Source organism: Arvicola amphibius, chromosome 8 (genome assembly GCF_903992535.2).
Source record: "Arvicola amphibius chromosome 8, mArvAmp1.2, whole genome shotgun sequence".
In the NCBI taxonomy this organism is placed as follows: domain Eukaryota; kingdom Metazoa; phylum Chordata; class Mammalia; order Rodentia; family Cricetidae; genus Arvicola; species Arvicola amphibius.
Genome location: NC_052054.1, coordinates 64,720,797 through 64,781,896, shown reverse-complemented (window position 1 = coordinate 64,781,896; position 61,100 = coordinate 64,720,797). Strand labels below are relative to the sequence as shown.

Genomic DNA, 61,100 nt, shown 5'->3' with positions numbered 1-61,100 from the left:
GGAAGCTCAAAACCATCTAGAATGGAGTCTGATGCTATCTTCTGTCTGATGCTCTCTGTCATACAGGCATACATACAAATAGAACACTCATATACAATAAATAAATAAATAAATAAATAAATAAATATTTTTAAGTGTTTTTTGAAATGGAAACTCATATAGTCCTGGTTATCCTGAAACTTCCTATGTAACTGAGGCTGATCTTGAACTCCTAATTTTGCTGCCTCAGCCTCGAAAGTGCTGGCATTAAAGGAGTGCATTACCATGAGGTGCTGAATTTTTTTCCATTGTGCGGTTGAACTCTGGGAATATCTCGCATTCCTGCGGTGTTCATACGCTCACGGTATTCCAAGTGCTGCTCTAAACTTCCTGCATTTGATTCGCAGTACGCTTAGCTACAGACACTGACTGCCTCTGTATTTCCGAGGTTCCTGACACCCACACAGGCTCCCCACAACGCTTGCAGATGGAGGCCTCTGTGCCCATCCCCGCGGTCAACCGCTCCTCAGTGCTGGAGTTCCTGCTTTTGGGGGTCACAGAAAAGCGCGGGCTCCAACTCCTCCTCTTCGGAGTCCTCCTGATCACCTACACGCTGACCCTGCTGGGCAATCTGCTCATAGTCGCTCTCACCTTGGCGGACCGCCGCCTGCACACCCCCATGTACTTCTTCCTGCGCCACTTCTCGCTGCTGGAAGTGGGTTTCACATCCACTGTGTCCCCGCAGATGCTGGCACACCTACTGTCTGCACGCGGGGCCATCTCCCGCCACCGCTGCTTCGCACAGATGATTCTCTACTTCATCCTGGGCTCCGTGGAGATTCTGATGCTGGCAGTGATGTCCACTGACCGCTTTCTGGCCATCTGCAGGCCCCTGCGCTACCCCGCACTCATGACGCCCCGAGTCTGCTCCTCCCTGGTGCTGGCCTGCTGGGCTGCCAGCCTCCTGGCCCTGCCTGGGTTGTTTGCCTGGATGTTGTCTCTCCCTTTCTGTGGGCCTCGAGTCCTCAATCACTTCTTCTGCGACAGCTCCCCTTTGCTGGAGCTGGTGTGTGCAGACACCAGGCTTCTGCAGCTAGTGGCCTTCCTGGTGGCTGTGTGCACCCTGCTCATTGCTACCTTGATCACAGCCTTGTCCTACGGCTTCATCATCAGCACCATCCTGCGCTTGCCTGCAGCTGAGGCTCGCAGCAAGGCCTTCTCCACCTGTTCTTCCCACATCCTCGTGGTGACAATGAGCTATGGGAGCTGCATCATCATGTACCTCAACCCCACACAGACAGGGAGGCTGGACCTCAACAAAGGGATAGCTTTCTTCAACACCACAGTGTCACCCCTGCTGAATCCCTTCATTTATTGCCTCAGGAACCAACTAGTCCACAGAGTGTGCAGGGATTTGCTGCTCAGGGGAAGGGAGCTTTCTTCCAAGATAGTCAAAGCATAAGACTGCAAAAGTCTGTTACGGGTTTATTTTGCTTGCTTTTGTTTTGTTTTATTTTGTTATTTTTTAATTTAAATTTATTTTTAAAAATTATCTCTTCTTATATATGGCAAATTCATTTCCCATACCCTTCCCTTCTCCTGCTCTTTTCACCCCCCCACGAACCCAATCCCATCAACTCCTCAGAGAGGGTAAGGCTTCCCATGGGGAGTTAACAAAGTCTAGCACATTGCTTTGAGGCAGGACCAAGGCCCTCCCCACTATATCTAAGATGAACAAGGTATCCTTCCATGGAGAATGGGTTTCAAAAAGCCAGAACAAACAGTAGGGATAAATCCTGGTCTCACTGTTAGTGGCCCTTCATTCTGACCCAGCCATACAACGGTCACCCACATTCAGAGGGCCTAGTTTGGCCCTGTGCTGGTTCCCTTGCTGTCTGGCTGGAGTTGGAAGGCTTCCATTAGCTAAGGTAAGCTGTTTCAGTGGGTATCCCTACCATGGTCTTGACCTCTTTGCTCTTATTCTCACTCCTCCCTCTCTTTGACTGAACTGCGGCCTAATGACTTGTTTGCAGTGCTGGGAACAGCACTTGGAGGTGCTCCTGGGCACTTCCACTCTTGTTTGTGAGAAGTTGTTTGTGTAAACTAGGTTGGCTTGAAAATCAGTGAGTAGTGGACTTTAATCTCAGTTTCCTTATCTTTCTGCTTCTCATTCCTGAGGGAATGCACCATGAAACCTGGAGGTTCTTTTTTATTTGTTTAATTAATTTATTTTTATTTTGTGGCATTGGTGTTTTGCCTACATGTATATCTGTGTGAAGATGTCAGATCTTGGTGTTACAGACAGTTGTGAGCTGCCATGTGGGTGCTAGGGATTGAACCCAGGTTCTGTAGAAGAACAGTCAGTGCTCTTAACCCACCAAGCCCTCTCTCTAGCACTCCAGACCCTGTTTTTGTTTGTTTGTTTGTTTTGTTGTTTTTGAGATAAGGTGTCCCTGTGCGAAGTCCCTAGAACTAGTGTAAACCAGGCTGGCCTTGAACTCACAGAGATTTACTTACCTGTCTCTGCCTCCCTAATGCTGGAATTAAAGGTATGTGCCACCACCCCTCAGCATCTTGGACCTGTTTTTAAATTAAATTTATTTATTTAGTTTATGTTTTGCTTGCCAAGACAGGGTCTTCTGTGATCAAGACTAACCTCCAACTTGTTGTGTAACCAAGGATGACCTTGAGTTCTTTATCATTATCATCATTTTTTTTTTTTTTTTTTGGTTTTTCAAGACAGGGTTTCTCTGCAGCTTTATTAGAGCCTGTCCTGGACCTAGCTCTTGTAGACCAGGCTGGCCTCGAACTCAGAGATCCGCCTGCCTCTGCCTCCCGAGTGCTGGGATTAAAGGCGTGCGCCACCACCGCCCGGCTCATTATCATCATTTTGATAATTTGTTTTTTGAGACAGGATCTATGTAGCCCTAGCTGTCCTGGTACTCTTTGTAGACCAGCTTGGCATGGAGATCTGCGTCTGGAGTGCTAGGAATTAAACACATTTATCACCATGCCTGGCCCTGAACTCATTATTTTTTTAAATTTTTTAAAATTGAGACTAGAGAGAGAGATGGCTCAGCTTTTAAGAATATTGTAGAGAGTCGGGCAGTGGTGGTGCATGCCTTTAATCCCAACACTTGGGAGGCAGAGGCAGGCGGATCTCTGTGAGGTTGAGGCCAGCCTGGTCTACAGAGAGAGTTCTAAAACAGGCTCCAAAGCTACAGAGAAACCCTGTCTCAAATTACAAAATAAAACAAAAGTTGTAGAGGACCTTCATTCAGTTTCCAGCACCCGCATGGAGACACAAATATCTTTAACTCCAGCTTCCAGGTCGATGGAACCCTGTTTTGGCCACCTCGGGTGCTAGGCATGTATCCAGTGCCCATGCAGGTAAAATACTCATACACATAAAATAAAAATAAATATTTTTTAAAATTAAGTTTCTGTGAATTCGTGTGTGTGTGTGTGTGTGTGTGTGTGTGTGTGTGTATGTGTGTGTTTGAGTTGCTGAGATCACATGCGTGCAGGTGCACTCAAGGCCAGAAGAGAATATTAGATTCCCTTGAACTGGAATTATAGGCAGTTGTGAGCAGTCTGGCACCAGTGCTGGGCAATGAATCCAAGTCCTCTGCAAGAGCATTAAGTGCTCTTAACCACTGAGTCATCTCTCCAGGCAATGTAGGCATGTTTTGTTGAGTAGGGAAGGAAAACAAACTAACAGCCTAGACTCATTTAAATGTTGGTCCTTTGTGGTGAAACAAGTCTGTAATGCTAGTACTGGGAAAGATGATGATGGAGGATCAAAGGTTCCAGGTCATCCTTGGCTACATATCAAATTTGATGCCAATCTGGGCTACATGAGTCACTGTCTCCAAATATAAAAATAAAAAAGGCAGGGTATTGTGTAGTGTGATCTGTGATCTGAAGAACTCTTATGATCCAGGAGAGTCTTGAAGTTCATGACTTACAAGTGTCATGTAGGGTGCTGTTGGAGATCTCGGAACAGGACTTTAATAAACATTAAGGAAATTGGATCAAAATCCGCAGACTGTAGTGATCCTGCCCATTCTGTCCCTAATTGTATCAAACGTGCAAATGCTTTATGTCACATTGTCACAAGTTAGAATCACCTAAGTATCACGCCTCAGCGTGTCCCGATTGCCATAAATCATGCAGGAAGACTTACTCTGATTGTGAGTGGCACTTTCTGATGGCATACAGCTGTAAGATGACTCCCTTGGCCTTTCCCTGATGCTGCTCCCGCCAATTCCTTCCCTAATAGCACAGCCAGCATTTCCAGGCTTCCATTCCAGACTGAGGCCCAGAAGCACTTCAGGAATCTTCTACATCTTCCATGCCAGATTGGGACTGTAGAGGCACCCAGCCCCTTGGATTGAGCAACTCCTGGCCCAACAGCCTCCCCGGTGAGAAACAGCTACTATTTCCAACTGCTGTGGCATGCAGCCTCACCACATAAACTTTGCATGGCATTACCTGCCCATGATCTCAGCACTCAGGAGGTAGAAGCAGGAGAGTCAGAAGCTCCAGGTCATCTTCAGTTGTTAGAGGCTAGCTGGCCATGATAAGTGAGATGCTGTTTAAAAAACACACAAAGCCAGACAGTGGTGGCGCACGTCTTTAATCCCAGCACTGAGGAGGCAGAGGCAGGCAGATCTTTGTGAGTTCAAAAACAGCCTGGTCTACAAGAGCTAGTTCCAGGACAGGCTCCAAAGCTACAGAGAAACCCTGTCTTGAAAAACCAAAAATAAATAAAAAACAAACAAACAAAAAACAGCATCAGGGCCAGGTAGTGGTGGCACTTGCCTTTAATCCCAGCACCTGGAAAGCAGAGGCAGGCAGATCTCAGTGAGTTCAAGGACAGCCTGGTCTACAGAGTGAGTTCCAGGACAGCCAAAGCTACACAGAGAAACCCTGTCTCGAAAAACAAAAACAAACAAACAAAAATCACCAAAAAACAAAAAACAGCACCGGACTGCTGATGCTTCTTTCATCATTTCTTAGTCTGTAGTTCACTGGTAGGTGCCTCTCCTTCCTCAAGTAAAGCTGTCTGTCAATTCTAATAATCTGTTCACATTTTAGAGACACGCTGTTACCACCCATCCCACGAAATTTCTCTCATTGCAGATGACAATTGCTTTAACTGCCAATTCAAATCCAGTTCTAAAAATACACATCCAGATTCAGCAGCAGGGACACCAGGGATTTCAAATATCACACTGGTGCCCATCTTTGAAGCAAAACCTATTGGGAACGTGAAGAAGACCAAAGGCTGATCATAGAGTATAACTAAAGCCTCTGGCCAGTAGAGAATCAAAAGTTCCAGCACAACGAACATTTGCTGCTCAGGTTGCCAACCCAGAAACAAACTTCCTTTTGTAAAGGAATGTGTTCAGGGCTGGCAAGATGGCCAGTGAGTAAAGGAGCCTGCTGAATAAGCCTGATGATCTGAATTCCATCCCCAGAATCCACAGGAGAACACTGACTGCCAAGAGTGATCCTTTCCCCTCCACATGCAAGCTATAGTGTTCACTAAGTGCATGCCAGGTAGGGTGTCATACCCCTTTAACCTCAGCCTCCAGGAACACAGGCAGGCAGATCACTGTGAGTCCAAGGCCCATCAGTTCTAGATAGCAAGTTGTAGGCCAGCTAGGGCTATATAGTTAAACCCTGTCTGGGGGGTGGGAGGAATGACTATTAGCACTCTTTAAGAACTGAAAGTGTAGCTTAGCTGGTAGAATACTTGTCTGTTGTGTGATGTTATCACATTCTGACAATAAAGTTTGCTTTGAATTAGAGGGCAAAGTTAGCTATAATCATAGAGGTTTTGGAGGACTGAGGACGGATAGAGAGACAGGAAGTAGTAGGGTGTGGCTTAGAGAGGGTTTAGGGCCTTTTGGATGGAGGAATTACAGAGATAGGAGGTCACTGGTTGCTTCTCCTTAACTTCTCTGATGATTCAGGTTCTTACCCGAATATCTAACTCCTGGGCTTTTATTGATACAGAATACTCAGATAAATGTATCACTGTCTTAAATGCATGAAGCCTTGGGCTTGATCAGCTGCACAATATAAAATCTGGTGTGGTGCTGCATGCCTGTTATTCCAGCAATTGGGATGGAGGGAGGAGGAACAAAAATTCAAGGTCTTTGCCCAATTGAGGCCTCTTTGGGTCACCTGAGATACTGTCTCAAAAAATAAGTCAGATGGTGGTGGTGCACGCCTTTAATCCCAGCACTCGGGAGGCAGAGGCAGGTAGGTCTTGAGCTCAAGGCTATGAGGGCATCAAGTAAAACCTCTGAGTTTTCTTTATTTTTCGTGCGAGGGGAAAAGTGAAGTGAAGGGGTACAGAGAAGAAGAAAAATAAGGAGAAGAAAGGAGAGTAAGGGGAAGAAGTAAAAGAAGTAGCGAGGAGAAGAAGGAGAGTAAGGGCTGATGCCCACAAGGTTTTTCGTCTTTATTTTTAAAGATATATTTATTTATTATGTATGCAATGTTCTGTCTGCATGTGTGCGTACAGACCGGAAGAGGGCACCAGATCTCATAACAGATGGTTGTGAGCCACCATGTGGTCACTAGGAATTGAACTCAGGACTTCTGGAAGAATAATGCTCTTAACCTCTGAGCCATCTCTCCAGCCTGAGGTTTTTAGTCTTTATGTAAGACAGAGCTGGAAAAATTTCATAGGCAAGGACAATGATAATATGCATATCAGAGTCATAAAATGAGCAGGTAGAATTTGACTCCCTGAAGGGATGGCTTGGGTGGCCGGACCCAAGAAAGGCCCAGCATTCAAGGAGAAGTACTTGACATTCCAAACCATTAGATACAGTTACTAAACATCCATGAATCCTGTAGTCACCCGTTCTCCTTCTCTAATCTCTTTTGTAATAACCAGCTTTGAGGACTCCCAGATTTATTTGCTAGCTAATGTGGGGCATGCTGCCTTCCTGCTCAGTGCCTGTCTTTATAGAAATTTCTACTCGGTCTGTTAGCTGGTAATTTTGTGGGACTGATTTTAGAACAAAGAGTGAATACCACCCCTCCAAGGCTTCCTGGTGTTGGAGAATGGAGCAAGGTTACTCCATTGCCTATGCAGAAGTCACACTGCTGAGGTGTTTTGTAAATGAATCCCAATTTGAAGGGAAGAATCATGGCTTCAGAAGGTTTCCACAGATATGACAGTGACTTTTCCAAAAGTGTTCCCGCAGCTCTGCAAAACGGGTTACCCATAAGTTGTCCACTTGTGGGTCTGTCTTTATGAATCTGTCAGCTGTGCAGCTACTGTATAGTCTTGTGGGCTACAACGCGAGGCCAGCCTGATCTCCTGAGTGAATTCCAGGACTACACAGAGAAATCCTGTTTAGAAACCCCACCTTACTCCCCAGTAAATAAAATAAATAGAACAAAATGAAAGCAGCTAAAGGGATGGCTTATTGCCTACTCGTACTTTCTGCTCTTCATAGTACTTACATCAGGCAACTCCCAACCACCTGTAACTCCAGCTTCAGGGGTCAGTCCTCAGTGAGCACCCACACACATGCACACAGACACACACATGAGTTTTTTCTGTCTTTCTTTCTTTCTTTCTTTCTTTCTTTCTTTCTTTCTTCCTTTCTTTCTTTCTTTTTCTTTTTCTTTTTGACAAGATCTCACTTTATTACTCTGGTTGTCCTGGAATTCACCAAGTAGACCAGGCTGGCCTTGAATGCTGAGATCCACCTGCCTCTGCCTCCTGAGTCTGGGATTAAAAGTTTTCCCAGTGGGGCTGGAGAGATGGCTCAGAGGTTAAGAGTACTGATTGCTCTTCCAGAGGTCCTGAGTTCAATTCCCAGCAATCACATGGTGGCTCACAACCATCTGTAATGAGATCTGGTGCCCTCTTCTGGCCTGCAAGTATACGTGCAAGCAGAACACTGTATATGTAATAAATAAATAAATATTAAAAAAAGAAATAAAAAGGTATATAAAACTGCTTCAAAAAAGTTTTCCCACTAAACCCCACTTTTTTAATTAAAAATTTTTTAGTATGTAAATATAATTAATACAACAACAATAAAATCCCTCTATTTACAGTGAAGACTCCTATCTGCATCCCTGTGATCTAGGCTCTTACTTTACCAATTCTAATCTTATTAGGTACCCCTCAAGAGGCACCCTGTGTCTACATTTAAAGAAATTTCTTTCTCTAAATTTTTTTTTATTTAGTTTGTGTGTCTGTATATTGGTCTCTGGATGCGCTGGCACACTTGTGGAGGTCAGAGAACAACTTGTGGGAGTCAGTTCTTTCCTCCTACTATGTGGGTCCCAGGGATGGAACTTCAGTAGCCAAATTTGGTGCCAGATACCTTTATCTTACTGTCTTGCTGGTAGTGTGTGTGTGTGTGTGTGTGTGTGTGTGTGTGTGTATGTATATATATACGAAGTGAGCTTATATATGTATGTTTGCATGGGTGTGTGCATCTGTAGGCATCTGTATGTATCTCTCTCTCTCTCGTGTGTGTGTGTGTGTGTGTGTGTGTGATGATAAGCTTGTATATGTATATTTGGGTGGGTATGTGTAGGGATATGTGTGTACATATGTGTGTCTGTGTGTGTATGGTAGTAAGCTCGTATATGTGTGTTTGTATGAGCGTGTGCATTTGTGTATGGATGCATGTGGAGGTCAAGTTGCTTTGGTCAGTGTTTTATTACAGTAGCAATAAAGCAAGTGCGGACATCCTGCCTCCATCTCCCAAGTGCTGGGATTACAGGCCTATGCCACCAAACCTGGTTTCTATGTATATCCTATGCCTATTACATATCTTGTTTTCTTGCTTCTATTTATCATGTCTATCTCTCCTGTTGGTTATGTGTTTCTGGAGAACCATGCCATAGTTGGAGTGGGGTGACCTCGGGTGTTAGGAGCATGGCGTATTTTCTCTAACTGCTGCACACTGTGTCCTGGTGTCACCTTTTGGTGTTGGACTCTAGCGTACAAACACCAAGGAGGAGTTGCGCCCAGAGACCACCCCTCACACCATAGCTGATGCAAAAGCATGAGGATTTTATTAATTCTGTCATGACAGGGTCCCTCAGCATTCAGGAAGCCGAGAGACCACGACTAGCTGGTACAGGCTACTTTTAAAGGAGAAGGCCATAGAAGCAAGGGGGGTTGTGATTGGCTTATTTGAAAGGGCTATTACCAATAATTGGCTGGAGAGCTATTGCCAGATCAGATGAGGTAAGAGGTCATTTTTTTTCTTTCTTTTTTTTTTTTTTTTTTTGGTTTTTCGAGACAGGGTTTCCCTGTAGTTTCTAGAGCCTGTCCTGGAGCTAGCTCTTGTAGACCAGGCTGGCCTCGAACTCAGAGATCCGCCTGCCTCTGCCTCCCGAGTGCTGGGATTAAAGGCGTGCGCCACCACCGCCCGGCTGGTAAGAGGTCATTTTGACCCCGTTTCCCAGGGGACTGAATCAAAACATACGGATATGTGTAATTGTTCAGGAACTGAGTACGTGCATGTGTAGCTGTTAGGTCCTTGGTTCCCAGGGGAGGAGAGGAAGCACTATGGCACAGAGGCTGAGAGGATTCAGAATTGTCAGAAATGGCTTCAGAGAATTGTCTTAAAATCTTACATTGACATCAGCACAGTGGCTGAGTCCTCCCAATTTAACAAGACAAGATGGTGGAGACTTAGAGTGGGAGTGTATTGTTTGTCCCCAAAACCAATGGGGCAGTGGGGGAGGGGATGACAAAGATGCCGGCTTCCTGACAACCCCTGTGGTCTGACTGTGAGCACACAGCTCACAGGAAGTGTCTCAACCTCTGTCCTCAGCCTCCTGAGGAGGTGCTAACTGATCATCGGAAGGAAGAAGCCCTGGGCAGCAAACAACAGTTTTTAAAGGATGTGTGATAGTCTAAAAGGGGTCAACCTCTTTGGGCCTCAGTTTACCCATCTTTTGAGTGAGAAGATTAGACTGCTGAGTGTATACCATCCCAGATGACAAGCTTCTTTTGTTGTTATTGTTTTTCGACACAGGGTTATTCTGTGTAACTCTGGTTGTCCTGGAACGCCCTCTGTAGACCAGTCTGGCCTCGAACTCAGAGATCCACCTGCCTCTTCCTCCCTAGTGCTGGGATTAAAGGTGTGTGCCACCATTGCCTAGCTATTCTAGGTTTCAAACCCAGAGCCTTGTGTCTGCTAAGCAAGTACTCTACCACTAAACAGCACTCTTAGCCCAAGTAGCCCAGGTTGGCCTGGAATTTACTGTGTAGCCAAGGATGACCTTGAGATTCTGAAACTGGAGAGCTTCTACCTCAGAGGCCTGGGGTTACAGGTGTGTGCTACCACTCCTGGTTCATGTGACGCTGTGGCTGAAAACCCAGAGACTTGTGAATGCTAGGCAAGCACTCTGCTTGCTGAACTACAGCCATAGGCTTTTTGTTTTCTGGAAAATTTTTATTTTTTCTGGGCAGTAGTGGTATAGGCCTGTAATCCCAGTACTTGAGAGGTGGAGGTAGATGGATATCTGAGTTCGAGGCCAGCCTGGTCTACAGAGGGAGTTCCAGAACAACCAGGGTTACACAGAATAACCCTGTCTTGAAGAACAATAACAGCAAAGCAAGTTCCAAGACAGCCTGGAATCTTACACAGAGAAACCCTGTCTCAAAAAACAAAAGCAAAAAATTATTTTTAACTGTGTGCATGTGTGAGTCTATGTGTGTACACAGTGCAGGTCTACTCAAAGGCTAGAAAATGGTATCAGATCCCCTGGAGCTGGAGTTACAGACAATTGTGAACCACCCGACATGGATGCTGGGGACCGAACTCCAGTCCTCTGCATTTCTCCAGCACCCCTTCCCCCCGTTTTTTAAATTTTACTTGCTTTTATTTATGTGTATGTGAGTTTGCCTGCTTGTCAATATGTGCACCCATGCACAAAGTGCCCACAGAAGCCAGAAGAGGGCACTGGATTTCTTGGGAGGGTAGTTACAGGTGGTGAACTGCTCAATCAATGTGGGTGCTGAGAACCAAACCTCGGCCTCTGCAAGAGCAGTAAGCTCTCTTAAATGCTGAACCATCTTTCCAACTCTGCATCTTTTCTTCTTCCTCTTTCTCCTACTCCACTTTAAATTTTTGAGACTATTCTTTTTATTAATTTAATATGCATGAGCATTTTGTCTGCATTTATGTCTGTGTTGGATCTCCTTGAACTATAGTTATAGATAGTTGTGAGCTGCTGTGTGGGTGCTGGGAATTGAATCCGGGTCCTCTAGAAGAACACCCAGTGCTATTAACAGCTGAGCCATCTCTCCAATTTTTTGAGATAAGATTTTGGTATGTAGTTCAGGTTGGGCTCAAATTTGAAGTTCTTAGGCTATCAGTTCTCAGCTTGATTGAGTGTGAGATTTTCCTGCCAAAGACTCAGGCCTGTACTACCACACCCAGCTCACTTCATTCCCTTATCTGCTATATAAAGTATTTTTGTTTGTTCATTTGTTTTTGTTTCTTGAGACAGGGTTTCTCTGTAGTTTTAGAGACTGTTCTGGAACTAGCTCTTATAGAACAGGCTGGCCTTGAACTCATAGAGATACACCTGTCTCTGCCTCCTGAGTTCTGAGATTAAAGAATGTTGGCTACCACTGCCCAGGCTTATATAAAGTCTTAATCTCTGGACCTTCCTCTAAGCCTTGTTTTTTATATATGTATATTAGGAGTTGTTATATTCAGGCATCTATACTGGCCTGCGCCCTTGGGGTCCTGACAGTAGGTGTCCTCAGTTGTGGCTACTCAGAACCATCACCACTACCACTCTCCCACCTCCTCACCCCCCTTTCTGTGTACATTTGCTGTGTTCCCTTTTTAAAGATGAGCCTTGCCCACATCCCATCTCTTTCTCTCTTTCTCTCTCCTTCTTTTCCACCATTCTTATCCCCAGGGACTGGTCTCTGCCCCACCCCCGCCCCTTCTCTCTCCTTTTCCAGTAACCTCCTATGTGAGCATAACTCCTTTCCCTTCTATTATTAAATAAATTATAACAGGAGTGAGTCCCATTTTCTGGCCATTTGACTGCAAAGTGATCATTCTGGAGTGGTAAGATAAGGTTTTTTGTTTGGCAATTCATTTGATCTTTTTGTTTGTTTGTTTTTTAGAGACTGGGTTTCTTTGTATAGCCATGCCTGTCCTGGAACTAGCTCTTGTAGACCAGGCTGGCTTTGAACTCACAGAGATCCACCTGTCTCTGCCTCCCAAGTGCTGGGATTAAAGGTATACACCACCACCACCTGGCTGGCTGTTTGAGTTCTGAGCTAGGTTCATGCATCCTGGGCTGGTCTTGGACCCAGGATTTAGCTAAAGATGACCTTGAATCCTAATCCTTCTGCCTCCACCCCCACAGCACTGGGCTCACAGGAATGTCAGATTAACAATTTAGCACTTTGTGAAAACCCCAAGTGTTTCCACAACATGCCATTGAACAGTATAGATTTTACTCCTCATAGGTTCAAGGCCCATGAGGTGGCTCAGCAAGTCTCGGCATTTGCTGCCAAACTTTGCAACCTGAGTTTGATCCTGGAATCCACGTGGTGGAAAGGAGAGAACTGACTGCTGAAAGCTGTGCTCCGACCTCCATGCGTGCACTTTGGTGTGAGCACACAAACACAAGAAATATAGAAAATGGTAAATTATGAACTTTTGCCAGGTGTGGTCATGTAATGCTGCAGTCCTAGCATCAGGGAGGCATCTGAGAGCTTCAGGGCAAGTTCAGAGCCATCATGGTCTACATCTTGAGTTCCAGACAGTAAGCAGAACCACATAGTGAGACCCTGCCTCAAAAGCCCAATGAAAAAGTAATAAATATGTTCACACATTATGTTGTGGTGTGCTCTAGTCTACCATGTAGGTTTTCAGCTCCAAAAAAAGGAGGAGGAGCTAGAGAAATGGCTCAGCAGTCAAGAGCATGTGGTTGCTCTTCCCCCGGACTTGGTACTATTCCCAACACCCACACTCCAGTTCACAACTATCTGTAATCTGTAATTCCAGTTCCAGTAATCCTGTGCCTTCTCTAGCCTCAGGGGCACTGGGTACACACATGATGCACAGATATTCACATAGGGAAAATGCTCATACACATTAAAAAGGGGGGAAAGGAGCTGGGTATGGTATCCCAGTACTCAGGAGGCAAAGGCAGGAGAATCTCTGGGAGTTCAAAGCCAACCTGATCTAATTACCTAGTTCTAGGCCAGACAGAACTACATAGTGAGACCCTATCTCAAAAAACATAAAAAGAACACACACAAAACAAAAACTCTAACTCCCATTGCCCTTGGACTGAAAGCTAAGTTTCTTTTAAAGTCCTTACCCACTTTCTGGAGTCTTCTTTCTTTTAGGGATATGAGGTAGTAACAGGCGATTGAACTCAGGCTCTGGTCATGCTAGGAGGCTGTTTTGCCATTGAGCTACACACCAGCCCTGACTAGCTTTCTGAAAACCTAGCTCACCCCATCTCCTGCTAGGTTCCAGCTGAGCCTGGAACCCACCACACAGCTCAGCAGCACCTCATCTCCCCACCCTGCCTAGCCATGATCTGACCTGCAGTGGTGATCTCCCCTTCACTGCCGCAGATTTATTTTACATGTCCTCTGGAAGTTCTGAGTGAGTTGTATGCTGTGTAGCTGAAAAATAGCTCTCATATAACCCAAAGCTGGCCTTGAACTCTATGCATAGCCCAGGATGGCTTTGCACTCTCTCTTTCTCTGTTTTTTGATTGTTTGTTTGTTTTGTTTTTTGTTTTTGGGTTTGGTTTTTTTTTTTCTCTCTCCCTGTAGCCTTGGTTGTCCTGGAACTTGCTCTGTAGACCATGCTGGCCTCAAACTCCAGAGATCCATATCTCTGTTTTCTGAGTGCTGGGATTAAAGTTGTGTGCCACCACCGCCTGCTGGTTTTGAGTGATTAATTCTCCAATGTCTACTGCCCAAGTGCCAGGCTTCCAAATGTGCCATCACTCCAGCTTCAAAGTTTTTCTGGACTCAAAGACTTCTGGGAAGCAGTTTCAACACCTTTGTCTCATTGAGAATTCCTTCGGTTGGAGTGGTACCACAAGGTCAGGTTCTGGACTGGGGGTTTCTAGGCTCCAAAGAATTCAAAATTATACTGGATGATGGAGGCACGCATCATTAATTCCAGTACCAGAGTCGCCAGATGTAACCAAACTCAGGTCTTCCGCCAAAGCAGTATATATACTCTTTTTGTTTGATTTGGTTTTTCGAGACAGGGTTTCCGTGTGTAACAGCCCTAGTTGTCCTGGAACTAGCTCTTGTAGACCAGGCTGGCCTCGAACTCACAGAGATCCGCCTGCCTCTGCCTCCTGAGTGATCGGATTAAAGGCATGTACTACCATCGCCCAGCCATTACATACTCTTAACCCATGAGCCATTTCTCCAGTCATAATAACTTTTCTGCTGCATGTTTCCCTTCCCATAATGCAGCTGCTTTTAATCATATGTGTGCCCAATCATGCATAGGCATAAGATGGTAAACAGAATTTTTCCTAAGAGTGAACTTGAGTATTGAAAAAACTACTGTTTGCTTTACTGCACATGCACCCCAAACCAGTCAGGCCAGATCAACATTTCCACTCTTCCTACTAGAGAACATTGGGAATACAATTGTTTGGGGAAGCAGATAACCCTATACTGTTGTTCATAGAGGGGTCTTGTAAAGCATCTTCTCTGTCTCAATCTCGCTAGGGGCCTCCACTTTAACACATTATGCCTATTGTTCTGCGTGCTACAGTTCATACTATGGGCAAGGGGCTGGAGATTGAAACAATTTCCCAAGAATGTCAACTTTATTGTGTTCCAAGGCAGCTTATATGGTACCTTCCCTGACCAATGGCCACGCCCTAGCTCTTGGGATCCTTCAACTGCATGCCACCAGAAGCCACTCCCTTGTCTCGTGCTCAGATCAGCTGCAAACACAGGAAAACAAGTTGTTTTGCTCAGAACGGCTGCAAGCATAACAAATTGTTTACAGGAAATTCAGGGTCTGGGGGTCCACAGCCCCCAAGAGGGACTGCCCAGTGCAGGTTGAGTGACAGGAGACCTGATGTTGGAAGGCATATTGTCTGGAGAAGGGCAAGTGTGCACAGTAGTCACAGGTGAAGAAAGTAGGCTGCCAAGTGCATTATTACAAGAGAAAGGATGGCTCCGCAAAAGCATACAGTGCCTCAGACTTCTAAATCATTCCCTGTGCTTGCCTTCAGCAGCAGTCCCAGCTCCAAATGCCAGAGGAATCAGAGGGTCAAACTAGAGTCATCATGAATCATGAAAAAGAATGTGGGATGAGCCTCAGAATGTTGAGCAAGTGGGACCCGAAATAAACATGAACAAGCTGGCATACAAGAATTTTAAAAACAGAGAAGCCTGGACTATGGTATTGGAAGTTGGATGCACCTTGTGTTTGGAATGGCTGGATAGCAATGGCTGGTAGTAGACTCCAGCTGTGGGTCAGGTGGTAGAGTAACTGCCTAACGTGCACAAAGCCTTGAGTTCAGTTCCCAGTGTAGGTGTGCATGGTGCTGCACACCTACAAACCCAGTAGGAGAATTAGAAGTTCAAGGTCATTCTGAACTACACCGTTCAACCTCAGGCTCGGTTTGTGAGACCTTAACTCGAAAGACAAACAAGATAACAAACAGCTGGAGAGATTCCAAAGGAGGCCTCTGTGAAACTAGTCGTCCCCTATTATGTCTGTGGGTTATTTTTTGTTTAAAAATTTTAATTACAGGAAAGTGGGTGTGGTGGCCCATACCTTTAATCCCAGCACTTGAGAGGCAGAGGCAGGTATATCTCTGTGAGTTCAAGGATAGCCTGGTCTACAAGAGCTAGTTCCAGGACAGGCTCCAAAGCTACAAAGAAACCCACCTCAAAAAAACAAAACAAAACAAAAAATTTTAAATTTACATTTATTCTCTCTCTCTCTCTCTCTCTCTCTCTCTCTCTCTCTCTCTCTCTCTCTCTCTCTCTCTCTCTCTCGTGTGTGTGTGTGTGTGTATACATACAGTGGCCACAATGATCTGTGAAGGTGTTGGAATTGTCTTAGTTAGGGTTACTATCGTTCTGGTAAAATACCATGAACAAAGCAACTTGGGGAGGGAAGGGTTTATTTGACATACACTTCCATATTGCTGTTTATCTCTGAAGTCAGAACAGCAATGCAGATGGGTCAGGAACCTGGAGGCAGGAGCTGATGCAGAAGCAATAAAAGGGTGTTGCTTACTGGCTTGCTCCCCAAGGCTTGCTCAGCCTGCTTTCTTATAGAACCCAGGGCTATCAGACCAGGGATGGCACCACCTACCATGTGCTGGGTCTGCTCCATTAATCACTAATGAAGAAAATGCTCTACAGGCTTGCCTAGAGTTTTTTTTTTTTTTTATGGAGGCATTTTCTCAACTGGGGTTCCCTTCTCTTAGATGACTCTAGCCTGTGTCAAGCTGACATTAGCCGGTGCGGGAGGTAGTGCAGAGGACAACATCAGGTGTCAGTCCTCGTCTTCTGTCTTATTTGAGACAAGGTCTCTTGTTTACTGCTGTGCATATCAGACTCATTGGTCTTCAAATTTATCCCCTGCATTGTTGACAGAAGTTTCTGTCCCACCCGGTCCCACACTCGTTCAGTCCCAATGAAACACACAGAGGCCTACATTCATTATAAACTGGTTGGCTTATTAGCTCAGGCTTACTATTAACTAATTCTTACTTCTTAAATTAGCCCTTTATTCATGTTATGTTAGCCATGTGGGTTGGTATCTTTTTTTTTTTTTTTTTTTTGGTTTTTCGAGACAGGGTTTCTCTGTGGCTTTAGAGCCTGTCCTGGAACTAGCTCTTGTAGACCAGGCTGGTCTCGAACTCACAGAGATCCGCCTGCCTCTGCCTCCCGAGTGCTGGGAATAAAGGCGTGCGCCACCATCGCCCGGCCGGGTTGGTATCTTTTATCAGTGAGGCATTCTCATCTTGCTTCCTCTGTGTCTGGATGACGACTGCAGACTGAACCTTTCCTCTTCCCAGAATGCTCCTGTTCTTGTTGCCCCACCTCTACTTCCTGCCTGGTTGCCCTACCTATACTTCCTGCCTGGATACTGGCCAATCAGTGTTTTATTAAAATAACACAAATGACAGGATACAAGACCATTGTCCCACAGCACTGCGTGTCCAGCTTTATTACGTTCTGGGAATTTTTTTCTTTTAGTTTAAAAAGCTGAAGTGTATCACACATGTAGAGAATCAGTCCTAAATTCTGTACTCTTACACCTGCTGTCTAGCTGATATTTTAATAAAGCCTTCTAAAGAACAACAACAAGAAAAAGTTCTGGTAATTTGAACTTAGGTCCTCATGCTTGCATAGAAAGTCCTTTATCCATTCAACCATCTTTCCAGCTCTAGGGTTTTTTTTTTTTTTGGTTCTGTTTGTTTTGTTTTTTAAGTAGGATCTCATTGTGTTGTTCAAGCTAATTTTGAATTTGCAATCCTCCTACTAGGAGTACAAGCTTGTGACTCCACTCCCATATAAGATTTTTTTTCTTCTTTAAAGACAGAGTCTCACTAATTATCACTGGCTGACCTGTAATTCACTATGTAGATCAGGTTGGTCTCAATGTCATAGAGATTATAGAGATCCACCTGCCTCTGCCTCTCAAATGCTGGGATTAAGAGTATGCACACGTATCCCAAATTGACCTTGAACTCAGTATTTATTTATTTATCTATTGGTTTGGTTTTTCAAGACAGGATTTCTCTGTGTAAGAGAGCCCTGACTGTCCTGGAGTTTTGTAGACAGGTCTGGCCTTAAAGGTGTGCCCCAAGAACTCACTGTTTAGCTAGGCATGGTCTTGAACTTCTGACCAACCTTCCTCTAACCCAGGGGTTTTGCGCTTATAGAAGACTACATCATCACAGCCTTTCCATGCAGTGGCTTCACTGATACTAGGCAAGCATACTACCAAGTGAGCCACATCCCCAGCCCCTGTGTAAAGTTCTTTTTTCTGGTTTTTTGAGATAGGGTTTCTCTGGGTAACAGCCCTGGCTGTCCTGGAACTTGATTTGTAGACCAGATATGCCTGCCTCTGCCTCCCAAGTGCTGGGATAAAATGCATGCACCACCATGCCTGGCTCTAGAAGGTTCTTGATACATATCCCTGGAAGAGGCCACAGCAGTCTTCACATGCCTTTCCTGAGGGAGGATGACAGAAGGAAAGACAGAAGAGTGGTTGTTTTGTCAAGGAAGCTGGGAAACCAGAGTAGAAGTTTGCTCAACATATGTCTTGTTTACAGTCAAGGGCTCCTGGGATTACCTCATACCAGCTTCCCCTTCTTCAAAGTAAACACTGTTGTTGAGAGGGGCAGGCATTGGAGGAGCAAGCGTGATTTCTTGAAAGATTTTTCCTGTACCACCTTGCTCCCTTGCCTGTCAATGTGGTGGTGGTAGCATGCTACAGTGCCCACTGCCCCTTCAGAGAAACATTCAAGTGTCTGATCTCACCACTGCATCCCCATGTTGCCAGCTACAGCTAGGGATGTCCTCCGTCAACTGTCCACTTACTTGGAAGAACTCGAGGCTGGGGAACTGAAGAAATTCAAATTATACCTGGGGACTGCAGAGGAACTGGCCCAGGACAACATCCCCTGGGGACGAATGGAGATGGCTGGTCCTTTGGAAATGGCCCAGCTGATGGTGGTCCATATGGGGACAAGGGAGGCTTGGCTGCTGGCTCTCAGTACCTTTGAGAGGATCCACAGGAAGGACCTGTGGGAGCGAGGACAGAGAGAAGACCTGGTGCGGGGTAAGGAGAGGGAGAAAGAGCTCTGCCTGGAATGCTTTACAATATCTGTTGAGCTGGATTCAGATCTCAGCCCAGCGGTCTATGTGCTGTATGTGCGTTCGTCTGTGACAATTTGCGAAGATCCATTGTCTCCTACCATGAGGGTCCCAGGGATCAGCCGCAGGTCCTCTGACGTACTGTGTCTCTGACCGTAATGACATTTTCATGTGTGTACACACTGTATGTTAATCACACTCAGCCACCCCTACAGCCCTTTCTTGTCTGTCTCCCTGTTACTCCTCTTCACCCCTTCCTCTCCCAAATAGTCTGCTTTTTACTTTGTTGTATTTTAAACAATATTTATGGCCAGGTAATGGTGGAGAATGCTTTTAATCTCAGGAGGCAGAGGCAGGTATACATATTAAATAAATAAATCTTTAAAAAAAGAAAAAATGGACATCTTCACCAAGTTGTCCACTGACCTCCATATGAGTTCTCTCTCTCACATACACACATGCATGCATGCACACATACGTGTACACACACATCATATATATATACCCAGTAATAACAACAATAATAAAATGAGTTTTTCTTTTTTCTTTCTTTCTTTTTTTCCTTTTTTTGTTCCCTTGGTGAGGGGATGTTTTCAAGACAGAGTTTCTCTGTGTAACAGCCCTAGTTGTCCTGGAACTAGCTCTTATAGACCAGGCCTCGAACTCACAGAGATCTGCCTGCCTCTGCTTCCTGAGTGCTGAGATTAAAGTGTGTGTGCCACCACCAATTGCCTAATAAAACAAGAGTTTCTGAAGCTGGGTGTGCTGCCACACATTTATAATCCCAGTACTTTGAGACACTGAGAGATAGGGAGTACAGCAAGTTGAAGGTCAGTCTGGACAACACAGCAAAACCTGTCTCAGAAACCAAATACGAGGACTGGTAAGATGGCTCAGTGGATAAAAGCTCCTGTTACCAAACCTGATGGTGACCTGAGTTTCATCCTCAAAACCCACATGGTAAAAGGAGACAAGTGACTCCCATGTGTGTGTATCAAGCTGGGTGTGCTTTGTGTTGGTGTCTACCTTTAATCCCAGCACAAGTGAGGCAGATGGATCTCTATGAGTTTGAGGCTAGCCTAGTCTATATAGCAAGTTCCAGCTCAACCAAGGTTACATAATAGGACCCTGTCTCAAAAAAGAAAGAAAGAAAAACAATTAAATTATGTTTATATATGAAGAGAAATATCTTTTATTTATATAAAAGATTTGCTTATTTTGTTATATTTATTTATTTATGTGGGCTTTGAGATAGGGTCTTGTGCTCCAGGCTGGCCTTGAAATCCCTAAGCAACCAAGGATGACTTGAAATCCTGGACCTTCTGTCTCTACCTCCTAAGTGCTGGAATTCTCTCTATGTATGTATGTATGTATGTATGTATGTATGTATGTATGTATATACACATATATGTATATTAAAGAATATTATTTCCTAGCTACCACCCAGAATATCTTACCCCAGACACAATTCCATTTCTTCACCTTGCTTGACTTTGAAGCACTCATCACTCAGTGTGGGAAACAATACTGTTTATTTTCCATATATTACTCTCCCCACACCATTAGACTGTCCATTCCCAGGACAGTACAGTGAGGTGAGGCTTGGCTGGGCAGGAGCTACAAAGGCATTTGACACCAACAATAATACCAATAGCAACTACTATCAGGACTGCAGGTGTAGCTCAGGGGTAAAGTGCTTGCCCAGCATGCTCAAGGCCTTGGGTTTGATGCTGCCTGCCGGGTTCTCTGGCAGAAAGAACAGGGGCAGAACCAACCCGCCAGACTCTCCCTGGGGCTGAACAGGATGGTGAGTGTCAAACGACTTAGCTCTCCCCACTGGCCACTGGGGAGAAACTCACCCACTGAGTCGGGAGTCTGTCAAAGCAGGATCTTGTTTAATGGTGTCAGGCAGAAATTTATATAGGGTTGTGATGGGGGTGGAGAAGCTTGGGATGGGTTGAGACAGAGTAAGGAACAAGGGTTAATAATATTCTACCATGCTAGCGGTGGCTGGGCAGAGGTGGGTCTTGGTCGGGATATGCTGAGTCTCTCACATGCAGAAGTCATGGCCAAAGACAGGTCTCCAAATTTGAGCTAGGCTCAGGAAGTTACACTGGGCCTCATGCCCGGGCCCCATGAGGCCCAACAGCTGCGCAGGAATAAAAAAAGAAAGAATAAAATATAATACTGAGTGCTAACTGACTCCCACAATGTCTCTTCCAGTCACTCCGAATAATGGCCCATGCTCCTTTAGGAGCCAATCAACTTGTCTTCTGGATGCCTCTCCCAGTGCTCCAAGGAAAGGTGAGCTATGAGCCCTGTATCTATTAGGAGTACTAGCTGCACATAAGCAACTACCCAGTTGAAGACAGGTAAGACAGAAATAATATATGATATATAATATAATATATATACACATATATGTATGTATACATACATACATATACATACATGCATACATATATGTGTGTATATATATATATATATATGCGTGTGTGTATGTGTGTGTGTGGCTGATGGGGTCTCTACATATCCCTGGCTATTCTGGAACTCACTCTGTAGGCCAGGCTGGCCTTGAACTCACAGAGCTCCAATTGCCTCTGCCTCCTGAGCGCTGGAACTAAAGGTGTGTGCATTCACATCCGGCCAGAAACCGAATTTAATGCTGGCACATGGCAAGGAGTCTTGGATGGATAGTTGCTGGTTTTGTGTGGTAGATAAACACCATCAAAGACTTCACTTCTTTTAAAATCGTTTATACTTTTAAAATATATATTTGTTTTTATTTTATATGAGTGCTTACCTGTATTTTCATGCCTGATGAACCAGAAGAAGGCCTTGGATCTCCTAGAACTGGAGTTATAGGTGGCTGTGAGCTACCACATAGGTGCTGGGAACCACACCTGGGTCCTCTGCAAGAGCACCAAATGTTCTTAAGCACTGAGTCATCTCTCCATCCCTTTAAAAAACTTACTTTGTGTGCATGGGGGTGGGGAGTATGCCATGGTGCTTGTGTGAAGGTCAGAGGACAATTTGAAGGAATTGTTTTCTCGTTCCACAGGAGTCCTGGGGATTCATCTCAGGTTGGTAAGCTTGGTGGCAAGCACCTTCACTGGCTGAGGCATCTCGTCCCAACTTTGTGGATTGAATCAACCTTTATATGTGAGCCATTTGTCATATAATCTTTTGGTTTGTTGTCTGGTCTGGAATTTACCATGTAGCTGAGGGTGGACTTGAACTCCTGACCCTCCTACCTCTAACTTCCAAGTGTTGGGGTGACAGGTTCTTAGCTTAAGTCCTAAGACTTGCCATTTTGTGGGAGTGAGAAAGCTACCAAACTACTTCTCACAAATGATTCATAGTCTAAGAGAAGACGAGAGGCAGTGAGCTGGATGTGTTGGTTCAAGCCTATAATCTCATTTTTTTTTCCCCTTTGAGATAGGGTTTTTCTGTGTAGCCCTAGCTGCCCTGGAAGTATCTCTGTAGACCAGACTGGTTTGAACCCAGAGATCTGCCACCTCCTGAGTGCTGTCATTAAGGGTGTGTACCACCACTGCCTGGCCCATGTAATCTCATTTTCTCAGTAGGCTAAACAGGTGGATTGGGCCTGGCGGTGGTGGCACCCTCCTTTAATCCCAGCACTCAGGAGACAAAGGCAGGTGGATCTCAGGAGGCTATCCTGACCTACAGAGCCAGTTCCAGAACAGCCAAGGCTACACAAAGAAACCCTGTGCATGTGGCCGGGGGAGGGGGAGCTGAGAGTTTGAGCTACGTATCCAGAAGAGCATTGCATACCTGCAAACTGCTAGATCATCTCTCCAACATCACCCCCACTCCATGACTCCATGAATGCATCTCTGAAGCGCCCCTCCCACTGAAATGCTAGAGAGTTCCACTGAACAATCTCTTCTCCAGCAATTGTTCACTACTTGTATAACCATAGGGAGTGGCCTCATGAGCCTTATAAATTTCATGAACTTCTTGATCCTAGTGGCATTAGCTCCTGGAGTCTTGTTAGCCTCTCTCCAGGAAGACATTATTTAAGTCAGAAAAATCAGTCGTTGCATAAACAGATACAGGGCATATTTGTGCAGCTGCACCTGAATGCCTCAGTTTCCCGGAAGAACGGTTGTCAGTCTGCTCCTAGAAAACTTTTCTGAGGAACTGGCGGGACAAGAAGGCATTAGACCATGCTTGCCAGTCCCTGAATTCATTGTAAATTGCTGGTGATGTCTGGAAGTGGTGGTTTACAACAGTAATCCCAGGGCTCAGAGACTGGGAGGACAGAGTTGAGGCAGGGATATCAACAAAAGCTAGATCCAGCCTGAGCTACAGGGCAAGGTTGTGGCTGAAAGAGAGAGAGAGAGAGAGAGAGAGAGAGAGAGAGAGAGAGAGAGGGAGAGGGAGAGAGGAAGGAAGGAAGGAAGGAAGAAAGAAAAGCAGAGTGGGCCATGTGGTGGCCCATGCCTTTAATCTCAGCGCTTGGGAGGCAGAGGCAGGTGGCTTGAGTTTGAGGCACAGCCTGGTCTGTGAACTCCAGGACTGTTACACAGAGAAACCCTGTTTCGAAAAACCAAAAAAAGAAAAAAAGTGAAGAAAAGAAAAAGAAAAAGCAGAATGGTTCACAGCAAGACGTGTAGGGGGCCAGACAGTGGTGGCACACGCCTTTAATCCCAGCACTCAGGGAGGCAGAGGCAGGCAAATCTCAGTGAGTTCGAGGCCATCATGGTCTACAGAGTGAGTTCCGGGGCAGCCGGAAATACACAGAAAAAAACCTGTCTCAAAAAAACAAAACAGACAAAGAAAAAAGGTGGAAGGGACCGGGCATGTAACTTAATTGTTTGAATGCTTTCTTTACCATCCTTGAAGTCCTGGGTTCAATCCCCAGCACTGTATAAATTGGACATGGTGGTGCATACTTGTAATCCCAGCACATGTGAGGTAGAGACAGGAGGATCAAAAGGCATCTTTGAATATATGAGATACTGCTTCAAGAAAAAAAAGATAAAGCTCTGGGGTCAGAGTGATGGCTCAGTAGTTAGAAACATTTACTGCTCTATCACGGCTTGGATCCCAGCACCCACATCAAGTAGCTCCCAACAGCCTTTAACCCCAGTGCCGGGGATTCAACACCCTTTTCTGGCCTTTGTGGGCACTGGAATTGATATTTATATAGCCACACATATACACATAATTCAAAACTAAAAATAGGGGGTGGAGAGATGGATTCAGCAGTTAAGAGCACTTGTTGTATTCCAGAGGACCTGAGTTCGATTCTCAGCAGCCACATGGCAAGTCTATAACACCAGTCCCAGGAGATCCAATGCCTTCTTCTGCTTCTTCTGGCCTCTGCAGTCACAGGCATATGTGAGGTGCACAGACATACATGTAAAATAAAATAAAATTCACCCATACACATTTTAAAAATTAGATTAAATTTAAAAAAATATATTTTTTTAAAAAAAATGCTAATGGACATGTTACAGACCTTCCCTTTCTCTCTACTAGATCCCCAAGCAACCTACAAAGACTATGTCCGCAGGAAATTCCGACTAATGGAAGACCGCAATGCGCGACTAGGCGAATGTGTCAACCTGAGCCACCACTACACTCGGCCTCTCTTAGTAAAAGAACATTCAAATCCTGTCTGGGCACAGCAGAAACTTCTGGATACAGGGTGTGGATACAACAGAGCCGAGGGCCACCAGGCTTGCCCTATCCAAATAGAGACCCTCTTTGAGCCAGATGAAGAGCGCCCTGAGCCACCAGGCACAGTGGTGTTACAAGGGGCAGCAGGGATGGGGAAGTCCATGCTGGTCCACAAAGTGATGCTGGACTGGGCTGATGGGAGGCTCTTCCAAGGCCGGTTCGATTATGTCTTCTATATCAGCTGCAGGGAACTGAACAGAAGCCATGTCCAGTGCAGTGCAGGCGATCTCCTCTCCAGGTGCTGGCCGGAGCCTGGTGCACCCCTCCAGGACCTCGTCAGGGCACCTGATCGCCTCCTGTTCATCATCGACAGCTTTGATAAGCTTCATCCTTCTTTTCATGATGCTCAGGGTCCCTGGTGCCTCTGCTGGGAGGAGAAACGACCCACTGAACTCCTCCTCGGCAACCTGATTCGGAAGTTGCTTCTGCCCCAACTCTCTTTGCTCATCACCACGCGACCCTGCGCCCTGGAGAAGTTGCATGGCTTGCTGGAACACCCAAGGCATGTGGAGATCCTGGGCTTCTCTGAGGCAGAGAGGAAGGAATACTTCTACAGGTATTTCCATAACCCTGGGCAAGCGAACCAAGTGTTCAGCTTCATGATGGGCAATGAGCCCCTCTTCACCATGTGTTTTGTTCCCATGGTGTCCTGGGTGGTCTGCACCTGCCTCAAGCAGCAGCTAGAGAGTGGGGAGCTTTTAAGACAAACATCTAGGACCACCACGGCAGTTTACATGTTCTACCTTCTGAGTCTGATGCAGCCCAAGCCAGGGACCCCAACGTTCAAAATCCCAGCCAGCCCGAGAGGCCTGGTCTCTCTGGCTGCAGATGGCCTCTGGAATCAGAAGATTCTATTTGAGGAGCAGGACCTTGGTAAACACGGCCTAGATGAAGCAGATGTCTCCACCTTCCTCAACGTGAACATCTTCCAGAAGGATATCAAGTGTGAAAAGTTCTACAGCTTCATCCACCTGAGTTTCCAGGAGTTCTTCACAGCCATGTACTGTGCCCTGCATGGCAGAGAGACAGTGAGGAGAGCGCTGGCTGAGTATGGCTTCTCAGAAAGGAGCTTCTTGGCCCTCACCGTCCGCTTCCTGTTTGGCCTCCTAAATGAGGAGATGAGACGGTACCTGGAGAAGAATCTAGGCTGGACCATCTCACCTCAAGTCAAGGAGGAAGTGTTGGCCTGGATCCGAAACAAAGCTCATAGTGAAGGCTCCACCCTGCAGCGTGGCGCCCTAGAGCTCCTCAGCTGCTTGTATGAGATCCACGAGGAAGACTTTATCCAGCAGGCCCTGAGCCACTTTCAAGTGGTCGTCGTCAGCAACATCGCAACCATGATGGAGCACATGGTATGCTCCTTTTGCGTGAGGTACTGCAGGAACGCAGTGGTTATTCATTTGTGTGGGAGTGCCTACAGTGCTGGCGCAGATGGCCCGCCGGAACCGGAACCATCTGGAGCCGGGGCTCCATCAGAACCCTTGTAAGTGCCCTTGGGGAACAGTGTTCTGATTTCATACCTCCTTAACCAGAGATCTGGGGAGGGGCAGAAGCTTGGGGATTTTTTTTTTTTTAAAGATTTTGATAGGCCTGGTGCCTTTAATCCCAGAACTTGGAATGCAGACCTCTGGGAGTTCGAAGCCAACCTGGTCTTCAAAGCGAGTTCCAGGATAGCCAGGGCTGTTATACAGAGAAACCCTGTCTCAAACAAACAAACAAATCCAAGACAACAATAGTAACAGAAAACAATCCTTTATAGGGCTGGAGAGATGGCTGAGTTAGTTAAGAGCCAGGACTGCTCTTCCAGAGGACTCAGGTTCTATTCCCAGCACCCACATAGCAGCTCACAACCGTGTGTAACTCCAGAACTCTCACACAGACATACGTGCAGATGAAACACCAATACACAAAAAATAAATAAGAGGATTTTATTTTTTAATTTTTTTTTTTTTGAGACACATTTTTTTTTTTTTTCTGTGTAGTCTTGTTGGTTGTCCTGGAACTCACTCTGTAGACCAGGTATCCACCTGGTACTGCCTCCTGGGTGCTGGGATTAAAGGCATGTGTCACCACTGCCCAGCCCATTTCTATTTGTGATGTGTGTGGGGGGGGGAGAAGTGTATGTAGGTTCCCAAGGAAGCCAGAAGAGGGCACCAGCTCCCCCTAGAGTTGAAGTCATTACAAGTCATTATGAGCCCCTGCACATGGGTGCACTCTGGTCTGTGGAGGAGCAGTGAGCCCTCTTAACCACTGAACTACCTCTCCAGCACTTATCTTATCTTCAATGATGTGTGTGTCTGAGTGTGGGTATGTGCACATGAGGCCAGAAGAGGGCGCTGTCTCTCCTAGAACTGGAGCTTGAGACAGTTATGAGCTGATATACCGGGTGCCGAAAACCTGAACTAAGGTCCTCTCTTAAGCACTGAGCCATCCATCTCTCAGTGGTTTGGGGATTTTCAGGTTTGTTTTTTTTTTTTTTTCGAGACAGGGTTTCTCTGCAGCTTTTTTAGAGCCTGTCCTGGAACTAGCTCTTGTAGACCAGGATTTTCAGGTTTTTATATAAAAGCTTTTATTACATTTATTTATTTTGTATGTGTGTATGTAGGTGCAGCGTCATGGCATGTGGGGCTCACGTCTCTCCCTCTACCACTTGGGTCTCAGGGATTGAACTCAGGTCATGAAGCTTAGTGGCAAGTGCCTTTACCCACTGAGCCATCCTGCTAACCCTTACACTTTATTTTATTCAATTTTAGTATCTGTGTGTATCTCTTTCTTTATATGTGTCTCTGTGTCTCTTTCTATGAGTGTATCTCTATTGGTGTGTGTCTGTCTCTGTCTCTCTTGGTATGTTTCTCTCTCCTCTGTGTGTGTGTGTGTGTGTGTGTGTGTGCCAGAGTCCAGCTCCAGTGGGATTCAGCTCCCAAACAGGAGGTGTGGAGCCGGCCAGGGAAATAGACTGGCACCATCTGAGGGTGAATCAGGATGGCTGCCCCTGTATTGAAAATAGGCTACACTTTATATACTCTAACTGCATTTTAGCTTAACCACAAGCAATATTGAAAGCAGGCAATGATTCTGGCGTGAAAGCAATCATCAATGTCATTACAATATTTTTCTTGAAGCAGAGAGCAATAAGTTTAGCAAGAATATAAATGCCTACTGTCCTCTAAGATTCAGTAACCGCACCAAGCACCCTGTTACACTTCCTCCTACATGATCAGGAGGTGTCAGACATTTAATCCCAAGAACCAAACCCATGAGAGCAATTTCTATTCTTCAAGGGGCATGATGAAGTTTTTGTACCATGAGCACCACAAGCATTGAGCTGTTTCCTAATTGCATTCCTTTGTGCCTCAGTCTTATAATATGGCTTGTTACCCTCTTAAGCACCCAAAAGGGAAGGTCCTGACATCTTCCTCTTTTTCCATTCTGATTCCTTCAATGTATGTTTCTCTGTGTGTCAGAGGGGATCAACCCAGTCTAACTTCTTAATGGATTCTGTTCCCCTTGGGGCTGATCAGAGCTTGCTACTCATCCAGTAAGCCACTATGTTTATTAACTAAACTTGTGCCCTGAATTGTTTCAGGTTCTTGATATGGGCCCATTGTTTCTCTCCATTGTCTACCCTGGGACCAGTTAGTAAGTCTTTAACGTGTCTATTCCTGGTGTAATGGGGGTGAGGAGTGGGCTTATGCTATGTAGTTTCACTGTGGCGGGGACTTTTTTCCAAAGAATTATTTCATTTAAAGAGACTGCCATTGTATATGTTCTCAAAACTCACACAAAATTCCCCAAAGAAAAGGCATAAGGAACTCCCCTAGCACATAGTGAGAATCAATAAGTAGCAAAAAGGTGGTGGGGAGTTGTGAATCGCAATGTCAAAATGCTGGAACTTTGCCCAGCAGCAATGGTTGCCACGTGGTCCATGCCATGTATGTGTATCTCTCTCTCCTCTCTCTCTCTCTCTCTCTCTCTCTCTCTCTCTCTCTCTCTCTCTCTCTCTCTCTCTCTCTCTCTCCTCCCCCAAGACAGGCAAGACAGGGTTTCTCTGTGTAGCCCCGGCAGTCCTAGAATTCACTGTAGACCAGGCTGGCCTCTAACTCAAGAGATCTACCCACCTCTGCCAAGTGCTGAGTGCTGGGATTAAAGGTCTGTGCCACCACCACCCAGATCTCTATCTCTTTCTACTGTGTGTGTGTGTGTGTGTGTGTGTGTGTGTGTGTGTGTGTGTATGTGTGTGTGTGTGTGTGTGTGTCTTGTGTGCAGGTGCTCCAGGGCAGGTGTTATATATGAAAGTCAGAAAACAGCTTTCGGATGTGGGTCCTATGCCTCTAGGTGGGTTCTGAGGATTCAGAAGTTCAAGTGTCAGGCTTATATAGCAATTTTTTACATGCTGAGCTATCTCACTGGCCCTACTTTAGTTTTTGAGTCTCATGTAGCCCAAGTTTGTCTCCAACTCAGTATGTATTGGAAGATGATTCTGAACCCCTGATTCTCCAGCCTCCCCCTCCCAGGCGCTGGAATTACATGCATTCACCACCATGCCCAGCTTTGCTTTGACAGGATCTCACCCTGGCAGTCCTCCTGCCTCAGCCTCCTGGTGTTAGGATTACAAGTGTGAGTCACCATGACCACCAGTCAAAGATTTTGTTGCCTCTAACCCAGGCCCTCAGCGGACATCCAAGAATTCTGTAACAATGTTTTGATTGTCACACTGGGAAGCTGGTGATACTACTGACATCTAGTGGCAAGACGTGGGAGATGCTTCAAATTAGCACACATAGGCAGGATGGTTCTGGCCAAACATAAGATGGTCCCTAATAATACTCAGTGGGTCCATACAAGGTGGTCCCCCAAACATGTGTGGTGATCCCTATAACAAACAAAAAGACCAATAGTGCAAGAGCTGGGACCTGCGCCTAAACAATACTCACTGATACTAACTGGAGCTCTTGATAGGGAGACTGTGTTATTAAAAACCTTTCGGCAGGGGCTGAAGAGATGGCTTAGAGGTTAAGAGCACTGGCTGCTCTTCCACAGGTCCTGAGTTCAATTCCCAGCAACCACATGGTGGCTCACGGTCTGGTGCCCTCTTCTGGCCTGCAGGGATATACATGCAGACAGAACACTGTATATATAATAAATAAATAAATCTTAAAAAAGAAAAAACTTTCAGCAGGGCGTGGTGGCACTCCAGAGGCAGGCAGATCTATCTCTGTGAGTTTAAGGCCAATCTGGCCTACCTAGTGAGTTCCTGCACAGCCAGAGCTACATAGTGAGACCCTGTGACAAAACAAAACAAAATAATAGAAAGTTAGGAAAGAAGGAAGACATAACAGAAAAATAAAAGAACTGTCTCTCTGAAGTCAAGGACAGAGGATCTGGAGTTCAAGGTCATCCTCAGGTACACAATAGGTTAAGGACCAGCCTGGGCTACATGAGACCCCATCTCACCTCCCCCACACACACATAAAAGAATAATCTAAGGCTTGGAGTTTGAGATAAAATTGAAAATAGCAAAGAAAAGGAGATGATCTCTAAAAGGCCACGATGCTTCCTGAGCTGGTTAATGAGTTCCTGTGTCAACCATAATGATTATGCAGACTACTAAACTATCCGTCCTTTACCCAGACAGGAGAGGAACACACTTCCTGATGTCTACAGTGCACATCTCTCAGCAGCAGTCTGCACCAACCCAAACCTGGTCGAGCTGGCCTTGTACCGCCACGCCTTGGGCAGCCGGGGCATGCGGCTGCTCTGCCAAGGCCTCAGACATGCCAACTGCAAGCTTCAGAACCTGAGGTGAGTCCTAGCTGCAACACGAGCTTCTCGAGGTCCCCACCACCCTCTCCCATGAGGCTCATCTAAGGACACACAAGGTGGCGTGTCTGATTGCCATGGCTCCTGTGACAGTATATCGCAATGGGGCAGCCTCTTCTTCTACTTTTAAGAAGGTTCTAGGTTCTAGGAATCAAACTTGTCATTGTCAGGCTTGCATATTGAGCCATCTCCAGTGTACCACTTTTATTTTTCTTCTTCAAGACAGGGTTTCTCTGTGTGGCCCTGACTGTCCTAGAACTGATTTTGTAGACTAGGTTGGCTTCGAACTCAGAGATCCACCTGCCTCTGTCTCCCAAGCACTGGGATTAAAGGCATGCACCACCACTGGCTTATAGCCCTTAAAAATACATATATTTATTATTATTGTTTTACGTGTATGTCTGCATATGAGGACAGAGGTGTATTAGAACTAGAGTTCTATTGGAGGATGGGAATTAGAGTTCTATTGTATTGGAACTAGAGCTTTGGAGGATTGGAACTAGAGTTCTATTGTATTGGAACTAGAGCTTTGGAGGATAGGAACTAGAGTTTTATTGTATTGGAACTAGACCTTTGGAGAATTGGAACTAGAGTTCTATAGTATTGGAACTAGAGCTTTGGAGGATTGGAACTAGAGTTCTATTGGAGAATTGGAACTAGAGTTCTATAGTATTGGAACTAGAGCTTTGGAGGATTGGAACTAGAGTTTTATAGTATTGGAACTAGAGCTTTGGAGGATTGGAACTAGAGTTCTATTGTATTGGAACTAGAGCTTTGGAGGATTGGAACTAGAGTTCTATTGTATTGGAACTAGAGCTTTGGAGGATTGGAACTAGAGTTCTATTGGAGAACTGGAACTAGAGTTACAGGCAGTTTGTGAGCTGCTTGACATAGGTACTGGAAATTGAATTTGTATCCTCTGTAAAAGCAATATATGCCTGTAACCACTGATCCTTCTCTCCAGCCTGACAACCTTATATTTTGAAGCAAACTCTTACATTGAACCTGGAACTTACCCCTGGAATCCACTTGCCTCTTCCTGCTCTGTGCTAGGCAGAGGTCTACACTGAGCTGCACCCCCAACCCCTCATTGGGGGATTCTCAGCAGGGTTCTACACTGAGCTACACCCAGATATTTCCTTGGGTGCTGGGGATAGAACACAGGCCTCCACTTTACCCACTGTACCATCTATCTAGCCCCCATAACATTTTTATGATTTTTTTGTTTGTTCATTTTTTGCTTTTGTATTTGTTTTTTTTGGTTTGTTTGGTTGTGTTTGTTTTTGATTTTTTGAAACAGGGTTTCTCCGTTTCTTTGGATCCTGGAACTAGCTCTTATAGACCAGATCTGCCTCCCACCACTGCCCAGCTCATTTTTTGTTTTTCAAGACAGAGTCTCACTGTAGCCTTGGCTGTCCTGGAATAAAAATCCCCATACCAAGTCTTAACAGCCATCATCTCCCTTCTTCCTTACATAATTAGGAATGCATGCATGCATGCATTGCAGAAGAGGACATCAGGTCTCATTATAGATGTTTGTGAGCCATCATGTCGTTGCTGGGAATTGAACTCAGGAAGAGCAGCCAGTGTTCTTAACCTCTGAGCCATCTCTCCAATCTCTCCAGCCTTTTCTCTCTCTCTCTCTCTTTCTCTCTCTCTCTCTCTCTCTCTCTCTCTCTCTCTCTCTCTCTCTCTCTCTCTCTCTCTCTCTCTCTCTCTCTCTCTTTCTCCTCTCTCTGCCCTTAGACCAGAAACATGCAACTCAAGGACTCTGTCACTAAACTAGGAACTTCTCCTTTATTTTATATCAGATAAAAGGGAGAGAAACAACCCAAGTATGGTGGCACACGCCTTTAATCCCAGTACTTGAGAGGCTGAGGCAGGCAAAGATCTCTGTGAATTCTCTGCAAAGTCAGTTTCAGGACAGTCAAAGCTACATAAAGAACTCTGTCAGAAAAAAAAAAAAGTCAAAAATTTAAAGCCAGAATTCCAGAAGAGCTACCAAATAAATGACTTGGTTCTATCTTCCTTCTCACCTTAGGCTGAAAAGGTGTCAGGTCTCTGGATCAGCCTGCCAGGATCTTGCAGCAGCTCTCATCACCAACAGGAATTTAATCAGGCTGGACCTCAGTGGCAACAGCATTGGTGTCCCAGGCCTGCAACTGCTCTGCAAGGGCCTGCGGCACCCCAGGTGTAGGCTTCAGATGATTCAGTGAGTATTCTTCCCCTCCTCCTCCTCTTTATATTCATTACTGGAGTTCAGAGTCTCATCTCACCCTCCCCCACCCCCTGCTCTCTCTCTCGGTTTATTAAGACAGGGTCTCATGTCGGCCAGGCTGACCCCAATCTTGCTCTGTAGAATAGGCTGCTCTTTTTTTGGGGGGGGGGGGGGAGTTTGAGACAGGGTTTCTTTGGAACCTGTCCTGGAACCAGCTCTTGTAGACCAGGCTGACCTCGAACTCACAGAGATCCACCTGCCTCTGCCTCTGAGTGCTGGGATTAAAGGCGTGCGCCACCACCACCCGGCTGAATAGGCTGCTCTTGAACTCATCCTTTTATTTGTTTATATGCTGATAGTGTATCGCCACACCTATCCTTCTGTACAATATTTTTGCTGTATATCACTTGCACAGATCAAACCCGACCCCCCCTTTTCCTACTATCCCCAAAAGTTTGATTTAAAAAAAAAAAGTAGATAGATTTTATTTGTTTTTGTTTATCTTGGGTTTTGATCATTTGAGGCAAGGTCTCACTGTGTAGCTAACCTGGAACTTGCTATGGAGATCAGGCTGGCCCCAAACTCATAGAGATCTGTGTGCCTCTTCCTCCCCAGCGCTGAGATTAAAGGGGTGCATGATCACACCCTTGGAAGTCAGGTGTGGTGATATACACCTTTAATTCCAGCGATTGGGTGGCAGAGCCAGGTGGATCTCTGTGAGTTCCACAATAGCCTGGACTCCTTAGACCCTGTCTCAATAAACAAAACAAACAAACAAAACCCAACCACACAGGAAAGAGAGAAAATTGCATAGGTTCATGTTAGGTGACTAAACAGGACACGTATGTAGGTCAGGGCATGTCATCCTCTTCACTGTCCCCCAGGCTGAGAAAGTGTCTACTGGAGGCTGCAGCCGGTGGAGAGATCGCCAGCGTTCTCAGCAGCAACTCACATCTGGTGGAGCTAGACCTAACAGGAAACCCCTTGCAGGATTTGGGACTGAAGTTGTTGTGTCAAGGGCTGAGGCACCCAGTCTGCAAGCTGTGCGCCTTGTGGTGAGTTCTTCAGGGGTTGACTTGGAGAGTAAGTTTTTCGAGATAGGGGTTCTCTGTATGGCTTTGGATGTCCTGGAACTTGCTCTGTAGAGCAGACTGACCTCGAACTTGGAGATCCACCTGTCTCTGCCTCCCAAGTGCTGGGATTAAATGCATGCGACACCACCTCATGCTCTTGGCATCTTACTCAAACCTGAAATAAAAGGGAACTAGAGAAATGGCTTGGTGGTTAAGAGCACTTGTTGCTTTTTTAAAATATTTATTTATTTATTATATATACAATATTCTGTCTTCGTGTATGCCTGAAGGCCAGAAGAGGGCACCAGATCTCATTGCAGATGGTTGTGAGCCACCAGGTTGTTGCTGGGAATTGAACTCAGGACCTTTGGAAGAGCAGGCAATGCTCTTAACCTCTGAGCCAACTCTCCAGCCCCACTTGCTGCTTTTACAATAGGAACTTGGTTCAGTTTAACCATCACCCACGTGGCAGTCACAACTGTCTGTAAAGTCCTAGGGGATCCAATACTCTTTTGGTTACCACAGACACCAGGCACATACTAATATATACATAAAATAAGATAATATAATCTTCAAATTATTATTATAAATGATGTTATGTATTTTTATTTCATGAGCTTTGGTGTTTTGTCTGCATGTATGTCTGTGTGAGGGTGCTAGGTTCCTTGGAACAGGAGTTGCAGACAGTTGTGAGCTGCCATGTAGGTGCTGGGAATTGAACCCAGGTCCTCTGAAAGAACTGCCAGTGCTCTTAACCATTAAGCCATCTTGCCAACCCCATAAGATAATAATTTAAAAAAGTAAGAGAGAGAGAGATAGCAGGGGCCAGAGAGACGGCTCCACAGGTAAAGGCACTGGCCATCAAAGCTTATGACCAAAGTTCCACTTCCTGAGGAAGTTCAGCCATTACTGAATAAGGAAGAAAATGATCTCCACACACATACCTCCAAAGTACTAGGATCAAAGGCATGAGACACATGCCAGTCTTGCTTGTTTTTGCCAATAAAAAGAAGTCTTACTAAAAAAATATCGATAGGGGCTGGTGAGATGGTTCAACAGTGAAGGTACCTGTCACCAAGCCCAGCAATCTAAGTTTCGTGCCTGGGGCCTACACCATGAAAGCAGAGGCTGACTCTTGCACACTGTTCTGGAACGCTGCCCACCGTGGGTGCCTGCATCAGTTAGCTATGGAGAAAATGCCCACAGGGGCTGGAGGGATGGCTCCGTGGTACAGAGCACTTGCTGCTATGCATGCACACAGGCATGCCCACAAAATAGTTTTTGAGACAGAGTCTTATTGTGTATCTCTGACTAACGTGGAATTTGATGTGTAGACCAGGCTAGTCTTGAACTCACAGAGATCTGCCTGCCTCTGCCTCCTGAATGCTGAGATTAAAGGTGTGTGCCACCATGCCTGGTTCACACAAAATAATTTTTAAGTACAATTTGAAAATCACGTATATATTTATGTAATCCAATACATGTATTTGCATCTGTAGACCAGGCTGGCCTTGAACTCACAGAGATACACCTGCCTATAACTCAGGAGTGCTAGGATTAAAGGTTGAGATTTATGTGTGTCACCATTGATAGGCCTTAAACAGTTTGTTATTGTTTTTGTGTTTTCCTTGCCTTTTTTTTTTTTTTTTGATGGTGCTGGGAATCAAACCCTGGACCTTGCACATACTAGGCAAGTGCCCTACTACAGAGCTCCACCCACTCACACTCCCTTGGTTTTTGAGCCTCAGCCTTCCTATATACCCAGTATAGTCTCTGATGGAGCAGGAGCATCCTCTTGCCTGTCTACCAAGGGCTGGTGGGTGTCACAGGTATGTGCCACATAGCTTGATGAAAACACGGAACTCTGAAGATAGGGGGCAGAGTGTGATAGATCAGTGTTCCCAGGAAATCCCCCCCATCATACTCACTGGCTGGCTTTTTTGCAGGCTGAAGATCTGCCACCTCGGCCAGGCTGCCTGTGAAGATCTGGCCTCCAGCCTCAGCACGAACCAGAGCCTGACAGAGCTAGACCTGGGTCTGAATGACCTAGGGGATCCTGGGGTGCTTTTGCTGTGTGAGGGCCTTGGGCACCCTGACTGTAGACTCCAGACCCTCCGGTGAGTGGGATTGCCAGTTTAGCATCCTTGCCCTGTCTTCTCTGCCATGGAGGTCATGGTGCCTCCCAATTCCTCACCAGCTCAAGCTACAGAATTTTGCTTTCAAGATTTTCTGCCACGGGGCCTTTACACAAGCCTCTGACATCCCCTGAAATTGCCGTTCTGATCTGCTGTCCACTTCATTTTCAGGGCAGATTGGCTCACCCTTCCAGTCTCAGAATGGATACTACTTACAGAAGTGAGCTTCTGTTCTGTTTGGCTTTCTGTAACTGTGATAAAGAGTATGACCAGAGGCGACCTGGGAAGGCAAGGGTTATAGTTTGTCACTGAGGGAAGCCTAGGCAGAACCTTGAAGCAGGAAAAACCATGAAGAATGCTGCTTACTGACTAGTTCTCTTTGACTGGCTCTGCTAGCTGTTAGTATGCAGCCCAGGCCTATACTACCCACAGTGGGCACCTACATCAATTAACCATCAAGAAAATGCCTACGATGGGGGGCTGGAGAGATGGCCCAGAGGTTAAGAACATTGACTGTTCTTCTAGAGGTTCTGAGTTCAATTCCCAGCAACCACATGGTGGCTCACAACCATCTATAATGAGATCTGGTGCTCTCTTCTGGGGTGTAGGTTTGCATGCAGGCAGAACACTGTACATAATAAATAAATAAAACTTTTAAAAAAAGAAAAAGAAAATGCCTACGATGACTGGAGAGAAGTCTCCTCAGCAATTAATAGCACTTGCTCTTACAGAGGACCTGGGTTCTGTTCCAGCACCCACAATGTGGTTCACAACCATCTATAACTGATCATCTGTAACCCCAGTTCCAGGAGCTCTAACACCCTCTTCTGGCCTGCGAAGACATCAGCGATGCATGTGATGCACATACAAGCAGGCAAAATACTCATACACCGTAAAGTAAAAATAAATGTTTTTTAAAGGTGTATTTTTAGCCCAGTACCGTAGTGCACGCCTTTAATCCCAGCACTCGGGAGGCAGAGGCAGGTGGAGGTCTTTGAGTTCCAGGCCAACTCGATCTATATAATGAGTTTCAGGATAGACAGTGAGACCCTGTCTCTAAATAAATAAATAAATAAATCACCCTGGTCTACACAGAGTGTTCCAGAACATCCAGGGCTATATGACTCAGTGGGAAAAGGTGTTTTGCTGGCAAGCCTGACGATCTAAGTTCAAATCCTGAAACCTACATGGTAGAAGAAGAGAACCAACTCTCATAGCTTGTCTTCTGACATTGTGGCAAAGCAGCGTATGTACAGATGTATGCTCGTGCACACACACTACTAACTTTAAAAAAAAATGTAAAGCCCAAGGTTAGAGAGATGGCTCAGTGGTTAAGAGCACTGCCTCCTCTGCCAGAGGACCTGGGTTCAATTTCCAGCATCCACATGGCAGCTCATAACTGCTTGTAACTCCCATTTCAGGGTAAAACACAAAACGCACGTAAAATAAAGATAAATTGTTTTTTAAAAAGGTAAAACCTGGCTGGGTATGGTGGCTGAGACCTTTAATCTCAGCACTGAGGAAGCAGGGCGACACAGAGAATACTGTCTCAAACACACACACACACACACACACACACACAAAGGAAAATATCTTTAAAACATTTTTACAAATATTAATTTTATTTTTGCATATGTACTTTTGTGAGTGTATGAGTGCCCAGAGAAAGGGGGTCTCACATCCTCTGTCATATGCTTTTACTTTTTTTTTTTAAGACAAGGTTTCATGCAGCCCAGACTAACCAACCGACTGACCTCAAACTTTCTTTTTTTTTTAAATATTTATTTATTTATTATGTATACAATATTCTGTCTGTGTGTATGCCTGAAGGCCAGAAGAGGGCACCAGACCTCATTGCAGATGGTTGTGAGCCACCATGTGGTTGCTGGGAATTGAACTCAGGACCTTTGGAAGAGCAGGCAATACTCTTAACCATTGAGCCATCTCTCCAGCCCCCGACCTCAAACTTTCTTATGTAGCTTAGGACAACCTTGAACTCCTGATCTCCCTGCTTCTACCTCCCAAATATGATAACCACAGAGGATAAACACCACACCCATTTACACAACACTAGGGATGGAGCTGAGGGCTTTGTGTATCTTAGGCATGTACTCTTTATCAACCACCTGCCTTTCTTCTTCTTCTTTTTTTTTTTTTTTTTGGTTTTTCGAGACAGGGTTTCCCTGTAGTTTCTAGAGCCTGTCCTGGAACTAGCTCTTGTAGACCAGGCTGGCCTCGAACTCAGAGATCCGCCTGCCTCTGCCTCCTGAGTGCTGGGATTAAAGGCATGCGCCACCACCGCCCGGCCCTTTATTCTTTTTTAGATTAAAAAAATTCTACATATTTGACTTTTTGCCTGCATGTGTGCTTGTGACCAAGTGCATGCACAGAGGCCAGAAGATGGCTTTAAATTGCCTGGGACTAGAGTTATAGCCAGTTGGGAGCTGCCTGGGCCCTTGTTTTCTATCCTGTCTTCCTCTCTGCTTTCTCACCTTTTGCCTCTCTAAGGTGGGCAACGCCTCACCCCTACACCCAGCATACACATTTGGCAATTAAGCCCAGTCCTGGTGACATTGCTGAAATTTATAGGGCAAACTCAGTTTGGCCATCTCTTCCTCTAGGTTGGGCATTTGCCGACTGGGCTCAGACGTTTGCGCAGGGATTGCCCGTGTGCTCCAGGTCAACACCGGCCTCCAAGAGCTGGACCTGAGCTTCAATGACTTGGGAGACAGGGGCCTGAGGCTGCTGGGAGAAGGACTGCAGCATCCGGCCTGCAGACTCCAGAAGCTGTGGTAAGTGTTTTCCTTGGGAGGAAGGGGACAGGAGTAGGGTGGGGATGTTAATGGAGCGGTGCTGGGATTAAAGGCATGCACCGGCCGCCACCACCACCTGGTTAAGCAGAAATGTTAAGGCTAACTTCAGCTTCATAACTAGAATCAGGCCAGCTTGAGCTGTAAGAGATGCTACTTCAAAAAACAAAACAGAAAAAAATAATGGCTGTTTTTATTGTAAAAACAGGAAACACATTAAGAAACATGACGGGGGGGGGGAGGGGGCGGGCAGGCTGGCTCACGCCTTTAATCCCAGCACTTGGGAGGCAGACTGGTCTACAGACTGAGTTCCAGGTCAGGCTCCAAAGTTACAGAGAAACCCTGTCTTGGAAAAAGAGAGAGACAGAGACAGAGAGAGAAACCAGAGACAGAGTAGATTTCCCCATCCTCCAAAAAGCAACCTCCCACCACACACACAAAAACAGGTGACAAACTTCTGGTGTGGAGGAGCATTTATTAATTGTGTAGCTGAAAAGACCAGACTTCAGGCATGGACTGATTTGGGCATTTTCCTTTCATCTATGTCTGCATCTGGGTCTGCGGGTATCCACAAAGACCAGAAGATGGCATCAGATTCCCATTCTCCCCTTCATTATCAGGTGTTGCGAACCAACAAACTTGGTACTGGAAACCACACTTGGGTCCTCTAGGAGAGCAGTCTTAACCCACTGAGCCATCTTTCCAGCTCCTGCTGTTGGGATGTGTGGCTTCTGTGACTTGTTACTATACCGGCCCCACTCTCAGGCTGACCCTGCTTCACAGCAGGATCGCTGCTGGGCTGTTCTGCCTACTCGGTCCAGACTACGTTTTCTTTTTCCTCCCTGGCTGTTCTGGTACCCACACTGTAGACCAGGCTGCACTGAAACTCAGAGATCTGCCTCCCTCTGCTGGGATTACAGGTGTGAGCCACCATGACTAGTCTTCCAAATCACGGTTTTCTCCACTCCCCCCACCCCACCCCCGCGATCCAGACAGGGTTTCTCTGTTTAGCTTTGGAGCCTGTCCTGGAACTAGCTCTTGTAGACCAGGCTGGCCTTGAACTCATAGAGATCTGCCTGCCTCTGCCTTCTGAGTGCCACCACCGCTGGCTCCCAATCTACATCCTTAACAAGCTGCAGGCGTTGGATTTATCATTTATTGAATATATGTTCTCTGGGGACAGAAGCCTGTTGAGGGCTGAAGCCATCCCTACCTCTACTCTTTTTAAAAAAATATTTATTTATTTGTTTGTTTGTTTGTTTATTTATTTATTATGTATACAATATTCTGTCTGTGTGTATGTCTGCTGTCTGTCTGTATGTCTGTTGTCTGTCTGTATGTCTGCTGGCCAGAAGAGGGCACCAGACGTCATTACAGATGGTTGTGAGCCACCATGTGGTTGTGGTTGCCGGGAATTGAACTCAGGACCTTTGGAAAAGCAGGCAACGCTCTTAACTGCTGAACCATCTCTCCAGCACCCCCACCTCTACTCTTACATCCAAATTTAGCTCCAGGCTAAAACTGAGGAACAATTAAGTGTAAAAGGAAATCATTGACCAGGGATCCAGTCTATAATAACTCACATTGGTATAACTTGTATTATTTTTTTGTCTCCAAGTCCTCCCCACCACCACCCCTTGGTTATTCTGTGTTGCCATGACTGTCCTGAAACTCAGCTTTGTAGATGAGGGTAGCCTTGAAGTCAGAGATCCAACTGCCTCTGCCCACCAAAGTGAAGCTAATTTAATTAGAGTTACCTGTGTGAGCATGGTAGGGAGGATACTTGCTAAGGGCTACACCGCTCACCAAGGAGTGTGTCCAGCAACCACTGGATGGGCTTATGCCTGTTTCCTTTAAACCTGATCACCTCAAAATCAGCACCCCAATTCCCTGAAAAGCTCAACCTTACCCACCTTCGACTTGTCTTCTGCAGGCTGGACAGCTGTGGCCTCACATCAAAAGCCTGTGAAGACCTCTCTTCCATCCTGGGGACTAGCCAGACCCTGATGGAGCTTTATTTGACCAACAATGCCCTGGGGGACACAGGTGTCCGGTTGCTGTGCAAGAGGCTAAGGCATCCAGGGTGCAAACTTCGAGTCTTGTGGTGAGATATGATCCTGATTGCTTGGGGACAATGGGGGATTTGAGAATGCTGGGCTCAGATTTGGGGGTAGGAATACTGAATGATTGAGATGTGTTAACAAGTGGATAAATAAGGGGCTGGAGAGATGGCTCAGTGGTTAAGAGCACCAGCTGCTCTTCCAGAGGACCTGGGTTCAATTCCCAGCACCCACATGACAGCTTACAACTATTTGTAACTCCAGTTCCAGGGGATCTGACACCTTCACACCAATGCACATAAAATAAAGTTAAATTAAAAAAAAACCTGGATAAAAACTCTGGAGAGATAGCTCAACAGTTAAAAGCACTGGCTGTTCTTACAGAGGACCTGAGTTCTGTTTCCAGCACCCTTGTCAGGTGGCCACATCCACCTGTAATTCTAGCTCCCTTGGATCCAGCCCTGTTTTCTAGCCTTCACGGGCATGCCCCCACCTCACACCCACACAGACATACATATATGTAAATAATAAAAATAAAATAAACTGGATAAACACAAGGTGGAGCTATTTCACTCACGGAATTGGGTATAATACATGAGATCAGTACTTATGCAACATGCTAGCTGGGAATTAGACTTAATAGGTAGTCCTCAAACACTCCATCCCCCTGCCTCAGCCTCCTGAATACTGGCATTGCAAGCACGTTCAGTACGCCTTTATTTCCTATTCTTTTAAATGAAGCCAGTCTCAACTGAGTCTGTTATTTACCCATGCTTGACATGTTTTCCCCACCGTGGTGTCTGCACCTGTATATAAGAATACAAGTTGGATTTCCCTGTGGTTCTTATTTATTAATGACTAAAGACACCTAAAACTGGGAGTAAGGAACCCAGAGTGGTGGGGAACATATTTGATTACAGCACAGGAACGCCCTTGGCAGGTAGATCTCTAAGAAATCCAGGTCAGCCAAGGCTGAAGAAGTAGTCTCCAACAAGCAAACAAACAATTGGAAGTAAGGAGGCTGGAGAGGTGGCTCTGTGGCTAAGAACACTTGTGTTCGAGGCCAGCTTGTTCTACAGAGTTCCAGGACAGGTTCCAAAGCTACAGAGAAACCCTGTCTTGAAAAACAAAATCAAACAAATAAAGAACACTTGTTCTTGCAGAGATCAGTTCCCAGAACCCACTTTGTGGTTCACAACCAGTTCCAGAGGATCTAATAACCTCTGCTGACCTCCATTAACACTGCAATATGAGGTTCAGTCGTACATGTATGCAAAATACTCACACATAAGACAAAACTAAAGGGCTGGTTAAAGCATCTACTGCCAAGCTTGGTAACCGGAGTTCACTCCTGAGGACCCTGAGGACCCTCGTGGATAGAAAGGAAAATATATGCAGGTTGATTTCTGGCCTCCACAGGCACACCTTCACACCAAAAACAAACAAAACAAAACAAAACAAACCTAGGAGTATACATCCCAGCATTACAGGGGGCTGAGGCAAGAACCCAGGTTCAAGGCCAGTCAGGGCAACTTCGTGAGCCTCTATCTCAAAATGTGAGCTAGGAGGACGGCTCATGGCTCGTCAGTAGAGTGCCTGCCTGCCTAGCACACACAGAACTGTAAGTCCCAACGCTGCAAATAAGTATTTAAAATTTTGCATTTATTTGCTTTCCAGAGTTCCACAGCACTTGTACAAGTCTGAGTGAGGCCAACTTGAGATGAGTGCTCTCTGGGTAATAAGCATGGCAGCAAAAGACTTTATCCTGAGTCATCTCTGTTACCCCTTCCCATAATATTTTGTGATGGCTAGGTGGTTTAAGAACACTGGTCATTCTTCCAAAGGACTTGGGTTCAATTCCTACCACCAACATGGCAGTTCAGAACTGTCTAACTCCAGTTCCAGGGGATCTGGCTCCCTCACGCAGGCAAAACCCCAATGTACATAAAAAAAGAAATCTTCAAAAAAAATAATAATGCGATTTGGATTGTTGCAGGGCAGTGGTGGTGCCTGCCTTTAATCCCAACACTTGGGAGGCAGAGACAAGAGGATCTCTGCAAATTCGAGGCCAGCCTGCTCTACAGAATGAGTTTTAGGACAGCTATGACTACACAGAGAAACCCTGTCAAAAAATAAACCAAACAAGAGAGATTTTGATGGTTAATTGTGTATGTATGTTTATGTACACATGCATTTCTGGTGATATTGGCCAGAAAATGAATGTCGGACCCCTTGGACCTGGAGTTCAAAATGGCCCTGTGGAACTGAACTCCAACCCTACACAAGAGCAGGAAACACTCGATCCAGCCCCAACTGAGTAGTTTTCTCCTCACCCAGTTAAAGGAGGCTATCTTTTTTTTTTTTTTTTTTTTTTTTCCGAGACAGGGTTTCCCTGTGGTTTCTAGAGCCTGTCCTGGATCTAGCTCTTGAAGACCAGGTTGGCCTCGAACTCAGAGATCTGCCTGCATCTGCCTCCCGAGTGCTGGGATTAAAGGCGTGTGCCACCACCGCCCTGCAAAGGAGGCTATCTTTTCAGTCACCTTAGTGACAGTTCTCCCGCTTTGTCTCCAGGCTGTTTGGAATGGACCTGAGCAAAATGACCCACAGGAGGCTGGCAGCACTTCGAGTCATAAAGCCGTACTTGGACATTGGATGCTGAGCACTGCTGCAGCATCAGAATGGAGGCGACCAGGATCTTTTTATTCCCTCAGATAGCTACAATGCAAGCACTTTGTGGCAGAGGTTCTGTGCTGAGTGATGGAGTTAAGAGGATTAAAAATTCAAGGTCACCCTAGGAATCAGAAACCAGAGACCCTGACTTGGGGTAGGAGGCCCAAAAAGTACCAGTTGGCAAAAATGTTTGTTCTGCTTGAGCCATTAACAATCTTTGATGAAGCTCTTTGGATTTGATGTTGACTCCATGCAGATCATTTAAGACATGGATTGGCTGGTTACCAGGTTTGAAGAGCTGTAATAAGACAGCACAACGAAATCCGAGGCTTGGAAATTTCAGTCATCAGACCAAGGCTCCCACCTACTGGCCAAAGTCTAAAACTACAACAGACTAAAATAAGCCCCCCAGAGAACATTGTACATGCAGGGAGGAGTGTTTAGAGGTTTCTGTATAACCTGTCCTGGAACTTGCTCTGTAGACCAGACTTGGCTTGAAATTTTTGTTTTTGTTTTTTTGAGACAGGGTTTCCCTGTAGTTTCTAGAGCCTGTCCTGGAACTAGCTCTTGTAGACCAGGCTGGCCTCGAACTCAGAGATCCGCCTGCCTCTGCCTCCAGAGTGCTGGGATTAAAGGCGTGCGCCACCACTGCCTGGCCTTGGCTTGAATTTGGGTTCTGCTTCCCAAGAAGCAGTTATTTGTGCAGCAGTACGAGCTTATTTTCCAGGGGTGATTCAGTAGCAATAACACAGAACCCTTGCAGATAGTGGCTCATACTTGCCTGCAAACTTAAAACTGTACACTAGAAGTGTTGCCCCAGAAGCCAAGTAGGCTGGGGCTATAGGCCAAAGGTTCCAGAGGTGAGATCTAATAAGCTCCAGGACTGCTTTGCTAGTCACACATTGTGAGGCCTCAAAACATGTAGCAGACTAGACTTGTGGACCAGCTAAGACTGGCTACCTAGCATACATGAAAACCCATCCTTAGGAAGTATAGATTGCATGCCTGGTATTGAGAGTTTGAGGTGTGCCTGTTATCTGGGCTGTGCATGTTAACAGAGGCAGTCTTTAAGGGCAACAGGCTTGAACTCCAGAGTACAGTCCAACCATGCCAACTCCAGGGCAATAGCTAGCTTAGCTCCTGGCATTAGGGTTATATAACCTGAGAAAGCCTGCCACTGAACAGGACCAGAGATGCATCATACATTAAGCATATGCCCAGTCAGTCTGACTTACTGGGGATTTCACCTGGCAGCATATATACCCTATTTCCTGAAGCAGCATGTGTGCTCTCATTCAGTCTGCATGTGAGCATACAAGTCTCAAAGTGCTTCACTATTTGGACATGGATTACTGGTAATTTTAAAGCCTTGTTCATTACCTCCCATTTTCCCCACTGTACTTGAAGCCATTCATTAACACCTGTTCTGTCCCAGTCCTTACAGCCCTCCCACCTGGGGAAGTCCCTGGGGCTGAATAAGGGATCCACTAACGTGCAAGGGGACACAGCTTATGCATAGACTTAAGCATAAATTTAGACTTAATAGACTTAAGCCCCAGACCACATGGAACTGCATAAAATAGAAGTCCAACCCTGCCATATAGGTTAACAGAAAACAAACCATTAAGTGCCAAACAAAACTTTTATTCAAAAATTGCAAAACATTAGGGTTAAAATTCTCAGCACCCACAACCAGGAAACCCATGCTCATACTACAGAAGCTCCCACTGGAGCTTAAAGTCTTTTCAGGAATGGGGGAGCCTGAAGGGTGCTTCACAGGTGAAACTCAAATGTCGTAGCACTTTCTACTAAGTCCAGAATAGTGCTCCACATTTGAGTTTCACCAAATGAGCAATTCTGTCGACTGAAGTCCCTTGGGCTGAAGCTCCACGCTGGTTTCTCCACACAGCAACACACAAAATGGAAGCACTTTCCGCTTTTAAAGGCTGGGAGAGGGCCTCCATTTTGAGTATGGCTACCTGGAACATTGACCGGGACTGGAAAAAAAAAACAGCAGAGACCACATGCAAACTGAACATTCCCCACCCATCCACTTCAATCTCCCATTTCCCGGGAAGGCTCACTGAGCCCCTATATCCACTGCACAGTGAGTGGTACCCACAGACAACACCCAAATGTTTTAACACTTTCCACTTAAAGAGAAGAGAGCTAACATTTGAGTGCCATCAGATGGGCAGGCAACGATCTTCCCAAGCTGCTTTCTCAATCGGCAATTCTCAAAACTTGGTGGCACTTCTTCCCTAAACAAAGAAAGTGTCTCCATAGTTTGAGTATTGCAGGTTAAGATCTGTGGATCCGTGGTAATTAAACTGGAAAAAAAAAAATGGGGTCAACCCACCCCTGGCTATCTCCCCCAGGCAAGCCTTATATACACTACTGCAAGCAGGAGTTTTCCCAAACCTCCCCCCACCCAAAGCCTATATGCAAATAGGCCTAACAGGAGTAGTTTCTAAATCTAAACTGTCATGAAATATGGCAGTCACTTCAGCCAACACTTCCTGCCCCCAAATCCCCCTCCCTAGTGCTCACCAAGTTCCGACTTCTCCAGCACCAGTGAAGTAGGGGAAAGGAATTCACCTTTGGCCTTCAAGGCGGCAGTAACTCCGGCTGTAACTGGATGGGGCTGGGTTTCCAGATGCCTCGTGCGTACAGAGACCAACAAAATGGATGCACTTTCTGGACAAACCTCAGAAGAGGGCTTCCACTTTGATCGTCACTGTGCGCACCACATCCCAGCGGATCGTAACTAGCTTCATGATCCCAGGTGTCCTTACTTGGAAACACATGGGACCCACCCGTTATACCCAATAGCACTTGCACAGAACTCGAGAGTAAGCCACGAGCCACCAGAACCTCGCCGAATTTTCTCAATCGGTAACACTCAAAATCTGGCGGCACTTTTCTTCAAAGAAAAAAAAAGAGCCCCCAGTTTGAGTATCACAGGTTGAGCATCCCAAAGTCAGTACAGTTCACATTAGAAGGCTCAAATATCCCTTTCATCCCAACCCTAAGATATAAGGGTAAAAAGAACTAGTTTCAAAATGTAACCGTTGTAGCTCGCTCAACTCTCACTACCCGGCTCCTTTAAGGAGCAAGAAACATACTATACCCTTAGTCCCATCACACCCTGGTCACACTATGCCTGAGCTCAGCACCTATGCACAAATGCTTCCCAGTTGATCACTTTAGGCCTGCCAACATAGATACAGGGTTCCCCACACAGTGGCACACAAAGTGGAAGCACTTTCTAGTTCTGTCTCAGAGAGGGCCTCCACTTTATTGACCACTATGTGAGTGGTCCGATCCCTCAAGCTTGGGCCTTGACTCAAGGTTCCCGACACCGCTACTTGTTGCTGGCTATTGGGCAGGAAGTCCGCGTCCTTCCCGAACCTTCCCAATCTGCAATATTCCTTCACTCCATCCATGGCCGGAAACCCCGCTCACATAACATTCTAAGGTACCCCAGACACGTGACAATAAGGGACAGCGTAGAGCCCCAGGTCCTGAGTGCCCCACACTACTGGGCTGCCAGATAAGCCACTAAAATGGCTAGGCTTTTACTGGCCGAAGGAAATCGCCGTTTTCTCAACCGGTAACGCTCAAACCTGGCGGCACTTTTATTCAAAAACAAAAAATGCCCCCACAGTTTGAGTACCACAGGCTGAGATGGTTCAGAGTCACGCAAACAGGAAAAATTTACCCGCCAGAAAGCTGAAGAAATTGAATCCATGCCTTCAATTCGCGCCCAAAACCTGTATGTTGAGAACAGATGAGGTTAGTACCGGTTCCAAAACTAACCCAAGTATGGACTAAAAAAGCAACCAGAAATATTGCCTGGGACCCTCGACCTCCTTCACTCACACCCATGGTCTGTAACTTACACCAATCTTATTCCCGGCACACATTTCTACTCTTAGAAGTCTGCCTACCTTTTTACCTCACCTGGGATTAAACCGAGCTGACTGTGGAGCCAAGAGACGAAACTCACGGCTGTGTTGCCTTAAAACTCTAGCTTAAAATAGTTTAAAAAAATAAGGCCTGGGAGGCAAACAGATCTGACTTTTACTCAGTCTGGCCCATGTAATCACGTCTCCAACCCGCTCAATATATGTAACGTCCAAAAAGAGACCATTAATATCAAGACTACTATTGCCCCTCAAAGCCAAGGATCCTGAAACTGAATGAAGGGGGAAAAAAAAAAACCAAAAGACACACAAAATTACCTTTCCTAAGGAGAAAGCCGACCGCAGAACGTGGCGCAGGAGCCAGTCACCGGGAGCACAAACACGACCCTCGAGGTGTAGAGGAGAAGTCTCTGGGAAGGGGGAAAGGCTCTAGGTTCTTATATAGTCTGAGGGCTCATTGGCCCCCTGGACTGGGAGGCTCTGGTACCCCTCCCCCACCTGGGGCCATCCTTACCCAACCCACCCAGCTTCCTCTGCGCTGAGCTTCCCTGGGGCAGAATGACCTTCACCGTTTTTTTTTTTTTTTCTCCCCCTTCTAGCAGAGGAAATGGATTTGTTTGTTTGTTTTTTGTTTTTTAACAGCCAGGTAGGGTGGTACCTTTTTTTCTTGTACTTGGTGAGGCAGAGGCTTGTGAGGTGGGGGACAAATATATCGTGAAATTCAGTCTTCAAAATATTAATAAAATGAATAAAGGGAGTCATCACGTCTTGGGAAGCCTTTTCAGCATGCAGCTAGGTCTTAGATTTGGGGAAGCAGATAATGATGTGGATTTGGCTCCATATAGTGACACACACCTTTAACCCCAGCATTTGGGAGGCCGGTAGATAGATCTCTTGAGTTTAGTTTAGGGACAAGACTACGACGAGAGACTCTGTCTCAATGAGTAACAATAGCAACAAGGATATTGGCTTTAGTCTAGAATACTGGATTCCTTTTTATTTTTTCTTCCTTTATTTTGAGACTGGGTCTTCTAGGGTAGGCTAGGGTAGGCTAGGCTAGCCTTGGGTTCTCTATGTAGCTGAGCATAATCTTGAATCATCCTCCTGTCTTTGCTTTTGCAGTCTGGCCTTGGCCACTATGCCTTGTCTATTCTATATTGGACCTAACCAAGCAAAACACTCCACCAACTTATCTTCATCCTCAGGATTTATTTTGTTTTTGTTTGCTTTTGCTTTGGTTTGGTTTTTTGAGGCAAGTTTCTCTGTGTAACAGCTCTGGCTGTCCTGGAACTAGCTCTGTAGACCAGGCTGGCCTCGAACTCACAGAGAGACTCGTCTGCCTCTGCCTCTCGAGTAAGCCACCACTACCCAGCTTTATTTTATTTTGTATGTGGGGATTTATTTTATTTTGTGTGTGTATGTGTGACAGGATCTTACTATGTAGCTCTAGCCAGCCTGGAACTCACTAGGTAGGCAATGCAGACCATTAACTCACAGAGATCCAACTACTTCTGCTTCCCAGAATAAAGGGCTTGAACTACCAAGCTAGACTATAATGAGCTTTTAAAAACTGCATTTAGAGCCAGGCAGTGGTGGTGCACTACTCCAGCATTCTGGAGGCAAAGACAGATGGACCTCTGAAGTTTCGGGCCGGCCAGGGCTATACAGAGGAAATCCTATCTTGAAAAACAAACAACATTACATTTTATTTTATTTTTTGGTGTGTGTGTGGTGTATCAAGAGGTGTGGTGGGAGCACACAGAGGAGAGGGTAACTTGTGGCAGTGGATTCTCTCTCACAGTGTGGCGCCCAGGGACTGAACTCTCTGGTTTACAGGTTTGGCAGTGAGCACCTTTACTCGATTAAGACAGCTGACAGGCTCTGAAAAGGACAGTTTTGAAAGCCACTAGGGTAAAAGTATAGAAGGAGTTCTGCAGGCTTCCACTGAGTTCACCTTTGTCCCTGAGGCCAAGCAGGGAACTCGGAGTGGAGGAGGGGTGGAGGTGGATTGCTGCTCCCCCCCCCCCCCAAGCTCTTTACTGCCAGCTGCCTTCCAGAGTTCTGACTAAAGCCTTTCTCCAAGGAGTGTGGAACAGACATCTGTCACAAAGGGTCTTTTTGTGGAGTTGAGTTAGTAGCAAGCCTAGCATTTGGCTAACAAGGTTGCATCCAGCTAACATCACCTTGAGGCTGAGGATGAGGCTGAAAAATTGAAAAGTATTTTTCTAGCATGCACTAAACCCTCCCCAACACCATATACACGGGGTGTGGTGGCCTTTGCCAGCTCAGCACTTAGGAGGTGACCGGAAAATCGGGGTCAAGGGTGGCTCTTCATTGAACTGTAGGACAACCTGGGATATATGAAAATGAGCAAAAATGTTCGTTTTGTCTGTGTGCCCTCATCATTGTGCTCCTAGAGTTTTCACCTGGTGCTGAGCAACAGCGATAATGCGTGGGGATCATGCTACAGCTGGGAAGGGAGGCGCCAGGCCAGGCACTGGCTACTGTTCCCCAGTATCCCCCTCCTCTTCTAGTCCTACCAATGTGCAGCCGAGTAAGAGTTCTGTTCCTCATCTAGAGTCTGAGTGGCCCTGAGATTGGCAGAACGATCATAGTCACAGAGCTGAGCCTATGGCTTGAGACTCATTCAATGACTGTTCCGTAGTCACAGAGCTGAGCTAATTGCTTCAGACTTGATTAGTAGAGAAAAATCACCTCTCACAATGCTCCCTTCCCTGGCTCAAGGCCAGGTGCCCCTGCAAGTTCCTAACACACTTTATTCTTTATCATATGTTACATTATGTGAAGTGATTTATTTTACTTTATTTTTTTGTTCCTTTGTGGTTTGGGGGGTGGTATGGGTTATTTATTTATCTTGAGAAATAATACAGTCTCTCTATGTAGGCCAGGCTGGACTCAAACTCAGAAATCTATATGTCTCTGCCTCCTAAGTGCTAAGATGAAAGGTGTATGTTACCATGCCTGTCTGACTTACTTATTTTTTTAAAAAGACAGGGTCCCTATGTTTTCCTCTGGCTGGCCTGAGACTCATTATGAAAAACAGGGCAGTCTCCATTCCCAGATCTCTACCTCCTGAGACCTGGGCTTCTCATTTCATTTATTTGAGTTGGGTGTGTGTGCACATGCCAGGGTGCTCCTTTGGAGGTCAAAAGACAGCCTGCCTAAAGAAATTTCTCCTGGCTGAGCGGTGGTGGCACAGGCCTAGTATCCCAGCACTCGGGAAGTAGAGACAGGTGGAGCTCTGTGAGTTCCAGGACAGACTCTAAAGCTACGGAGAGAAACCTTATGTTGAAAAACAAATTCTCCTGGGACTGAAGAGATGCCTTAGAGGTTAAGAGCATTGGCTGCTGTTCCAGAGGACCCGGGTTCAATTCCCAGTACATGTACAGTACAGCTCACAGCTGTCTGTAAAACCATTCTAAGGGACCTGACTCTCCATCTCTGTGGTCCTATGGAACCTAGAGCACCAGGTTTATGGGCGGTGCCTTTACCCAATGGGCATCTCACGTGCTCTCCCACTACCACCGGTTTCTTTTTTCCTTAAAGAGAGTATGAAAGAAGTTACTGGAAATTTCACAGAACTAAGGAATGAGATTCAACAGCTTGAAATTAGGATCCAAGAAAGGACAACATTTCACCTCTCCAGAAATTCTCCAGGCTGAAGGATGGTCATTTGCATGCCATCAGACTTGGCTGTAATGGTAATGGCCCAGTCTTCCCTCCCTTCCCCACCCAGGCCTTGGCATTGTCTGCTGGACTAGTCATAACAATAAGAATACTTGCTTCCCTAAAGTTCCCTACAGTGTTTGAAATCCTTTTATACACAAAATTAATTGCTGTAATCCCTTTGGCCTGTCAATCAAATGCTTATCCACACCCTGAGTGGACTGGAAGATAATCTTCTTTAAGCCAACCAAGAGTAAACTACCATTTTATGCATATTTTCTTTGGTGAAAGGTGCTATAAGAAAAAATGGAGAAAAAGGTTCCTTTTGGGGATGGCATACCTGGCCCAGTGTGCTTAGGTCAGAATAAGAAAATGAGATTGTTCCCAGGTTAAATTGTTCGCATTTGAACCAGGTGTCCCAATCCTACAGAGGCCTAGACCTGGGAGGCCCATTATGCAGCCATGGTTGATCTAAAATTCACTAAGTCGATCAAGCTGGCCTTGAACTCATAACAGTGGTTCCTGTTCCGGGTTTCTCTGTAGCTTTAGATCCTGTCCTGGAACTAGCTCTTGTAAACCAGGCTGGCCTTGAACTCACTGAGAGCCACGTGCCTCTGCTTCCCTAGTGCTGGGATTAAAGGCTTTTTTTTTTTTTTTTTAAGAATAGTTATTCGATCCAGGAATTTCTGTAAAATTGCTGTGCGGGCTGGTAGCACCCTCCACACGCCACACCCATTCCTCTTTCCATTGTCTCAGGCTGCTTTTCTAGTCGGATCCAGGAACTGAGTCTCTGTTGGGATACCTTGTGACTGTGAAACTTCACTAGCCAGTTCTGTACTGAGAACGTGTTCTGTGGAAACCAGCATGGGGAAGGGGGGCTGGACAAGAATCTCTCCCTTCCCCCTTCTCTCTCTGAGTGTGTGTGTGTGTGTGTGTGTGTGTGTGTTTGGGACTGAACCCAAGAAGCTCTCTCTCACATGTCAGACAAGTATGTCTCAGCCCACACTGCAGTCTTCCTATAGGGCTTATGTTTTCAAGCCTTGTGCTAAATATAATATTCTGTTATGACAAGGTGGCTCGTTATTGAAAAATGATCCCGACACTCCTTAAAGCCTCACAAGGAAAGGCTGGAGGTGTAGAACAGTTGATGGAGCACGTGGCCGGGCCAGCATTCCTTCTAGGCTGGAGGAAAGAAGGGGGAAGGCAGGAAGACTATTGGAAGTATTCGGAAGGTGGAGGCTGCAGAATCTGAAATTCAAAGACATCCTTTGCTATATCTTTGTTGTGAGCCAGACTATGTTATGATGAGACCCTGTCTCAAAAACAAAAGAAGATATAATTGAGTTGGTACATGCTTATAATCACAGTAGTTGTTGAGGAAGAGGCTGGAGGATTACCACACTGGACAGCCTGGGATACAAAGTGAAATTCTGCTTTAAGAAAACTAACAAATCAGCCAGGTGGTGGTAGTGCATGCCTTTAGCCCCAGCACTCAGGAGGCAGAGGCAGGTGGATCTCTGCTAGTTAGAGGCCCACCTGGTTACAGAGTGAGTTCCGGGATTACAACAGAGAAACCCTGGGGGGTGGGGAGGGGGAGAGAAAAGATTATCTTGGTAGGGAAAATGAATTGAGTTTATCTGAACAAAGCTGCAAAATAGGGACTTTAGCCAGAAGAACCAAGCACAGGCTGGGAGTGTTGGGGGTGGAGTGTGTGGAAAATTACTAGGAAGAGCCACCAAGATGGCCTGATTCTTGCTTAAACTGACCCAGCAGGATTCTGGAGAAGGGCAGGCAGGCTTTTCTCTTAACACTTCAAAGGCAGGAGACAGAGTGACTCCTGGAGCTATCTGTGATCAGATACCTAGAATGGTAGGTAACTCAGCAGATTCTTTGCTGAGACTAAATTGAGCTGCTCAAAGATTAGAAGGCTGCCAAGGCCTGGTGGCTGAGCCTCCGGGTTCAAAATACATTCTCTAGAAAGTTCCTCAAAAAAAGCTGGGTGTGGTGATACCCAGCTCACGTGGAGGAGGAGGAGGACGGAAGATCATCCTCCAAGGTCATCCTCCAAAAGAGTTGAAGGCTAGCCTGGGATACTTTAGAGCCTGTCACAAACAAAACAACTGAAAAAATCCAAGCCAGTACTGGTAGTGTTGGTGTCTGCCTTTAATTCCAGCATTTGGGAGACAGAGGCCAGCAGCCTGGTCTACTTAGTGAGTTCAGGGCCGGCTAAGGCTACATTGTAACTTGTTTCATGAAATAAAAACAAAACACCAAGAGACAATCCCACCACTCAGGAGGCTGAGATGTGCTGATCTCTGTAAATATCATGCCAGCCTGGTCTACAGAATGAGGTCCAGGACAGTCAGAGCTGTTACACAGAGAAGCCATGTCTCTGTGTAGAAAAAAAAAAGTGACAGCACCGGAAATGCCCAGAGAATAGAAAAGATAGACCCTCATTTGGGGTTGGAAGAAATGAATATAAGCACAGCAGTAATGGTCTTGTTTTTTGGTTTTTGAGACAGGGTTTCTTTGTGTCTGCCTGGCTGTCCTGAAAGGACTTTGTAGTTCTTTAGTCCAAGTTGGCCTCCAACTCAGAGATCCACCTCTGTCTGCCTCCCGAGTACTGGGATTAAAGGTGTGTGCCACCATGCCCAGCGAGCAGTAATGGTCTTTTTTTCCCAGACAGGGTTTCTCTGTGTATCTTTGGCTGTCCTGGAACTCATCCTGTAGACTAGGCAGGCCTCCGAACTCACAGAGATCCACCTGCCTCTGCCTCCCAAATGCTGGGATTAAGGGCATGCACCATGATGCCCAGCTAGCAGTAATATTCCTTAACATTTACTTCCTGAACTATAAAATGAACCTACGGTGAGAAGATAAAAGACTGAATTACCACAGTGGGTAGGCCTGGGCCCTGGTAGCAAAACAAGCTGACCTTATCAACAGGCCAATTAAACAGGCCTGTGGTAGAGAAAGCAAAGCAAAGAGGTTCTTTCAATGTGGCCATGCACTGTGAGAGGAGAGACAAATAACAAGGTCCAGTGACCCCCAAGTCTAACTTCTCAGGACTGACATAGGCTTCGGTTTAAGAGAGGTAAATAGGTAAGCACTCATGGTCCTACAGTCAAGGTGTGAGCCTTGATTCATTACTGACAAGCTGACTGGGCTCCAGTGCCTCCAGTAAGGCCTTCTTACAACCTCCAGTACTGTGCGAAATCCTTTCCCTTTTCTGGCTGGCACCAGACTTCAGCCTTCCCTTTTCCCAGAATGAGATTCCTAAGGGCAGTTCTGATGATTCCTTGGGGCTCAGGGGAGGGCCATGAGTCTCTCTTTTTAGTAATGTCTTTTCTTGGAGCTGGAGAGATGGCTCAGTGGTTAAGAGCACTGGTTCAATCCACAGGGTCACATGATCACCCACAACTGTCTCTTACTTTAGTTCCAGGGCACCCAACACCCATGGCAAAATACAAACAATGTACATAAAATAAAAATAAAACATACAGTAGTAAGTATATCTTTCTTTTTTCTTTTCTTTTTTTTTTTTTTTTTTTTGTTTTGTTTTTTGAGACAGGGTTTCTCTGTAGCTTTTGAGCCTGTGCTGGAACTAGTTCTTGTAGACCAGGCTGGTCTCGAACTCACAGAGCCTGCCTCTGCCTCCCAAGTGCTGGGATTAAAGGTATGCGCCACCACTGCCCAGCTGTATATATGTATTTTCTCACCTGCCTGGACAGTTCAAGTGACTCATGTCTGTCCTAGTACTTGGGAGACTGGACACAAGTTCAAGGAGTCCATATAAATTTCTAGTCCAGCTAGGACTATACATAATAAGAATGACTATAAAACAGAGCCAGGGCCGGGCTTAGGGTGACCTTAACCTAGAACCTCTTACCTCCATCCCCAAAAGGTTGATATTGCAGGTATTTCCCTCCAAGGAGGGTCTATGCAATGCTAGGGCCTAGACCTGAGGTTAAGTACCTGGTAAGGGCGCCTTCTACTAGCTGTGTTACATCTCCAGGGACCCTGTTGGTTTTCATAGAGCCTCTCCTAAGGATTCCTGTGGCTTGCCTTATTAAAGGTGGGAGATGGTGAAAGACCACGTCTCCCCAAAGAAAGCCCTGGATAAATCCAGGTCCCCCACCCCCACCCCCATCCCCAGCAGGAAGAAAATAGCCAAAAATCTAAGCAGGAAGAGAAGAATCAGAAATCTAGGATTAGGCGGTTCAGTGACTGTGTTTCAGGAACTAGCTGAAGATAAAGTTAGATTGTAATCTTGAGAATAATCTTGAGAAACAGGGAGTTTCCCCCTTGTGATTATGATTGGTATTTTGGAATACTGTGTTTCAGGAACTAGCTGATTATGACCTTGAGAGTGGTCTTGAGAGGCAGGGAGTTGCCCCCTTGTGATCATCCCTGGTATTTTCGGAATTTTCTACACCCTCCCTGCCCCTTTAGGATCACTGGGCTATGGTTTCTTCCCTAAAAATCTCCTTTTCCCAGTCACTCAGGGTCGAGCTCTTCCCCTGCGTGGGTTATGAGTCTCGGCCCCAGTGCACTGGTTCCCGTCTCATCTCATTGATTAAACCTCGGGTGATTGCAGCAAGGACGGTCTCTCGTGAGTTACGGGGGGGGGGGGGTCGTGTTATCCTGAGACTTGAGTGAGAGTCTCCCCACACTGGGGATCTTTCAATGGCCTGGTCTTCAGTACTGGTCACATAAGTTTTAGTTCCAACCTAGTGGTTACTGAATGTCCCAAGTTGGAAACCAGAACGCAAGTTAACCATTAACACTGCTCTTAGCCAGGCAAGATGGCTCACACTTGTAATTTCACCTAGGAGAGGAGGCAGGAGGATTGTCAGGAGTTCAAAGCCTGCTTGGGCCATTCCCAAAACCTGGAGGTTGACCTGTGACTTCCACATCTCCATATCTCATTGGCACATATGGGCAACCAATGTGCATACACAAACACACACACACACACACACACCACCACTACCACCACCACCACCTCCTTTCATTAAGAAAAATAGCTTAAAAAACAAAAGCAAAAAAAAAAAAAAACAAACAAAAAAAAACACCCTTAGGTACACAGGATATGGGGTTCTGCTCCACCCCACCCCCCAGAGATTTTTAGCAGTTTGAAAGAATGAGCTATTCTTAACTGCTCTTTGTCATTAAAAATCTTCCGGGGGGGGGGGGGGGGGACAGATGGCTGAGAGAATTCTTCTCCACTCCTAAATCGTTGCCAGGCCTGAAAACTTCACTTACAATGGATAGATCTGGGAGAGGAAAAGATAAGATAAATTATTTATGGATGCCAGAAGCAGCTCCCAGTTTACAGACTCAAGGAATAGCCTGAAGCCAAACAGCCAAAGTGTGCTGCGTCAATTTAAAGAAACCTTAAGGAAGCCATGACTTGCAGCATGCTAGGAAGGGACTCTCTTACTAGCCATATCTCCAGCCCTTCTTTGGTGGCTAGATTTTTTTTTTTTGTTTGTTTTTTTTAAAGATGTGATCTTTGGATGTCTTCCTCTCTGGCCTGGAAGTTGTTTTGTGGCCCACATTGGCCTTGAACTGCAGAGCAGTCTGCCTAGGTTTTCAGAGTGCTGATACTGCAGGCGGGAGCTTTGGAAAAGTGAATTTCTCCTTGAGATTGCCAGCTCATTAGATAATTCCCCTGCTCTGAGCAGCAGGGTTGTGGCTGCCTTCCCCGTCACACTAGGAGGTTGCCCCATCAAGGGCAAAGTGTATTGCAACAGTCCTGATCCCAAGGAAGATTTTCTAAAGAGACACCTGTACCCCTCCCTTTTGCTATCAGATCATGGAGACAATGGCTCCCAAGGAAATGGAATTTTCCCCAGGAATCTCATGCTGGGCGAAGAGCTGCAGCCAGTGGAGGAAACCTGCCTCCTAGGTAGAGATTCCACACAGTTCTGACAACTGCTCAGGCCACCTTGCTGGAGCCAAGTCAATGATGGGTTAGAGACGGTGGGGATCACACCTCTTCTAATGTCGCAACTCTGCCTGTTGCTCCATTTCAGACAAGTAGCCAGTCTTGCTGGTTTGTGGCTGCAGGGCCTAGGGCCTGGCCTTAACGGCGCCAATAACAACCTGAGTCATGCACAGGGGTGCTGTTTGCGTGGATGGGTGGGAGAGTTAGGCAGTTCAGAAGCAAGCAGCCTTGGGACTACCAGGAAGGAAGAATTTGACTTCCCATGATCCAATATGGAGCAACCATTTTGTGTCTTAGTGAACACCGTTTCTTTCTTCTTTGAAAGAATGTTATTACTATTATTTTTATTTTTTACGAGAAAAGGTTTCACTAATGTAGCCCTGGTTGTCCTTGAACTCACTATGTAGACCAGGCTGATCTACACACACCCTTGCCTCTGCCTATCAAGTGCTGAAACTAAAGGCATACCTGCCTATTTTTTATCGATTAATTTTCTTTTCTTTTTTTAAAAATTATTTATTATGTATCCAATGGTCTGCCTGCATGTGTCCCTGCAGACAGAAGTTGGCACGAAATCTCATCACCAGTGGTTGTGAGCCACCATATGGCTGCTGGGAACCGAACTCAGGATCTCTGGAAGAGCAGTCAATGCTCTTAACCACTGAGCTATCTCTCCAGCCCTCGATTAATTTTCTAAGATTTATTTTATATATGTGTGTGAGTGGCTGCATGTACATTTGTCTGGTGCCCCAGAAGCGGACATGAGATCCCTTGAAACTGGAGTTACAGATGTTTCGGGGCTGCCATATGGGTTCTGAGAACTGAACTCTGAACCCTGGTCCTTTGCAAAACAGCAAGTGTTTTTAAACTGCTGAACAATCTCTCCATCTCCTTCTTTGGTTTTTATTTGTTTGTTTTGTTTCTTTGTCTTTTTTGAGACGGGAATTCTCCGTGTAGCCCTGGCTAAAACTGACTTTGTAGATTTGCCTGAGTGCTGGGATTAGAGGCATATTTATATGGGGGTCTGTGTATGTATAAGTGTTGGTGGGTATCTCTCAGAGGCCACAGGAAAGTGCAGGCTCTCCTGGGTTGTAAGCAGCTATGTGGGTGCTGGGACACGAACCCAGATCCTCTACAAGCCCAGCAACCACTGTTAATTGCTGAGCCATTTACTGTTACTTTTTGTGAAAACCTTCTAAGTAGATAGTTGCAGAGAGCCCTGTCCGGGTAAGCCGGGTTTGAACTCATGAATCTTGCTCCAGTTGCGTTCCCACCTAAAAAGCAGCCCCCCAACTTCCTCAGCTCTCCATTCCCCCACAACCCCACCCCAGCTCCACCTAGTGTTGTCCCCTGACTGCCAGATAGGGAGAAGTTGAGAAGGCCGCTTCTTGTCTTTTCCAGAGATGGCCTCGTTCTGTCTGCCCCCTAGTGTTTGCATAAAAAACTGCGTCTCCTTGCTTTGTTTTCCTGATGGCTTGTTAGGTTTCCTGATGGCTTGTAAGGTTTGGAAGGAAGTTAGGGGTTTAGATCTGGGTCACATTTTAAGTGTGCACAGGCTTTTTCAATGGAAAACAAACGCCTGAAGAATTTCTTAAATCTAAAATCGTTTGGGAGGTACCATGAAGCCACAGATTAATGTACCACCCTCCAACCGCCATACACACCTCCTTGAGAATTAACTCCAAACTCTCAGGGAAATGGAAACAAAACTATTAATAATAGAAGGTATCCAATTCTGGTTAAAAACCAAAAGATGTTAACACACCCATCTTGAACAGAAATTCTCTGCAGCCTGTAAGCTACAAATGTAGACAGACATAGACTGTCATCTGTAAATCATTTTACCGTCCCAGTCCCCAAGTAACACTTTGAACAATGGAACATGTTTTACACACAGAAACTGCAAGCTTGGACATTCTGGACAAATGGGAAATTTACATAGCAAAGATATTGTAACAATTTGTATTTTAGGTTTTTGTTTCCACACAGTATTTCTCTGTGTAGCCTGGGCTATCCTGGAACTAGTTCCTGTAGACCAGGTTGGCCTTGGACTCACAGAGGTGTGCCTGCCTCCCGAGTCCTGGGATTAAAGGTATGTGCCACCACTGCCCAGTGGGTTTAAGATTTTTTGTTTGTTTCTTTGTTTGTTGAAACAGGATTTCTCTGTGTAGCTCTGGCTGTCCTAGAACTCACTCTAGACCAGGCTGACCTCAAATTCAGAGAGCCATGTGCCTCTGCCTCCTGAGTACTGAGATTTAAGGCATGTACCATCACTGCCAGGCAACCACATATTTTTTAAAAACAGGTCAGTGTTCTTGGTGCTCTCTGTTTAGGTGACTGTTAGCCAGGGTTATACTGCCTGCCTCACAAATTTTGCCCTTAGGGTAAGAGGACCAGGGCCTTCCTGCCTGCCTGGCCGAATTACATTTCTTTTGAGACGGGAACAGAGCCTAATAGGTCACAGTCTCGGTAACTAAATCTTGCAAAAATTACATTTTAGAAGGGTATTTTGACACTTTCATTTAGTTCCAGCACTAGGGAGGCTGAGGCAGAAGGATCTCTGAATTTGAGGCCAGCCTGGCCTACGGAGTGAATTCCAGGACAGTCAAGAGAAACCCTGTCTTGAGAGGGAGACGGGAGAGAAATACACCTGTAGTAACCATAGACTAATCTAGAATGTCAGTTCTGCTTTTTTCTTTCTGTAGTTTCTAAGAAGTCCGGGTAGTTCATGGTGCTATGTATCTTGCAGTCATATGAGGCTCCTCAGATAAATTCTACTTCTGCATAACTTAATATTTCCTAAGAAAGTTTACTGTCAAATCCTTTACAACACTAATTTATTACTTCAAGCCTCTTCGTCAATGGGACCGTATAGGGTTGGTGTGTGACTCAGTTGGTAGAAGCTTGCCTAGCTTGTGTGAATCAAGCAAGTGCCTATGCCTGTCATCCCAGTATTCTGGAGGTGGGGGATGCCGTGCCAGCGCGGCCCGGATGCCCAGACTAGCGGGTGTGTGTATGTTGTGTGCGTGTGCCGGGATTGAGACACGAAGGCTTCTTTTCAGGTGGAAGATTAGCAACCTTTATTTTGCCTCAACTAAAGCCTTTTATAGCTCTACTGCTTCTGTGGAAAAACACTGGCCAGAAAGAACACAAACATCCTTGTCAATTACAGACCACAAGGACCGTTCTGCTGTTGGTCAGGGGGAGTGAGGGCAGCTAGATCACAACAGGGGGGACCACAACAACAGAAGTTCAAGTCATGACTTCTATAGTCATTTTCAGATTGGCTCATGCTATGTGAGACCCCCATCTCCTGTCCCCATATGAAACAGAGGTTTGTGATTGAAGAGGAAACTCATAAGAAAGTATGGTAATTAATTGAACATGTTTATCTGCAAAGTATGTCTGATACTGACTGCCAGTTTTTGTGACCCAAATGCTCCAGATAAATTTTTTTTGAAAAATTTTTATTTTATTTTTTTTATTGATTTTTGTTGAGCTCTACATTTTTCTCTGCTCCCCTCCCTGCCTCTCCCCTTCCCTTCATCTCTCTCCCAAGCAGATAATTTTTTTAAAACTTGTTTTTCTTCAGTTTTTGTTTTTAGGCAGGGTTTCACTCTGTAGCCCTTGTTGGCCTGGAACTTGCTAAGTAGACCAGGCTGATTTAGAATTCACAGAGATCTACTACCTGCCTCTGGTTCCTGGGCTTCAAGATAAGGGCCACCACCCCTGGAGGTTTTCTACATAAGTTTTACTTTGCTTTTGTGAGACAAGACTGTACCCGTCCAGCAGGCCTGTGACACAAGACCTCATATTACTCTGCTTGGCCTCAAATTCGCCGTCTAGCCAAGTATGATCCCATATTCCAGATCTTCTTGCCACTTCTGCCTGAATGCTGGGGTTCCAGGTATATGCCTCCATACCTGCTGTTTATAGTTTATTTCAGAGAAGGCCTTGCTCTGTAGCACAGGCTGGACTGGGACTCACAGCAATCCTTCTGCCTCAACCTGTTGAGTGCTAGCATAAGAGACCCGAGTCACCGAGCAGTTATTGTAGTTTGGTTACCTTTTAAGACAGATTTTCTGTGTAGTCCTGGCTGTCCTGAAATTGCTGTACAGACAGCAGGCCTTGAATTCAGAGATCCTCCTGCCTCTGCCTCCTGAATACTAGCATAAAGGTGTGTGCCACCACA

The 61,100-nt window shown here is 45.8% G+C and overlaps 2 protein-coding genes across 2 annotated transcripts; both read left to right on the top strand.

Moving 5' to 3' along the window:
- The first annotated feature begins 466 nt into the window (after nucleotides 1-466).
- On the top strand, nucleotides 467-1,441 carry LOC119820289 (olfactory receptor 49-like). The gene has a single exon (XM_038338429.1). It carries the CDS (start codon nucleotides 467-469, stop codon nucleotides 1,439-1,441), a length of 975 nt encoding a protein of 324 aa, XP_038194357.1.
- A 17,085-nt stretch (nucleotides 1,442-18,526) lies between these two features.
- Nlrp12 (NLR family pyrin domain containing 12) lies at nucleotides 18,527-43,334 on the top strand. The gene is made up of 10 exons (XM_038340587.1): nucleotides 18,527-18,815; nucleotides 21,074-21,154; nucleotides 24,359-26,042; nucleotides 30,191-30,361; nucleotides 32,421-32,591; nucleotides 33,482-33,652; nucleotides 35,617-35,787; nucleotides 38,427-38,597; nucleotides 40,549-40,719; nucleotides 43,247-43,334. Exons 1-10 carry the CDS (start codon nucleotides 18,527-18,529, stop codon nucleotides 43,332-43,334), a joined length of 3,168 nt encoding a protein of 1,055 aa, XP_038196515.1.
- Nucleotides 43,335-61,100: the final 17,766 nt, after the last annotated feature.

What these genes read in the sequence shown, in the direction of transcription:
- LOC119820289 (XM_038338429.1), top strand. Translation starts at nt 467, where the DNA reads ATGGAGGCCTCTGTGCCCATCCCCGCGGTCAACCGCTCCTCAGTGCTG.
- Nlrp12 (XM_038340587.1), top strand. Translation starts at nt 18,527, where the DNA reads ATGTTGCCAGCTACAGCTAGGGATGTCCTCCGTCAACTGTCCACTTAC. An exon ending in TGCAAGCTTCAGAACCTGAG is followed by an intron (nt 30,362 to 32,420) that starts GTGAGTCCTAGC and finishes TTCTCACCTTAG; the next exon opens with GCTGAAAAGGTGTCAGGTCT. An exon ending in TGCAGACTCCAGAAGCTGTG is followed by an intron (nt 38,598 to 40,548) that starts GTAAGTGTTTTC and finishes TGTCTTCTGCAG; the next exon opens with GCTGGACAGCTGTGGCCTCA.